Source organism: Mastigoproctus giganteus, chromosome 2 (assembly GCF_048544385.1).
Source record: "Mastigoproctus giganteus isolate SK-2022 chromosome 2, ASM4854438v1, whole genome shotgun sequence".
In the NCBI taxonomy this organism is placed as follows: Eukaryota; Metazoa; Arthropoda; class Arachnida; order Uropygi; family Thelyphonidae; genus Mastigoproctus; species Mastigoproctus giganteus.
Window position 1 is genome coordinate 110,132,231 of NC_143576.1, and position 72,089 is coordinate 110,204,319.

Consider the following 72,089-nt stretch of genomic DNA (forward strand, 5'->3'; position numbering starts at 1 on the left):
AGCCACTAAGCGATACATCCAGATAATATATCCAGAGAATGCCAGTAGTGGCTGTTGCAGCTGTTTATTATTAAAATGCACAGATATTAAAGCTGGAAATAGGAACTGGCAGAAACGTTCGATCTGGTTTATATCAGATGTGAATATAATTAACTGTATAATTAATCTGCCATGAAATTCCTTGACGAGAGAACTCAGTCTAGTCTATTTCTCTTGTTAATCCTTCATTCATAAGTTGTAATTCCGTGAAAGCGATGTACCTACGTAATATAACCTGTACTTTATACAACTGTTTGTGTGTAGAGGTGGAAATAAAATGTGTACATCATGTATAACGCAAAGGTATGGAAATTTTTGGTTATCCTATTTGTTATGCACTGTTCACATTCTCTTCTTCGGGGCAGCGGAACGTATACTGTTCCAATATCAATTAAAGAGGAATTTAGCTTTCTCATTACGAGTAGTGCTTCAAATGTGTTTTGGGTCTAACGGCACTAGGGGTTTCCCCCATATCCGTATAGTATACATTGCCGTGTGATACAGAACACTGTAAAGCCCAGAGATTTAAAGGTGCATGGATATTGTAGAGCGTAGTGTTGTGTACCGTTGTTCATCTGACCTTTTAGCCGTTGGGTCTCTGGTGGGGTCCACCGTTTTCCGCACTATGCCCCGGGGAGGCAGGTCAGGTGCCCAGCATTTTTTATAGTACTCTGGCAGGTCCTGCCACCTAGTTTCCTGAGATTTTAGAGGCTAGGCCTAAAAAAAAAAAAAAAAAAGGAAACAATAGGAGTTTTGGTTTGCCCGAAAGGAATATAAATACGTAAGTTATGGGATTTAAGATTAAAATTTGGGGGTGTTGGGCTGGGTAAATTTTGACATTGGTTGGACGCTAGTTGTGAAGATAGAGAGGGAGGGGAGACTGAAGGCTGGGGGGAAAGACAGAAGTATGGGACCAATAGAGAAGACAACCCCAAGAGTCAATGGGGCATGCCCATGCCCCACCAGAGGGAAAAGAAGGGGCGACGGGGAGGAGACAGGGAACTGTCTCCCTCCCCATAGGGATAGGGAGTTAAAGTGAATCGGGTAAGAGCACCCTATTCAGACGTATTATTGCGGTGGCGACGATTGAGACCGCCATGTCGCATTAGCAGCGGAGCTGAAGGTCATAGCTCTTGTCCTGAGATGTCACAAATCCCGAAACAGGTGCCATCGTGTGTTCGCATCTAACGGGGTTTCCCCCATCTCCGCGTAATATACGTTGTCATGTGAAACAGTATACTGTTGAGGGCAGAGATTTAAAAGTGGGTGGCTTTGGGAGGTGTAGTGTTGTGTGCCGTTGTTCATCTGGCCATTTAGCCGTTGGGCCCGAAACATAGGAGTCAATATCACTCCACCTCAAACTTGAGGAGGAGTGATATTGATCATGTCATGATGTAAGTGATGATTGATATTTGATCAATATCAGTGATCGCCATTGACGAAAAAACTAAATATCTCTCTAATTGATACTGAGCAGTACCAATTAGTGAGGAATTTGTTTTATCGTTACGAGTATAGCCTCAAAATTTTGTGATTTTCTCGGGCCAACTTGAGAGACAGTGCACAAATTCAACTGGTAATTCTTTTATGAAAACAGCCATTTCCTCGATGCAAAGAAAATCCTGTATACAGCGGCTACAGTACAGACGACAAACTTGTTCAAGTCCGGTTTAAGTCATGCTTCTATGATGCAAATCATGTCCCCCCAACTAGGATAAAAAAAAAATTTGCTTTAGCGTTTCCAACTTAATGCGTGCGCATTACTAATCTTTAGCATCGTATAACAGGAAAAGAATAACAATTTGTAATAGTTTAGTGAAGTGCGAGTGAAATATGGAATATTTTCCACATGACTTCGTACATTAAGTGCTAAATATTTGTGTAAAAATTTCAGCAAACAATTTTATTCCTAGTACCTTGTTTACTGAGCTTATCTATTTATTTTTCAGCTGCCATAAAATTTCAAGCAGGATTTCGTGGCTTCAAAGAAAGAAAGCGAATTAAGCAGATGAAATAAGACTCAACCATGTTTTTACTCTTATATTACAGCTGATGTTACAGCATATACAAAATACTTTTACAATTTCTTAAAGAAAAGTGAAACAACGTGCTTCTTTTTTTCCAAATTCACATAAGTAAATAATATAAAAATCGAGTTATATTATGTAAATAACTACTATAATAAGAAAAATAAAGATACTTTTTGCAAAACAAATATATAAGCACTTTATTTATTTAGTATTATATTTGTAATTTTCCTTGGCACATTCGAATTATCCCTCAAGGCATAAATTCACCTCTTGGCCAAGGTTCTTTCGCAGTTCAAAAAGCCTTCTTCAAAATATACAATAATACTTGAAATGATCGAATATCAGATATAAAATTCCAACAATGACGATATTTATTTAACTTATTTATGCAGTGCACTGTTTAGTCGTATTTTAAAATATAATAAAATATGAACTAATCAGACATGATTACATACACGAATTTTGCTATTATTAATACTTTACAGCTATTTTCATGTGCACCACAATATTATTTCCCAGCAGGAGTTAAACAGAAAATACATTTTACTCTTCTTTGGTTCCTAAGAAGTTTTCTAGGTTGGAGGAGTACAGGGTGGATAATTAAAATGGCTAAACAATAAAGAATCAGAAGATCGTGTTGAAGGAAAAACAGCTATTGGGTCCATTACTGGTATTGCATGATTGACAGAGAGAATGAGATTATGGGAATTGCCAGGAGAATTTTCCAGTCTTTTGTTTCTGTTCGGTTATCATTCGGAGTATTACACTATTTTGTTTTATTCTGTTCGTGTAACTGAACAAACTGATCCTTTACTTTTCTATTTTTTTCAGAAAAGTTCTTGCACTACGTGGAACTTGTACAGGAACCAGCGTAAAATTATTCGAAGCACTTTACGTACAGTAGACCAAGGAAGGTTCAAGTCTCTTGACACAGCTGTGGCACTACTGATTGGTAGAGTTTCGCATTCTGACCTGGAAGCCATTGCAACCGCCACTTCATCCACTACCTTCGTTCTGATACGTGGTCGTCCCTATAATTACACCCAACTCACCGGTCGCCCCACTCACGTCAAAGGTCCTTTACGCAAACCTTTAAGTTTCCGATATTCACGTAGTACTGCATTAGCGTTACTATTATTCTGGTTGAACAGTTTTACTAAAAAGAGCACGTTCCTTTTTTGTAAGAGCCATAATGGTTATTGACGGTGGCGTTGACCTTTCTGCTTTTATCTAACAGGATGTCATTTGTAAGCAGCGTGTCTTGAAGTAAATGACAACTTTCACATATGTGCAGCGCCGTTTTTCCCCTGGTGGCGGAAAGTTTAACTTTTTTGTTTTTTTTTCTACAACTCGCTTCCCCATACCCTAAATGACATAACCACTGATTTTTGCAGCGCTAACTCTAACCGTTTTGACACTAGGACCTCCTGAATAGGGAAACTTATGTTATAACCACCGGATATACAGGGTGTTTCAAAAGTGATGGTCAATAATTTAAAGGTGAACTGTACAGACTACAATATGAAAAAAAGCCCAGTAAACATGGGTGTAATACTCCCATGCCCAGTAAACATGGGTCCTTAAGTGAATCGTTTTCGAGATATTGCGCATTTCTAGTTAGGATCCACCACTGACACTGACAAGGTGAACTGTACAGAGTTAGGATCCACCACTGACTTGTTTGTTTAGGTTAGGTTATGTTATGTTATGCTCATTCTCTCCCTTTCCCCTCTCTCAATGCTCTGAGATGTAGCAGGCAGGCATATTAGTACTTGTCAAAGGATAGTCAACATGGAAAGAGGTTACATCAACGAAGAATATGCGGACATGTACTTCATGTATGGTAAAGCCACCAGCAGTGCACTCGAGGCTGCACGTTTGTATTAAGAAGCATTTCCCTGCCGAAGGCAGCCCAAAGGCGCACATTCATCAGGGTACATCAACGCCTTAGAGAACATGGGCGCTTCGCACATGGAGTACGAGCAGGTAGGCCCAGAAGCATAACACCTGATGTTGAGGACACCACAATATCCACACACTTTTAAACCTCTGGCCTCTACAGTGTTCTATATCACACCCAATGTATATTACGCGGAGATGGGGGAAACCCCTGGTGCCGTTAGACCCTAAACACACTATACACCTGATGTTGAGGAAAGGGTGTTAGAAAGAACAGAACAAAACCCAGGGATTTCGACAAGGAGGGTTGCTCTGCAAGAGAGTGTACAGAGTCATAGCAGTGTGTGGCGAATTTTACATAGCTAATTACTGTACCCCTACCATATCCAGCGTGTACAAGGTCTCAGAAATACAGACTACCTTCCCAGAATTCTCCCATAGTCAGTGGCGGATCTTAACAGAAAATGTGCATTACCTCAAAAACGATTCATTTGCGGCCCGATGTTCACTGGGACTTTTTTGCTTATTTTAGTTTGTACTTTTCACCTTTAAATTATTGACCATCATTTTTGAAACACCCTGTATATATATATATATATATATATATATATATATATATATATATATATATATATATATATATATATACAGGGTGATTCACTACCAGTGCGGCAAACTTGCAGGAGGTGAAGGGGGCACAAAGACGAATCGGAATCACATAGCATTGCAGGGTCCGAAATGCCTTCGTCATGCTGTAGAGGACGTTGAACGGGAGGTCGCGTGAACAGCGATCCCGCTGGACGTCAGCACTTGCGAACCGTTTCTGTTGAAGAAACCAAGTAGCAAAAGTCCTCCGGAGTGGATAATCCGCAGGCTCCAATGATTGGAAGCGTTGCAGATGGTATGAACTCATTTGGTTTGTTGACAGTATCCTCCATACAGTGGATTGGGAAATACACAATCGTTGGCCTATCGCTCGAGTACTCGTACTCGGATTGCCTTCTGCAAGACGTAGGACATTCTCCTCATTGTCTGGCGTCCTCGTCGTTCACTCTCGATTCATGGTACCTCTCGTGAAACAACCAGTCTCACATAACCTTCTGTGCACACGTGCGAAAATCGTATGATGAGGAGCACGCCTATGCGGGAAACGTTCCTGGTACAAGCGTAGAGCGGCGCGCCCGTTAGAGTCCGTTAGAGGCGTCATTCTGGTGTCGCTTCCATAACTAAATGATCTGAGTTGTAGAAATATTGAACATACTTTATCAAGTGTGGCACAGGATATAGTCACTCGCGTTCAGACTCAAGCAGAGGGGTCGATTCGAAAAGTCAGAGATAATCTCCAGCAGGCGACATTGGAGCAAGTGGCGCTCTCACCACGGCTACAATAACTAAAGGGCAAAACCATCCAGCCTCACCAACTGGGAGTGCTTCATGCACACTTGAGCAGGAAGCACTCAACATCAAGGAAGTAACTCTACATACCATATGCACAGCAATTTATCATGCCACTGCAGTAGCCACCAGAAAGAAAGGAAGAGAAACGAAAGATCAACTGAAGACAAATCGCGAAGACAAAGAACCACAGCCTGGAAAAGAAGGCTGTAGCAGAAGATAAAAGGAATAAGAGGCATGATAGGCCAACTGACCCAATATAAAGGAGGTAAGAAGCTAATACAAGATAAGAAGCTAATCAGAAAATTGAAGAAAACTCTAAAAAAAATACAACATCCATAGCAAAAATGAAGCAAATCAAAGTATAGAAAAATACGATACCTTGTCACCCTCCAGCAGCACCTCCTAGCACTCACCAAGTGACTTTACCGTTACAGGTAGAGTGCCCAGAGGAAAACAGACAACAGTATATTTCACGAAGAGATACTTCTACAGAGAGACTTCTACAAGAAAATTGGACAACAGCAGAAGGATGGCAACGGACTCCCTCACCAGAAGGCACTCAAGAAATAATTGAGCAACCAGTGGAGCAGCAAAGGTGGCCATACCGGCTGTGCTACCTAGATGGATCTAGAATGGAAGAAAACTAAGGACATACAACAAATGACAGAATGGGAGAACCAGCAGAAAATACAACAGACTATAAGGAAGTCCCACAATTGACAAACTTCCAGTGATAAATATCCATAATTACTGGTACAAGAAGTTCAGCTGCACATACACACATAGGCAAATACCAGAGCAGTTCGCCCAGATGATAAGCAATGATACAGTCCCAGTCTCTGACTCAACGAATCATTTATCTGAAGGATAGCAACAAAGACACCATAAACCCGGTGACATACAGACTTTTCTCCGGACAATATAGATCCTGATCAGCTGCATAACCAAAAATATAAGACCACTTGAAGAGCCATTACATCACAGTCGAGCAACAGAAGAGATGTAAGCAGATGAGCAAAGTTGGCAAGGAGAAATTGACCACTAACGCTGCAGTTATGGAGAAAACCTACAAGAAGCACAGTAACCTGTACACAGTACAGATTGATTACCTCAAGGCTGTCGACTCCTAGCTCCACAGCTGGCTGATAGAGACGGCGAAGGTCAAAAAATTTATCACGATCCCGACACGCGTCCTAGAAGTAACCGTGGCAAAACGAACGACCACCATCAATATGAAGAACATCATGAACAGCACAAAAGGCGCTCATGGGAAGCCCTGGTAAGCACTGAAGGGAATGCCGATCCCTGGGGGATTGTGTACAAAGTGACCACTAACAAGCTCCCCAGAGGCGAGGTCATATCAACCACAAAATTACCAAACGGACTCTACACCAGATCGTGGCAAGATACTATCAATAATATTCTAGACGCTACATTGCAGCAGCCTGCTGACTCACACACACCGGAACAGCTACAGCTCTGCATGGAAAATGAAACATATCACACAATTGCAATTGAAGAACCCTTCACCACAACCGAGCTCAACTTAGCTGCATCTAGAATCAGAAACAAGAAGGCTCCGGGCAGAGACATGCTCGATCCAGAAGTCGTCCAGAAGGCCATTGAACTTATTCCCACTACAATACTCAACCTGTTAAACCACTGTCTCCACCAAGAATTCTTCCCCACACAATGGAGGACTGCAATCCTTAGACTTATATTGAAGAATGCAACCAAACCACATGATCTGCCACAATCTTACCGGCCCATTGCACTGCTGCCAGTCTTCAGCAAACTTCTCGAACGGATGATCTCCCATAGAATAGAAGCCCACTACAATGACGCTGGTCTCTCCTCACCTAACCGTACTGCTTAGGTTACGCTGGTCTCTCCTCACCTAAGCAGTACGGTTTGAAGACTGGTCTGGAGACACTGCAGTGGGGAGCAGACACGACAACTCGCCGGTCCTGGAGATAGGTATTGATGCTTCTATATAAGTTTTCTGGGACATGCGCTCTTCGGAGCCTGCCCAGGACGCTGGGCCACCAGAGGGAATCGAAGGCACCAGCAAAGTCAAAGGAGATTAGTAGAAAGTATTTGGAGCTGCAGTTGGTAGCAGCTTCAATGATTGTTTCCAGTGCATCAATCGTGGAGCGTCCTTTCCGGAAACCGTACCTATCTCCAGGACCGGCGAGTTGTCGTGTCTGCTCCCCACTGCAGTGTCTCCAGACCAGTCTTCAGGGGATGTCCTCAGGGATCTGTCCTGGGGCCTCTCCTCAGGGATCTGTCCTGGGGCCTCTCCTCTGGAATCTGGTGCTGGATGATTTCCTGAACACCAAACTCAACAATGTACAAACCCAGGCCTATGCAGATGACCTGGTCATGCTCTTTTCTGCCAATAACAGAACCCAACTAGAAGCAACTGCCAACTAGGCCATCTCCACCCTTCAAACTTGGGCAGAGCAAAACAACTTGAAGATCTCCCCAGAGAAAACCAATTCGATCCTACTAAAAGGCACCCTTGATTTGAGAAGACCACCCCAAATCAAGGTCAATGGTGTTACAGTAAAACTAAAAACAGAGCTTAAATATCTAGGTTTGATCTTAGACAAAAACCTTTCCTTCACTCCTCATCTAGACCAACTCAGAATTAAGATCAGGAAGTATGCTGCCCAAGTCTCAAGAGTTGCCCGGAAGGACTGGGGCTTAAAGAAGAGAACGTTGTCACTCTTCTATAAGGCAGTTTTCATCCCGGTTATCACCTATGCTTCTGGAGTCTGGTACAAGAAGGCCAATACAGTAGTAAACAGATCGCGCCTAGGAACTATCCAGCGCTCTCTTCTCCTTCTGTCCTCGCGTGCCTGTCGCACTGTCAGCACACATGCGCTCCAGGTCCTCACTGGATCTCTTCCACTGGACCTGGAGATTATTCGTCATGGGTTGCTCTACCAAATAGCCAAAGGAAGAGCAGTTACTTGTGCAGGTTTCACCACTGACCCAGCAAATAATAGAAACGCTGAAAAGAAGAGACTTAATGAATATCTAACAGACACCTGGCAAGAAATATGGCAGTCATCAACTAAAGGCGTTGTCACCAAAAGATTCCTCCCTGATATCAGGGCCTCCTACCCCCTCACACCTGTCTGGTTTTCACGAGGACTCTATGCTACCTACCTCCTCACTGGACATAGCTCCTTCCAGAAAAAACTACATGACTTCAGAATTTCAGACTCACCCCGCTGCCACTGTGGAGAGGATCAGACGTGGGAGCACCTTGCCCACAGCTGTGAAATCTACGAGGACTTCAGGAGGATCCTAATAACGAAACTACGCTTCAACTACCAAAATCAAGAACACCTCACCCTACAGAATGAAGAAACTTACCGAGCTCTGACTCAATTTGCAATGGACCTATTTACCAGGCAGAAAGCGCTACCACCACCTTAGTATCCGAATCAATAGGTCATAACAACCATGACTGCCAATTGTTGCTACGCATCATTGAGCCATGGATGTTAACGCCTTGGACCAACTTGTACAAGACTTGACCAGCAGTGCAATCAAAGACAGGGTCTACACATACCTTGACAAATTCCTCATCATTGATTCCTGGACAAACTTCTCTCGACCAGACCTGACACATCTCATCAAGAAGAGGCCTAGCATCGATTCCTGGACTTGACCATCAATCTTGGACTCCCGGTTTTGACCACCCCCACTGTTCGTTATGATGGACTACTGGACCAGCCTTAAGTCTGGATGCGACACAGACACCAAATGGAGTCCCAATGACGACACCTGAACTAGACCTTACTGAACATGACCCATCCACCATATCAGCACTCACACTGCTGGATTTCCAGCAAGTTGTCGGCTCCAGCTGACTGGCCGTGCTAGCTATACCTACCCTGAACTTGCGGGGTATATCTCTCTCTCTCATTTTTTTTTTTTTTTTTTTTTTTCGGCTTCTTTCTTCTGTTTCCTGCCATCCGTTCTTTTACTCCCCCCCCCCATTTTTCTCTTACAGAATGATTTTTTTTGGGGGGGAGGTGGTTTTCGTCCACCCGCCACCCCACTCTTCTCTCTGGTGAGGCACTGGGCATGCCACACTGTCATCAGAGGCCATCTTCCCTATTGACCCCTTTCTTCTGTTTCCTACCCTCCAGTCTTCTGCCTTCCTCCCTTACTTTTCTCTTGCACAACGTTTTTGTTTGTTTTTTTTTATTTAGTTTATATATATATGTGTGTGCGTGCGTGTGTGTATATATATATATATATATATATATATATATATTTATATTTTTATATATTTATGCACACACGCACACACATACCCCCCAGGTCTAAATCTAAAAACATCAAAATTACTGCCCGACCTATTTGGCCCTAGAACAAGTTATCAGCGAACAACCCTACGTTCTGTTAAAATTACAACCGTTGCTCAAGAAACAGCGATCATCTCATTCTCAAATTTGGTCCTAGCCACTGAAATTCCAGGAAAGTAGGTGGCAGGACCCGCCAGAGTACTCTAGCTACAGTGGTACACCCGGTCAGCCTCCCCATGGCATGGTGTGGTAACGTCGGGTCCCACTATGGGCTCGGCGGCTAATAGACCGGAGAAACAAAGGGCACAACACAATATACAGCACATGACCCACACACACACTTCAAATCTCTGGCCCTGATACAATGTACACCCGCGGAGATGGCAGAAATCCCAGGGGCCGTTAGACACTAACATACCTTATACCTTATATATCATGACTATATTGATACATTCAGAAGAGAAATCTTCCAGAGAAATGCTGTGAGCTTACTATGGTTCTGCATAACGCTCAATCCGCTGTCCACCGTACTAAATAACAGCAAGTACGGATAAACCCTAAAAGAAGGGAGGAAGAACCTGTACACCCTCACTAACTTTATGTATAATGGCGACATCAACTAGGCGGAAACCAGGAAGAAACTCTAATAGTTATTATGGCTCAAGCACTGATGTCAGGTTGCAATTTGGCCTACACGAATGCAAGACCCATGAATTGCATCAGGAAAACCCAGTCAGCCGAAACTATCAGATGAAAACCAGTGAAAAGATTGAAGCCATGACAGATGGAAAGACTTGCAAATATATAGGGATGGTGCAGACCCACCAATTAGAACACAAAGAGAATAAAGCCCGCCTCGCTTAAAAATATAATCAGAGAATGAGAAGCCTGGAAAAAAACCTGAGGTAGTAGTAGAAGTAGAGCTTTTGGAGCATCAGTGATTAAGGTGTTATGGCCTCGTATACAATATCGCTGAACTGCGTGTTTTATGTGATCGACTTTATGTTTACTGGACGAAAAACCCGAGTTTCAGACAAAAAAAAAAAAAAAAAACTCTGGTTTTTCGTCCAGTAAACATAAAGTCGATCACAGAAAACATGCAGTTCAGCGATATTGTATACGAAGCCATAATACCTTAATCACTGATGCTCCAAAACTTTACTTCTACTACTACCTCAGGTTTGACTTTAGCAGGCTTCTCATTCTCTGATGATATTTTTCAGTGAGGCAGGCCTTAATCTCCTTGTGTTCTAATTGGTGAGTATGCATCATCCCTACATATTTCTTTTTCTACATTTCTTGGCTTATATCACCACTGTACACCAGAACTGAGGACAAAGCACAATCCTAACAGCGAATACCAACACAAAGGACTCTCCATATATGAGGACCCTAACATGGGACCCCTGATCCCATTAACGTCACATCGGAACAAACAAACATCTACTGGGGTCTGATGTCAAACATGCAGGGATTGGCTCCCTCTGGTCCCTCCCCCCAAGGACTAGAGAGTAAACCATTTTAAAAACCACAACATGAAACCAAAGATGGGACTTTACCGCAAAGGAAGGCACAGACAGGACGTCTCTGCTCCTAAAGGAACAAATGGCCCACTCCACTAACAAAACTCCAGCAATGGAGCCAAGTATAGAATCTTGTTTTTCCCACGGAATACTGAACTATCTCCGAACCTCACTACTATTGACTCTCGGAGGGACTCCCCAGTCCTCTCCCCCAATGGACAAGACCTGGACATGGATCACTATGGTGGCTCAAATATAGAGATGTCCTATTGGTGACTCTTAAATCCGTTCTCCCTTGAGCGGATATTTCTTTCCAATTCCCCCAGGCGAGAGAAGAGGGTACCCTCTTCTTGCCTCCCCAACTTTTCATTCTGGTGGGGCATGGGCTGCCCCACTGAAAAAAAAAAAAAAAAAAAAAACGGGAGTCACCTTCACTATCGACCTCCTCCTTCCTACTTTACCCCCAGTCTGCAGTCTCCCCTGCCAATACTTTCTCTTACACAGTGTTCGTCCCACACGTCCAAACTTAAATTACAACAAAAATTTGCCAGACCTTATAGGCTCCCAGAACTCGTCCTTTTAGCGTACAACTCCACGCAGCGCTCTTTCACGAAATCTTAGCTAAATCAACTGCGATGACTACAGTCTTTTTTTTTATGGGTCCCTGCCAGAGTATCACTTACAAGTCTGCGCGGTAGCACAGTAGTATCGTCACCGTCTTCCCCTCACCGGGTGGAAAAGGCCCGGGTTCGAATCCCGTCAATGATGTTAGGAACTTTAATTGGCTTTTTTCACTCCGTGGCTGAGTTAGTCGGTCTCAGGTATAGATAGCAAAGGTTTTTTTCCCCCATAAACTGGGGTTTTTCGCCCAGCAAACAGACAAATTGACCATAGAACACACGCAATTAACAGACATAAGACACGGCAGATGAATTTAATTATTATAAATTCATCTAATAATAGTATATAATAAAAATAATAGTAACACCTGGCTAGCCTCCACGTGGCGAGGTATGGGCAACGTCGGTTCCCAATAGGGGCCCGGCGCCGGCGGCCAAAAAGCCAGAAGAACAATGGGCACATCTTATCTTACACAACCCACGACCCACACACTTTTAAATCTTTGGCTTGACAGTGTTCTCTTTCCGATACAATGTGCATACGCGGAGATGTGAGAAACCCCAGGTGCCATTTAACCCGAATATATCTTATACCCTTGTCTGAGACCGACTAACACAATCATGTGGTGAAAAAGGCATATAAAATTCTTCAATCGATGGCATTTGATCTCAGGTCATTTTCATCCAGTATGAGAGAACGGTGATTCTATCAACTGTGCTACTCACGAGGGTAATCAAAGTGAACGGCGGGTCAGAGCCAAAAACACCGACATAACCGCAGTAATTTTGGGAATAGATGACGAATAGAAGAAAACTCTAACAGAATTCGAAGGAATAGGCCCCACAAAGACCACCTCAGTCTCAAAATAATACCGCATTACTTCAACAACAATGGTGCAACACTGGATACCATCCACACAATCATATACTGTGCTACCATAGCAGCCACTAGGATTAATGTAAAAGAAACGAGAGACCAGCAGCAGAAAAATTGAAAAAAAAAGGTTGTTGTTGTTGTATTAGGATTTTAGGAGCATAGGCAACTAAGACCATATTGCCCCACGTATATTGTCTGTAAATTGTGTGTTCTGAGGTCGATTTTCTGTTTGCTGGACGAAATATCCGAGTTTTCGGGAGAAAAACCATGTTACCCTCGCCTGAGACCGACTAACTTCCATACAAAAAAGGCTCACATTAATTCCTCCCTTCATCGACGAGACTCGAACGTAGATCTTTTTCACCCGATATCGTGAGGACAGCAATTCTACCAACTGTGCTATCCACGAAAATGGGGGTGCGAGAAAGAAGGAACCGCCAGCTTGGGTTAGAAGACTTCAGCAGAAGGTAGAAGAAAGGCCAATTGACCCTATACCAACCGGGTAGTCTGCGCGTGTAACAGAGTGGTATTGTCAACGTCCTCCTCACACCGAGTGGAAAAGGATTGGTTCGAATCCCATCGATGACGCGAGCAACTTTAATGGACTTTTTTGACTCCGTGGATGAGTTAGTCGCTCTCAGGCGTCTAATAAATCGACCAGAGAACACACACACACGCAATTTACAGACATAATATATAAACGAGTATATGTAAGCCATTACGGGTGGTCCTAATATAATAATTTGAATTTTTTTACATTGAATACCAACCGGTTAATAAGAATAATAAATTTATTGGAAAAGAGAAGAGAAGAGCATCCTCAAGAGAGACAGCATCCACAACAAACACGAGTCCAAACATCAGAGAATACTTAGACACTGAAGCAAAACCTCCTCGAACTCAATAAGAGACTACGCCGATACACAGTTCTCAGAGGAAAATAAACAACGGAAAAAAAAATTATGATATTAGGGTACCCTGTAAATGATTACATCTACCCATATTCATTTTGTCTGTAAACTGCGTGTGTTCTCTGGTCGATTTACCTGTTTGGTGGACGAAAAAACCACAGTTTCTGGGGAAAAAACCTTGCTATCTACGCCTGAGACCGACTAACTCAATAACGGAGTGAAAAAAGCCCAATAACGTTCTTCGCGTCATCGACGGGATTCGAACCAGGGCCTTTTCCGCTCAGTGTGGGGAGGACGATGACGATACCACGGTGCTACCTGCGCAGACAATAAACAACGGAAAGTCGATGAAAACCAAAGAGCCTTCTACAGCAGTCTCTGAAAAGACGGAAAAAACGGAATCGGGACATAGGAACAGAAGAAGATCACGGAGTTCTGCAGCAATGGAACAAAGGCATAACAACCGAGCACCCAGATAGAACTAGAACGTAAGAAAACAAGAACGTACAACAGATGAAAGAGTGGGGGTTTCGGGAAGACGAAGTACAGCAGTCGATCAGAAACTCTCACAACTCGCTAATCCTAGGAATAGATAACATCCATCACTACTGGTACAAGAAGCTCACTTGCACACACAAGCACCTAGCAGAGCTATTCATTCGAATGATAAGGCAATGTCTGGGCTTGTAGTACAGTGGTATCGTAGCCGTCCTCCCTACACCGGGTGGAAAAGGCTCGGGTTCGAATCCTGTCTATGAGGTGACGAAATTTAGTGGGATTTTTCACTGTGGCTGAGTTAGTCTGTCTGACGCGCTGATAGCAAAATTTTCTCCCCAGAAAGTGGGGGTTTTCCGTCCAGCAAAACAGATAAATCTACCAGAGAAAATACACAATTTAGAGACATAATACAACTGTGGGTATATGTAAGAAGTTACGGGAGGCCCTAATAAAATAAATTAAATTTTTTTAATGATAAGGCATGTACAGACAATTCCAGCGTTTCTCACTCAAGGAATCGCATATCTGAAGGCTCAAGACCAAGGTACAAGAACCTTGTGAAATACAGGACGATCACTTGTCTCTCAACAATGTATAAGATCCTCACTAGCTGCATAACCATAGTTACCTTAGTCACAGAGCTAGCTTACAAGAAACAACATAACCTCTATATATCAATTACCGCAAGGCTTCGTGTCTCAAAACTGGATAATAGAGACGCTGAAGATCTACAAAGCCAATCCAACAGTGATAAACTTCCTAGAAGCAACGATGGCAAAATAGAGTACGACCATTAAGATCGAGCACCAAAAAAAAAAAAAAATTATGATTGGTCGGTCATCCGTTAATGATTACATCTGTCCGATATATTTATTTTGTCTGTAAATTGCGTGTGTTCTCTGGTCTATTTGCCTGTTTTGCCAAACCCCAGTTTCTGGAGGGAAAAACTTTGCTATCTACGCTTGAGACTGACTATCTCAGCCCATAAAAGTTTCTCGCGTCATCGACGAGATTCGAACCCGTGCCTTTTCCACCCGGTATGGGGAGGACAGTGACGATACCACCGTGCTACACGCGCAGACTAAGATCGAGCACACCACAACCAGAACGATCCCCACTGGGAGAAGAATCTTTCTGCGAGATGCCCTGAGCCCACTCTGGTTCTGTCTAGCACTCAACCTGTGCTGTTCACCATGCTTAACAGCAGCAAGTATGCATATAATCTTAAAGGAACGAAAAACCTAAAAATACACCCTCTTCCACCCGAATTTCATGGATGACATCAAGTTGTATGCGACAACCGAGAAAGGATTCCAACAAGTACTCTGGATCACTGAAGAATTCAGCAATGATATCAGGATGGAAAATGCCTAGACCCACGGATTGCATCAGGAGAAATTAGTCAGTCGAAACCACCAGTTGCAGACTGGTAAAGAGATCGAAGCCATTACAGAGGGAGAGACCTACAAATAGCTGGGGATAGTGCAGGCTCAGCAGCGTGATGGAAATCACGGCTTGCTTGACCGAAAAATACCATCAGAGACTCAGAAATCTGGTGAAAGCAAAGCTGAATGGAGGGAACACAGTTAAAGCCATAATCACCTATGTAGTCCCAGTGCCAACACAGTCCTTCGGTATCATAGATTGGACTAACACCGAGCTGGAGGATATCAGGAGAAAGACAAGGACAATAATGACCAAGATCAGCCAACACCTCCCGAAGTCGTGGACACCTCAGTCGTGGAGAGATTGGCAATAGTTCCGAAAGAGGGAGGAAGGGCCTGATAGAGCTCGTCTAGCGACAGCTAACCTGAAGGATTACTTTCAGAAACCCCAGGGGCCCATACTCACCAGATGTGGTGAGTATGGGCTTGACACACCCAGGGTCCTGAGCTGGATATCATCATTCTTCTCTTTCTTGGTGATTCCCTTCTACTTTTGACACTTTCTCTCTCTATCTCTCAGGGGAGCTTTTTTTTTTTTTTGGCTGGTGCAGCAAAAGTCCCAGGCTTCATTGCACGATATAGCTAATATAATAATAATAATAATAATAATAATAACAGAAGCAACTCCAGCAACTACTCCGGATCACCGAAGAATTCAGCAAGGACATCAGGATGGAATTTGGTCTAGAAAAATGCAACACCCACACACTGCACCAGGGAAAATTTGTTGGCCGAAACTACCAGCTGCTGACTGGTAAAGAGATCGAAGCTATGACAGAAGGAGAGACCTACAAATATCTAGGGATGATGCAGGCTCAGTAGTTAGAGCACAAGGAAATCAAGATGTGCCTGACCGAGAAATATCATCAGAGACTCAGAGGCCTGCTGAAAGCAAAATTGAACGGAGGGAACACAGTTAAAGCCATAAACACCTATGCAGCTCCAGTACTAACATACACATTCGGGGTCATAGATTGGACTAATACCGAGCTAGAAGATATCATGCGAAAGACAAGGACAATAATGACCAAGAGTCGCCAACACCACCCGAAGTCAGCAGTGGAGAGAATAACAATACTTCGGAAAAAGGGAGGAAGGGGCCTGATAGAACAACAGAAAACAGCGATAGTTAACCTGAAGGATTACTTCGAGAACTACACAGCACCACTCCACCAGGCCATAAGGAAAATAGATAAGTGGTATACCCCACTCAACCTAAGCGAGGAAACCCTCCCACCCAGACAGTACAAGAAACGAAGTTAGAAAGATGGGCAAAGAAGACACTCCATGGCAGACACTACAATGACCTCCATCAAGATCACATCGACACCATTGCTTCCAATGCATGCCTCACAAGCGGGACGCTCTTCCCCGAGACTGAAGGATTCATGCTGGCCATCCAAGACCAGGTAATCAACACCAGAAACTATAGAAAATACATCGCAAAGAAGCCCGGAATGTCAGATGACACATGTCGACGATGCCACCTGGCGCCAGAAACGATCCAAAACATCACTGCGGGGTGCAAGGGGATTACCCAGACTGAGTACTCTCATAGACACGACCAGGTAGCCAGGATAATACATCAGAAGCTATCGAGGAAATACCAGTTGATCGAAGAAAGTGTATCATACTACAAGTACGAACCCCAGGCAGTACTAGAGACCCCAACCCACAAGCTGTACTGGGACCGCGCCATAGTAACGGATAGGACAATCCCGCACAACAGAGCGGACATAATCATTGTGGACAAGAAGGAAAAGGCTACCTGTGTGATTGACATAGCGGTGCCGAAGACTAGCAATGTCCAGAAAACCCATGAGGAAAAAATTAGGAAGTACACGAACCTGAGACATGAGATCAAAGAGATGTGGTATATGCAAGAAGTATCAACCATCCCAATCATCGTGTCAACAACCGGTATGGTACCAAAGACTCTACACAGCAGCCTAGCAGCAATAGGTTCCCCAGAGAACACCTACAAGGAACTTCAGAAAGTCGCAATCCTGAACACCTGTAGGATAGTCAGAGAATTTCTCGACCGAGATTTCCTGTCTGGTGTAACACCTGTGGTGTTACATCAGACAGGAAATGTGCGGGATTGTCCCACTCCGTCACGGGTACTTCTACCAAGTACACCCTGTGTACTTGGTAGAAATACCAAAGAAACCCCCCCCCCCAATCAGGGAGAAATAATATAACAGCAACAACAATAATAATAATAAAAAAACATAGCAGCATTCTATCAGGCCATAAGATAGACAAGCGACATACCCCACTCAACCTAAGTGAGGAGTCCCCGCCCGTCCGTCCAGACAGCACAAACGATGCTAAGAAGATGGGCAAAGAAGACACTCCATGGCAGGCAATACATGACTTTCATCAAGATCACATACATCAAATGGCTTCCAACGCACTAGCGGGATGCTCTACCCCGAGATTTAAGAATTCATGGTCGTCATCCAAAACCAGGTAATAAACACCAGCAACTATAAAAATTAAAAATTAAATCATATTAGGCCACCTGAATATACTGTATATATTTTTTGTTCATCTGCCATGCATTGTATATTATTCCGTAAATTGCGTATGTTCTATGGTCGATTTGCTTGTTTTGCTGGACGAAAAACTCTAGTTGCTGGGAATAAAAACTTGCTATGTATGCTTGAGACCGACTAACTGAGCGACGGAGTGAATAAAGCCCTTAAAGGTTCCTAGTGCCAGTGACAGGATTCGAGCCTGGGCCTTTTCCACCCGGTGTGGGGAAGACGGTGACGCTGCCACTGTGCTACTTGCACAGACTACCGGAACCTATAGAAAATACTTGGCCAAGGAGCTCAGAGTGTCAGATGGCACAAGTCGACGATACCACCTGGCCTCAGAAACGATCCAGCACATCACCGCGGAATGCAAGGTGTTCACCGGGACTGAGTACAACAATAGGCACGACCAGAAAGCCAGGATAATACATCAGAATACCCTCAGATTATTCTGAGCAACAGGGAGAATAGCATCAGCACTGAGCATGCTCAAACCATTCAAGGCTTTATACACCTCAATCAAATCATCTCGCAGGTGCCTAGTCTGTAGATACTGTAATCTGCAAAACTTAAACTTTCTTCGTAAGAGCAACACTTTCTTCCATTCACTAATTTTGTTACCCTGCTCTGTACTCGTTCCAACAGACCTACATCCATCTTCAAATCAGGGCTCAAGACCTGTATACAGTACTCAAGGTGTGGCCTGAACATTGCCTTACACAAGGGGATGATCACCTCCTTATGTCTGCTGGAAAAATTCCTGTATATCATTGACAAGACACCATTAGCTACTCTTGCAGATCATCTGCACTGCTCAATTACCCCCAAGGACCTTTTCACTCTCCACCACTGTCAGTGTAGTACCACAGAATCGATACGTTACTCTGGGGTTACTGCTTCCCATATGCAGTACTTTACATTCGTCAATATTAAATTTCAGTTGTCACCTCTCAGCCTATATGCTCAACTTTTCAAGATCCTGTTCCAGCAGCGTACTGTCATTAGAGTCTTTAACGACACCCAACCTTTGTATTGTCTGCAAACTTGGACATTAAGCCTGATATACCATCATCAATATCATTTATAAATACAGAAAACAACAACAGACCCAACACTGAACCCTGAGGAACTCTACTAATAACATTAGTCCACGATAAGCAGTGTCCATTGATTACCACTCTCTGTCTTTTCCCCTTCAACTGTCCCTTTATCCATAACAGCAATTTGCCTCCAATGCCACACTGCTCCAATTTGTGCAGCAGCCTTCCATGTGCAACAGTATCAAAAGAATTTCTAAGGTCCAAATATATAATATCAAAGTTATTCCTTGCATCCATTTCTTTTGTGACTGCATCATGGTATCCAATCAAATTGGCCAGGCAAGACTTTCCCTTAACAAAACCATGCTGTGTTCCAGCTATAACTGAAGTCTTGTCTAGATGATCCTGCAGTACTTCTTTAATCAGTGCCTCCATTAATTTCCCTGGAACAGAAGTTAAACTAACAGGTCTGTAATTACCTGTCTCCCTTTGATCCTCATTTGTGGATTGGGGTCACATTTGTACATCTCCAGTCCACGAGTACCTCCCCTGAGTCCAAGGGAGCTCTCATAATTATGGCAAGGGTTGGTTTACTTCCTTTGCTGCCTCTTTTAATATAACTGGATAGATTCCATTCACCCCAGGTGCCTTTCTTATGTTAATCTTCAACAATTTCTCCTCAGCTTTACTCTCAGTTATTAGAAGATTATCCAGCTTACTGCCAGAGTTTAATACACCTCTGGCATTCCCCTCACTGAATAACTCCTCATGTGTGAATGTAAATGCAAAATCAAAATATTCATTTAGTTTGTTGGCTACCTGAGCAAGATCATCAACAATTGAACCATCGATATCAAGTGCACCAATGTGATTCATCCCCTTCCTTCTAGATTTTACATAAATAAAGAACTCTTTGTTGTTTTTCTTTGACAAAGATTTCTTGATCTGTTGACAAAGATTTCTCGTAATCTACCTTTGCCTCTCTAACCTCCTTTGTGATTTGGTTACAGACCAGTTTATCATAGTCTTCTGTGTCACCTGTTAATTTATATGTATCCCATGCATTTATATTCTCTGCCACATGTCTAATTAGTTCATCTGACATCCATTTAGGCCTAAATCTTGATTAATATTTCTTAGTCGGTATGAAAAGTCTAGTAGCTTCCAAGATTAATTCGTTGAATGCTTCCCATTTTGCATTTGCTGTTGGTAACATCATCAGTTGGTCTCACCGTATAGAATTTAAATACTGTCTCAGACCACCACAGTCACCTTTATGAAAGCATGATGGTAGTTATCTCTTTGATCACTGCCACCTAGCGGTTCATTTACCTGCAGATTCTTAATGCATGACGAATCACTACTGATAATCAGATCAAGAGTATTATTCCCTCTAGTTGCCTCCCGAATATTCTGCTGTAGAAAAGAATCATCCAATAAATCCACAAAAGCCTTGATAGCGTGTGAGTGACCAACCCACAAATTGCAGTCAATCTCTGGGAAATTAAAATCCCCCATTATAAGATACTCTGATTTACTGGCCCACTCTATTTCTCTGAAAAACTGCTCATTATACTCATCAGATCATTATGTCTATAACACATACCTTTTCTCATTTTTCCTTTCTCAGTGCTTATGTCACACCAAACAGACTCAACATTGAATTGTCCACCAACATCAATTGGATGCACTTCCTTAGATTTTATATGTTTCTAACTAAAACAGCATAAACCCTCTTCCCTTCCTGTCCTGTCTATCCTTTCTGTCACATTGTACTCTCCAAAAAAATTCAATTTTGCACTGCTTATGTCTGTGTGACACCACGTCTCTGATGTCCCAACAATATCTTCCTTTGATGTCTTGACTAGCACTTCAAGCTCATCAAATTTATTAACTATACTCCTCCTAACAACAAGGTGTTAATGCAAATATACATACTAATACTATTATTAGCCACATGGTGCAAAGAAGCCTGAGGCTTATGCTGCACCAGCCAAAAAAAAAATTTCCGAGTTAACCTGAGAGAGAGAGAGAGAGAGAGAGAGAGAGAGAGAGAGAGAGAGAGAGAGAGAGAGAGAGAGAGAGAGAGAGAGAGAGAGAAGAATGATGATATCCAGCAGCTCAGGACCCTAGGTGTGCCAAGCTCATACTCACCAGATTTGAGCCCCTGGGGTTAATGCATCTGTTTTCACTCTTAGTTACCCTAACACAGCCCATGTATTTTCTTGTTCTACTATGACTCTCAGCAGTCCTGGTAATCCCCATTTCCTTGCTTTCCAGGCTGCTGCTCAATTGGATTTCAATAGAAGCAGTGCAAGAATCACTTTCCCCTCTGCCAGCGGCTACTGTTAATCTATTATTCCGTGTATCCCTCCAAGCTAGCAGTTTTCTGACCCACCTAATTGTCTCGATAGCATCAGCAAATATTCTTGCATTAGATAAACATAGCGCGTGGCCACGCTTAAACAGAAGTTTGTTTTACCACAGTAAAACAAGCTTATGTTACGTATTTTTGTATTTATTACGTGTACTACGTAAACCGCATCTGTCTTCTCCCATTGGCTAAATAAATATCATTAGGAGGAAAATTATTTCAATGTATAGAAAGAAACTTTCTGAAAGATTATTATTATTGCTCGTATATTATTCCTCCCTGATTTGGGGTTGCACCTCGTGTCGGGTATTGCTACCAAGTACACAGAGTGGTTGTTCTTATGTCTAGTGTTACTGTTGGTGTTAGTTTATCATTATTGAGCATCATAAAATTTTTCTATTTTGATCTCTGTCCCACAAAATATTATTTCATTATCAGCTTGTCAAATGCCGTATTCTAAATACTGTACATATTTTTTAGTCATTTTATTGTTTTTTTAAATACAATACATTAACGCTACCCACCTAATTCGCATGATCCACAAACTGGCTCTATCCTATCCGAAAGAGGGCAGCCCAAGCTATACAGAATGAACATGGAGGATACCGAAAGTACTACGACTTCTGTTGATGATAAAACTGATGATTTTGGTGAGTGTCCAACAAGAGATGCACTGGCGGAAGGTTTAAGCGGTTTGCTTAGACCTGCCGTAGAACAACTAGATGAAAGAGTAAAGTCAACAAGGTAATTAGTAAACTTACCAAATTCATAATGAGCTGTTAAATGAGCGTAAATTTAGGCTTTAACAGATCAGGGCTTCTTTTGTATGGAGTGTGCTGTAATGTTTCACCGCCAATTGTTTTCCTTTTAAACTTTTCTCCGAATTACGAGTAATCCTTTGGTCGTATTGTCTTGTGTATAATCTGACAAGTACAATAAAAATTGTTCGTGGCGCGATTAATATTCAGTATTATATTTTTAATAATTACAATTCCATTAAAATAACCGATTCCACCGTTTGGATGTAATCATAGTAAACTCTTATCAAAATGACTTTTTTTTTTTTTTTTTGAAATTGCTCGACTTCTTTTAGGCAAAAGGCTTCTAAATCTTACAATGTCGTGGAGCCCAGCTAATCTAAACTCGCCACTGATTTTTTTTTTTTTTTTTTGCTATTATTTATTAAGGGGACGTCTTGCCTGACCAATTTGATTGGATACTATGATGCAGTCACAAAAGAACTGGATGCAGGGAATAGCTTTGATATTATATACTTGGATCTTAGAAAGGTTTTGATACTGTTGCACATGGAAGACTACTACACAAATTGGAGCAGTGTGACATTGGAAACATATTGCTGCTATGGATAAAGGGGTGGTTGAGGGGGAGAAGACAGAGAGTGGTAATCAATGGGCACTGCTCATCGTGGACTAATGTTATTAGTGGAGTCCCTCAGGGCTCAGTGTTGGGTCCATTATTGTTTTCTGTATTTATAAATGATATTGATGATGGTATATCAAGCTTAATGTCCAAGTTTGCAGATGATACAAAGGTTGGCAGGGTTGTCAAGGACACTACTGACACTATGCTGCTGCAACAGGATCTGGAAAGGTTGAGCAGATGGGCTGAGAGGTGGCAAATGAAGTTTAACATTGACAAATTTAAAGTATTACACATGGGAAACAGCAACCCCAGAGCAACGTATCAACTCTGTGGTACTACACTGACAGTGGTAGAGAATGAAAGGGACTTGGGGGTGGTTGTGCAGGCAGATATGAAGTTCCCTGAGCAGTGCAGATGAGCTGCAAGAGTAGCTCATGGAGTATTGTCAGTGATATACAGGAATGTTTCTAGCAGGGATAAGGAGGTGATTATTCCCTTGTATAAGGCAATGGTCAGGCCACACCTAGAGTACTGTATACAGGTCTGGAGGCCACATTTCAAGAAGGATGTAGAGCTGCTGGAACAAGTACAGAGAAGGGCAACAAGATTAGTGAATGGAACAAAGGGGTGCTCTTAAGAAGAAAGGCTTAAGTTTTGCAAATTACAGTGTCTGGAGACCAGCGAGGTGATCTGATAGAGGTGTACAAAGCCTTGAATGGTTTGAGCATGCTCAATGCTGATGGGATTCTTCCTCTATCTCAGAATAATCACCTGAGAGGGCATAAATTCAAATTGAGGAAAGACAGATGTAGGATAGACGTGCGGAAATTTGCCTTTAGCCAGCGGGTGGTTGGTTGGTGGAACAGGCTTCCATCCCTTGTAGTGGAGGTTGATAGCCTAAATAAGTTTAAGGCTCAGCTGGACAGGTATTTTGAACGAACAGAGGGGTGAAGTGGAAGTGGGTTTTTTTTGTTTTTTTTTTGGCTGATGCTGCATAAGCTTGCTTTCTTGCATCAAATGCTTCTACTAATGCTAATGCTATTATTTATTTATTATTATTATTTTTTTTTTTTTGTGTATACAGTGAAGTACTAAATTTACCGTAAATTGTAATTTATTGTAAATTTTCTGATCAGGCTCTCATCCAGTTTAGTTATTTCTAAAAATAGATGTAGATTATCAAAGAATTATTTTGCCATATTTTTATCATTTTTTGCCTGCTCTGTAACATAAAACATTAAATCATTTTTATTTTACTGAATTCTGTTTGAATTTTCCTTCCTCTCTTTTTATATTTATTATCGGTTCTTGCTGCCTACTTCTTAAATGGCATATTACAAGATATTTGAAGCAAACATTCAACTGGACAGAAGACAGCTCCACATTTGAATGTTTAGCATAGAATAAATTCTTCGTCCATTTCCTTGCTATATATTACATTTAAATTATACAGTATTAAATATATATTGTATATGTAATAAAATATTAGAAATTTTTCCATCAATCACTGTTATTACCATAACAAGGTTTACTAATGTATTTTTAGTATATATTATTATTATGATTTTCTTATTGACATCTTCCAGTTCTCTCAAGCCCTGCTGTTTTTCCCTGTGTGCAGTCACTTTGTTATGTCAAGCTGATAATTTCAGACAATTTTGTGCCATGGCATGCTGATTTATGCAGCATAAAAATAAAAGTTGGACTATTATGAATGATATACTTGTAGCTTAAAAATCCTACTACAATACCTTGTTATCAGATCCTCAACACCTTTTGACACTTGCCTTTTTTGTTTTTTATTTTCTCTACTAATAATGCAATTTCACAACCCTTTTTTAAAGGAGGTATATTTCCTTTAAAAATAGTAAAAATTGTTTGCTTTACAAGTGTGACTTTTGAGCAAGACTTTTGTGGATTTATTGTTTTCTACAGCAACATGTTTGAGGGGCAACCAGAGGGGGCAATATTCTTGATCTGATTACACTAGTTTACAAATTTAAGTTTGTTCACTGGGGTTTGAATTTCAATAGGTCCTACTGCCGAAATATGTTGCTGTGATTTTTCAAATATAACTTAGATTTGTTTCTATCACATCCAGAAACATCACAATTTAAGAAATAAAAAAGTATTGTTTTTTACGAAAGTGTATAACTTTATTGTCTTTAGTAATGACAAATTGATTAATCAAAATTCTGAAACTTTCATTAATCAGACCTTCATCTCTTTGTTTTAAAAGAACGTTTAATCGTTTTTCTTTTATGTACAGCGCCAGGTTTCTCTCTTTTTAAACACCAGCAGTAGTCGGCCATTATGCTTGTATTCCACCTTCCCTGGTACCTCCGCTCCATTTCCTTTATGTCCTGATGGAATCTCTCCCCTTGTTCTTTGCTCATCTGTGCAACATTTTCGGGGAAAATATCAAGATGGGCATGGAAAAGCGAATTTTGATGCTCATATTGCAACCTAAATTATGAAACTTTGAGCATATTTTGAACAATTTTCTCATAATCCTGTGATTTATGATTTCCTAGAAAGTTTTCCATTACACTTTTAAAAGCAATCCAGGCTTCCCTTTCAAAGTCAGTCATAGTAGTTTCAAACTGACCGTCTAAAACCAATTTTCTAATTTGGGGACCAATGAAGATACGCTCCTTAAGTTTTGCATCAGATAAACAGGGAAATTTACTGCAGAGGTACTTAAAGCAGTTGCCATCCTTATTCAGTGCTTTAACAAATTGCTTCATTATGTCTAACTTGATATGCAGTGGAGGTAAAAGTATTTTATCTGGCTTCACCAAACTTTCGTGCACAATACTTTTTGACCCCCGGTGTAAGATTGTGCCTCCGAGGCCATTGCTTCTTTGTCCAATGCAGTGCTTTAGCTCTGTTTTCCCATTCACAAATGAAGCATGGCATTTTAGTGTACCCACCCTGTTGCCCCAACAACATACATAACACTTTCAAGTCTCCACATAGTCGCCATTCCTGATCTTGATATTTAATATTCTCCAGAAGCAACTGTAGATTGTCATAAGTTTTTTTTAAGTAGACTAATAAGCAACTGGCACAGATGTGTACTTATCTCCTTTATACAAGAGAACACCTTTTAAACTAGTCTTAGAAGAGTCTATAAATAGTCTCCATTCACTAGGAACATATGATGGAGCTCCTAAGCACTTATTAAACCAGCTTATGATATCACTGCAATATACGAGAGGACCTTCTTGTGAAAAATACTGTATAAACTCCCTTTCATGATTTCTGTACCAGGAAAATGATGTACCTGGAGCAAGTAAGTTCTTTGCTTGAAGTCTGGATGCCAGAATTTGAGCAGCATACTTTGGAAGACCTAAGTCCCTTACTAAATCATTCAGTTCGACTTGTGTGAATTGCTGTGGCATTAAAATATTTTCTGGTTGATAACATTTCTCTTCACTAATCTCTTTAACTTCTGCTTCGGTGGAAGAAGATGTGGACTTCCAAAGTTTCTGGTGGAGGTTTTACAGGCAGATCAGGTCCATGTGGAACTGGTCTTATGGCTGACAATAGATCTGGATATTTTATGTCCTTTTTATTTTTTGAATTGTAACCTTTAACGTCACATACACAAAAGTAACATTTGGCATGGCTTACTGGCTTGCGCCACACCATAGGAATAGCAAATGTCAAGCACACCTTTTTTCCTTGACTCCATTTTCTAAGATGCTCGACACATGTATGACATACTTTATGCAGTGCCCACGATTTATCCTGATCACCTAGTTATATGTCGAAGTATGCATAATACGATTTTTTCACAAAATCGGTAAAATTTTGCCTCTGCTTTACAGGAACAAAACAACCACATATGTAATAAAATATGTCTGGACTGTTTATACACTTTCTATTGCCATACTAAAAGAAAACTAACACACGATGAGAGCTCACGATGGATTTTACAGGAGTGCTGTGACCGCATAAGGGATGTGCCACTTATATAGGCTCTGTGGTTGAGTGGACTGTACAAACAAGTGAGTGCATGCTCAGACAAGTTTAACCCATAACTACACACAGGACTCTCCCAGACTCCACTCGGAAAATAAAATTCTGGGAATCACAGATGGGCCGGAAGAGCAGGCTGGGGTGCCGTCTAACTTCCTGGGTCAAGATCAGCTACCTTGCAGTGTGTGTAGTTATGGGTTAAATATGCACAATCTGTTGTATTTGAGTGAGGCAAATATTTGATACTGATTATGAATATAGGGGTATAAAACATGTAAGCCATTGCAGAAACTATAGTTATGTACACATTTGCATATAATACCTAGGTAATATTTTGTTAGTGAATCTTTAAAATCTTTACGTGATAGAAAGAAACGGACTTCGGTTTAGTAATCGGTAAACTTGCATAAATAACTCCCACATACTTTTACCGAAACCCCAGATACACTGTAAACCAGTGTTATCAGCAGCGATGACTGGTGCATTAGGAATTTGCAGATAAAGGAACCACTAGGTGACAGTCTACTGATGGGGATTTACTTAAAGATGTAACTACTATCAAGGGTAAAGGGAAGGGTTTTTGTTTTTGTAAAGGTGATTACATTGGTCTCGGGCAGTTTTTGAATTCTATACAGTGGGATCAACTGATGTTAAAAACAGTGAATTCTAAATAAGCGGCCTTCAGAGAATTAATTTTGGAAGCTACTAGGCTTTTCATACCAACTAAGAAATACTGTTCAAGATTTAGGCCTAAATGGACGTCAGATGACCTAATGAGGCTCATGGCAGAGAAGAAAAATGTGTGGAATGCATATAAATTAGCAGGTGACACAGAAGCCTATGGCAGATGTAAGCTAGTCTGTAATCAAATCATAAAGGAGGTTAGGCAAGCGAAGGCTAATTACTAGAAATCCCTAGCAAAGGATGCAAAGAAAAACAACAAAGACTTCTTTACTTATATAAACTCTAGAAGGAAGGGGATGAATCAGATTCGTCTACTTGATTTTGGTGGTTCCAGTGGATATTGATGGTTCAACTGTTGATGATCCTGCTCAGGTGGCTAACAAACTAAACAAGTATTTTGCATCTGCATTTCATGATATTACAACAGATGTTCGAAGGTTCCACCATGAGACTGACTGTTGATGATCCTGCTCAGATAGCTGGTAAACTGAATGAGTATTTTGCATCTACATTCACACATAAGGAATTTTTAAGGAAGGGGAGGGCAGACGTTTACACTACACTCTAACAGGGAGCTAAATTATTTTGTAATAACAGAGAGCAAAGCGAAGGAGAAATTGTTGAAGTTAAACATAAAAAAAGGCTCATGGGGCAGATGGAATCTATCCAGTTATATTGAAGGAGGCAGCGAGGGAAGTAAGCAAACACTTAGCCATAATTATGAGAGCATCCTTAGATTCAGGGGAAGTCTCCAATTCACAAAGGGGATTCAAAGGGTGATGCAAATAATTATAGACCTGTTAGTTTAACCTCTGTTCCAGGGAAAGTAATAGTCACCGGTTAAAGAAGTGATGCAGGATCATCTAGACAAGACTACAGTAATAGTTCAGACACAGCATGGGTTTGTTAAGGGGAAGTCTTGTCTGACCAATTTGATTGGATACTACAATGTGGTCACAAAGGAACTGGATGCAAAAAATAATTTTGATATCATATACTTGGATTTCAGGAAAGCTTTTGATACTGTTGCACATGGATGACTGCTGTGCAAATTGGAGCAGTATGGCATTAAGGGCAAGTAGCTGCAATGGATAAAGGATGGTTAAGTGGAAGACGGCAGAGAGTAGTAATAAATGGACACTGCTCTATGTGGACTAATGTTATTAGTGAAGACCGCTAGGTTTCGGTCCTAGGCCCATTGTTGTTTTATGTATTTATTAATGATATCGACGAAGGTATATCACGCTTAATGTCCAAGTTTGCAGAGCATACAAAGGTTGGCAGTCTACTGATGGCAGCCTCCACACCCAAATACAGGGTTGTTAATGAAGTAAGGACAGTATGCTACTGCAACAGGATCTAGAAAAGTTAAGTAGATGGGCTGAGAAGTGGCAAATGAAGTTTAATATTGACAAATGTAAAGTACTGCATGCGGGTAGCAGTAACCTAACAGAAACATACCAACTGTGTGGTACTACACTCAGGGAGGTGGAGAATGAAAAAGACATGGGGGTAATTGTGCAGTTGGATATGAAGTTCTCTGAGCAGTGCAGACGGGCTGCCAGAGAAGGTCATGGAGTTTTGTCAATGATATATAGGAATTTTGCTAGCAGAGACAAGGAGGTGATTATACCTTTGCATAAGGCAATGTTCAGGCCATACCTTGAGACTGCGTATGGGTCTGGAGGCTTTATTTTAGGAAGGTTGTAGAGTTGCTAAAACAAGTACAGAGAGGGGCATCAAGATTGGTGAGAGGAACAAAGGTGTTCTCTTACCAGGAGAGGCTTAAATTCTGTAAGTTGCAGCATCTGGAGACCAAGCACCTGTGAGGTGATCTGATTGCAGTGTATAAGGCCTTGAATGGTTTGAGCAGGCTCAATGCTGATGGGATACTTCCTCTTGCTGAGATTAAGAACCTGAGGGGACATAAATTCAATTTGAGGGATGACAGTTGTAGAATAGATGTGCAGAAGTTTGTCCTTGGCCAGTGGGTAGTTGATTGCTGGAACAGATTTCCATCTGTTGTTGTGGAAGTTGATAGCTTAAATAAATTAAGGCTAAACTAGACAAACATTTGGAGTGACAGGATGGATGAAATGGGAAGGATTTTTTTTTTTTCTTTTTTCTTTGGCTGATGCTTTATAAGCTTGCTTTCTTGCATCATATGCCTCAACTAATGCTAAGTGTATGCAGAATATTTATTGGAATAAATATTCTGCATACATGTATTGGAATAGTATGCAGATTATTATATCATATAACATTCCGAAGATAGTGTTTGTTGCAGCGTTTATCTTGAACAAAATACTTCAAATGAAAATACTTCACCTATGTAAAGTTTAGAATCCCTTTATTACTAATAGTTTTTAAAAATTCTTTGTTTTTCAGATATCCACTTCTTACAAGTTTTTTCTCATTGCAAAATTAAAAATAAAATGGTATACCTATTAAATTAACTTTATTGTATTTGTACATTGGATGAGACTTATTTCACAGAAATGCAGGTTGTTCCATATATCTTGTTATTCCTCACAAAATGAAATGCAAATAATGCACAGTACAATAACACTTATTTTATATAATGTTGAATAAAAATACTGAAATGGTGTCTATAAATAAAGGTGATCTGTAGGACACCTTGTGCTCTTTAAGCAATCTTGTTCCATTTTTGTTCTTATTTCTAAAAGCACTTTTAACTGCATCAATAGCAATCCTAATACTTACAAGTCCTGAGAAATTTTAAAGAACAAGACTTGGAGGTCCAGCTGAAATTGAGAGGCCTTTTCACTTATGAACTGTAACATTTCTTGGGCCTCGTCAGGCTTATAAAAGCTTCAAGTCCTGGATAAATGCCCAGGTCATCCATGCCTAAAATAGCTAGTCTGGACTACTAGCATCAATGATTCATTTTTGTTTATAGCTTGGTACATGTTTTTTTTTTTTTTTTTTTTTTTAATTTTCAGTAAAACTGAGTTTTGTTCTAATTTACAGCACTCAGCCCAAAAGCAAGTGTTCACTTTTAGCCTTTCAGTACTTTTCAACCATTATTTACTTTTCTGAATGTTATTTCTCAACATTTCAAAAATTATGGCACATTGAATGGGCTCTCTCAATTATAGATAACAGAAAATATGTTAAGGGCCTTAACCACCTCTTTTAAGTTGTCCCTGAGGTATCTAGTCTCCAGGATCTGCAGTCCACAACCTCCACAACCTCTGATGTTCCTTATAAGAAAAACCATTAGCAATCCAAATCAATCTAGTTGCCCTTCTTTGGACTCTCTTGAGAAGTTCTATGTCCATTTTTTAGGTGAGGCCTCCACACCCAAATACAGTATTCCAAATGAGGTATCATCATTATTTTATAAAGAGGAATAATAATATCCATGCTGGCAAGAATCCTAGTGATCACTGAAAACACCCTAAGACTTTCTGGCTGCCAGTTTACACGGCATAACCCCTAAATCATCATATCTCCTAATATCATAACCCCTAAATCTTTCTCATTTTGAATCACCTTTAATTCAGTGTCGTACAGTCAGTGTCACCCTTGAATTTCTTTTTGCCAAATGCAAAACCTTACATTTAGCAGGATTAAACTTCAGTTGTCATTTTTCAGCCATACATATAACTGATTTAAGTGATTCTGAAGCAGCATAGCCTGATCCTGATTGTTAACCATGCTACTTACCTGCCTTAAAAACATCAGAAAACTTTGGCATCTTTCTCTGTATATTCTCATCAGTATTATTGAGGAAAATCAGAAACAAGAAGCCTTGACATTGAACAACCCTGAGGGATTCCCCTCACTATAATAGTCCACCCTGAAGAATGTCCATTAATTACCATCCTCTGTCTCCTTTCACTTAGCCATTCTCTGATTCACTTGAGGATCTTTCTAGTAATTTTAGCGCACTCCAGGCCGACCGGGCTAGCCAGGTGGGTAAAGTGCCTGCCTGGTAACCCGAAGGTCGCGGGTTCAAATCCTGCCTCCGGCTTGGATCAGAGTAGAAAATGCAAAAACCTTGGGAGGTGCAATATGACCACAGAAGTTGATGCGCCAACAACTAACAAAAAAAAAAAAGCACACTCCAGTTTTTATAGCCTTTCATGGGGAACTGAGTGAAAATTTTTACTAAACTCTAGAAAAATATTGAAATTGTTTCCAGCATCTAACCTGGTGCATCAGCAAGATGTTTCCTTCACAGTCATGCTATATAATGCCTTTAGGAATTCATTCATAAAAAATTTTTCATTGTTGCCCAATACAGAAGTCACACGAGTTAAAAGTTCTTTGTTTCCAGCTTAGCCCTTTCCTTAAGAATAAGTGCAACATTTGCACTTCTCCAGTCCAAAGGAACCATCCCCAAAGCTAGTGATATTTAATTTACCTAATAATATCTTTGTTTTACTACCTTTTTTTGCATTATTATATGAGAAACTCCTTATCTTAATTCTTATCTCATTTTGCCAGTGGCTTCTCATACTCAGAATTTGGTTTCTTATTTGATCAAATAAGAAACCAAATTGTTACATATCTGCTGATGGTTCTCATACATGACAGTGTCATGCGGTAATCTGTGACTGTCTCGTGCTTCCTCCTTTTGTGATGCTTTACTACTCAAACAAATGCATTTGTAGCTTTCCCACAGAGCATTCATATCCTAAGTGACTTAAAATTACGTGGCGCATGATTAAAATCAAGTTGCTAATGCGCCAATAAAATCTAAACCAACCAACTAACTTAAAATTACCACTTCGGTTGATAGATCCTTAACCCATTGTAGGCATCCTTAAATTTGAAGCCAGCTCCTTTGCCTTTGACCACTGAAATTTCCTTATGTTGTTTTCACTGTGCTAGTTGTTCCTGCACTGTCATATAACTTGTCAAATTGTTTTCTGGTGAGGCTGGCTTCACAAGGAATGGTGTGATCAATTTTCACACAACACATGATGGGGGTAGAAGAGAATCTGCATTGATCATCCAGTGAAGGTACCAGAAACAATTTAGTACTAATGCATAGGCAGTAATTATTGCTAAACTGCCTAATCAGTTCCTATATTTTGCCTGTAAAATTGCCATTTAGAATTTTTAAGGAATGGTTTACTCACTTTACTAGAATGAAGTTCTCTGTGCTGTCTGTTCTTAGGTAAGTCAGCCAAAGACTATTTAGTTGAGTATTTTCCTGATAAATGGATGGACTGTGGAGGCTTGTTGTATGTGCTAATTGCTCCTCCCCGACCTCAATCGACTGAATTTTTTCTTGTGGGTCATCTGAAATCCAGGCGCCTCCGTAGCCAGGTGGGCAGGAGCAGCAGCAGCAGTGCATAGCACGCTTCTTGATTAGACCGGGGTTCGAGCCCGTGGCCACCAAATACGGAGGATGCGGAAAGATCAGAGAATGACCATCGCATATCCCTGGAGCAATATGGCCTTAGTTGCTAATGCTCCTAAAAACCAAAATAACAACATCTGAAATCCATCATTTATGTGACACCCATTCACAATATCAAAATGCTTTACCAACATGTAGAACAAGGAAACCAGCAAAATCGGAACAATAATTGGAACATTTGATCACATCAGACAATTCACAACGAGTTTTGTTCAGGCATACACTCAAGCATAAGGCAGTTATTTTAAGCACCACCTTGAAAGGAAAAATGGATAATTGTTGGAAAACAAAACAGGCTGCAACTCAGAAAAAAGGCAATTTCAGGCATATGTTTATATAAAATTTTTTTTTCATTGTTTTTCAGGTCCTGAGTCAAAGTAGAGCCTGCATGTTACAAAACACCGTACATACACAGATATATACAACATACATATATGGTGTTCCAATTAAAAGGCACTAGGGTCTACTCACTTATTTTTTGGTTTAGGCCATGAACTCTGCCCTATTTGGCTGAAATTTTTTAATTGCAGTATTTGTTAAATATTGCTATTAAAAAATTTAAAATACTTAGTTGAATTTATGAAATTTAAAATACTTAGTTGAATTTATGAAATTTAAAATACTTAGTTGAATTAAATATCAACTAATTACAGTTGTGCCCCCGTATCTGCTGAATCAGTTATCTGCAGTTAACCACAGAAAAAAAGATGAAAAAATTTGGAAAATTCCAGAAAATAAAAAAATAAACAGTTCATAAGTTTCGAACCACCCGCCAAGCAAGTCTGCTAGCCCAGTACATGATTCATCTCCCTTTATCCCCTTACCCATGTGAAACTTTCCCCCAGTCTGCCTCTAGTGTTCTTACTGATTGCATTCATTGTAGCGTTATTGCAGTGCCTTTGTTTAAGAAAGCCCTTATTTACTGTAATAATGGCCCCAAAGCGCAAGAGTGGTAGTGCTTCTAAGCCTAAGAGAAGCCGTGAAGTGCTTCCCATTAGTGAAAAAGAAAAATTCTCAATATGATTGAAAAAGAAAGAAAATCGTATGCAGTGATTGCCATGTTGTATGGTAAGAATGAATCTTCAATTCATGAAGTGATGAAGCATAAAGACAAAATTCATGTGTTTTTCTGTTGCACCTCAAACTGCAAAAGTAACTGCTACAATGCGTGATAGGGTGTTAGTAAAGGTGGAAAAAGCTTTAAATTTTTGGGTGGAAGATAATGAACAGAAAAAGGATGCCCATTGATGGCAATGTGTTATGGCAAAAGGCCTTAAGCCTATACGAGGACTTTCGGAAAAAGATGAGATGGAAAAGGAAATCGAGCCATTTACAGGAAGCAGGGGATGGTTACATAGATTCAGAAACAAGTTTAATCTGAAAAATATAAAACTTACCGGAGAAGCTGCATCTGCCGGTGAGGAAGCTGCTGCCATGTCTCCGGCAGAGTTAAAGAAAATTATAGGGGAGGGAGGCTACCATCCTAAGAAAGTTTTTAATTGTGATGAAACAGGACTGTTTTGGAAAAGGATGCCCAACAGAACCTATCTCTGCAAAACAGGTACCAGGCTTTAAAGCACGGAAGGACCGATTGACGTTGGTACTATGTGGCAACATGGCCTGGCATATGATAAAGTCTGCCATTGTTTACCACGCGAAGAATCCTTGTGCTCTCAAACTCAGAAACAAAAATTATTTACCCGTTTTCTGGCAACACAACCTCAAGGCATGGGTCATGACAGTGTTATTCACTGAATAGTTCCATGAATGCTTCATCCCCAAAGTAAGGAAATATTTGGAGAAGGAAAGGTTGCCTTTCAAGGTTTTATTGATAATAGCAATGCACCTGGCCATCCTGAGTCGATCACCATTGAAGATCCTAATGTCTAGGTTGTATTTTTGCCACCCAAGACGACCCCACTGCTTCAGCCACTCGACCAGGGTATCATTAGGTGTGTCAAGGCGGCATACACTTGGCAAGTGTTCAAGATGATTCGAGCAGCGATTGATGCCAACCCTGACATTGAAATCATGGACTGCTGGAAATGATTCACCATTGCTGATGCAATAACATTCATCAAAGGTGCAATGGAGGAGCCAGAAATCGTGAATGCATGCTGGAATAATTTGTGGAATGAAGTTGTTCATGATTTCAAAGGCTTCCCACGAATCAATGGAGAGGACAAAGTCATCCGAAGAGCAAGAGAAGTTGGATTGGTGGATTGGTCGATATGATAGCTGAAGAAATGGTAGACCATATCGAAGAACATTGTGAGGTTTTGACGAACAAGGATTTGGAAGACCTTGTTAGGTTGTCTACAGAGGAAGTACATGAGGAAGAAGAAACTGAAGCTGAACCAGCAAAGTGAAAAATTTGAAGTGTTTTGGATGATACAGAACTTAAAGGAGAAGATAATGGATTATGATCCTATGATGGAACGCAGCATTAAAGTTACCCATTTGATAACGGAAGCAATGGAACTTCTTCAGCATATGCATTAAAAAGGCAAAAGAAACAACTCCCTATCATGTTCTTCAAAAAGGTCGGAAAAAAAAGTGTCCGCTATCGACGATCCACAGCTGTCAACATTATCTACCCCTGATGTCATCCAACGACTGTCATCTTCGTCACCTACAGCTTCGGAAGATGATCCTTCTGGCATCTCGTCAGAAGGTCATTAACCTAGAAGAACATCACAATGCCTACACCATCACTCCACTTCATCTCATCATTGTAGGCATTGTACAGTATCATTGTATCATCATCATGGATCATCGCAGCAGCAACAACGAAGAACGGAGAAGCCGGTGAGTACTCACAATAGGCTAAGATATTTTCTAATAAATAAAACTCTTTTCATTACATGATATATACAGGTACAGAACATGATACAATAGTACTGTACAGGTATTATTCATTGTAAAATGTGTAACAGTACAGGTATGTTTTTCTATTGTGCCTTTGTCCTTTGAGGTGTATAGAAAGTATAATTTTCATTGCTCCATCATCCTTTGATACATGATATTTTTTCATTGCTCTATCGTCTGTTGAGGATTATGCTAAAACGTCAGAATCCCTTTCATTCAAGAGAGAGAGAGTACAGTACTGTATAATAATGTACAATGTACTTTATTATTACCGTATTTAATGTTGGCAATGTCTTACTGTGTGTTTAATTTATCAATTAAACTTTATTTTACATATGTACAAGAAAATTACATTATATATGGGGTCAGCAGGTGTTTTTGGGGTTTACATTAATTAAAAAAAAAAAAAAATTATTTTTGATGAACGGGTGCAGTAAAATTTTTTATGGCTTTACTTTTCCAGTTAAAATTGGAGGAATACTAAAATTCACACTGATAAAATACTAATAGATATTTAATTTTTTTTTGTTTTTGATGTAAAGAATACATCAAAGTGCCAAGTAATGGATTAATAACTAGAAATCTTTAATTTGCCAGCTGTCATGTTATCTAAGTATCTAAGTGACTTATTCTCAAAATGATGTGAAGACGTGTATAATTATCTTTAAAATGTACAGTATATGGTAATATGAAAATTTTATGTGCTGTTATATTATGGAATGTAAACTGCCTCCTTACCCCTTAGCTGAATAGCAATAAAGGGGTATTTCTTTGGAAATAAAAACTGATATTAATAATATTTTCCTTCTGCAGAATAACTCAACTGGAATTAAGACAGCAGATAGATAGTCTAGCCGAAGGTAAGCATTAATGATACTCGAGATCTTGTTATTATGTAATATGCAGTGAAAGTCCATTATTATGAGTAGAGTTTGTAATAAAAAAAAGTCTGCTATAATGGACATCATTGATGTACTATCAGCATAGCTGCAAACTCTCTGGACTGAGGATACAGAATCCAAATTTTTTTTAATTTGATTTGAACTCTTCTCTGTCTCCGCATTGTGATACAGTTGGTTACAAAAAGTTTCTGTCTTTTGCAAAAATGTAGCTTCTCACTTCAAGAAGGGAATGAGAAAATATAAAAATGGCATAAGGTTAACTTTCTCCCAAGTAAGCAGTATCTGAAATATGACCATTTGAGATCTCTAGTAGCTAATGCTGCCACAAAGAGGTTACTGTGTTTTCACAAATCTTTCTTTATGACCTCCTTTATATTTACTCATTCTGTTCTTGAAGTGAAAGGCAACATTTTCTTTTAGATTTACACGACTTTGGAGTGCTTGTCTTATTCTAGCTGCAGTTGCACCACCCGTAACAGAGAAGAAAAATGCATGGGATGCATATAAGTTATCAAGCAACTCAGAAGCCTATGGCAGATATAAGTTAATCTGTAATCAGGTCACAAAGGAGGTTCGGCAGGCGAAGGCAGATTACGAGAAATCCTTGGCAAAAGATGATAAGAAAAACAGCAAGGATTTCTTTACTTATATAAACTCTAAAAGGAAGGGGATGAATCTGATGTCCACTGACATCGATGGTTCGACTGTTGATGATCCTGCTCAGATAGCAAACAAACTGAATGAGTATTTTGCATCTACATTCACATATGAGGAATTATTAAGGTTTGAAAATGGCAGAAGGTTATCAAATTGTAGCAGGATACTTAATGATTTTGTAATAACTGAGAGCAAAGTGGAAGAGAAACTGTTGAAGTTAAACGTAAGAAAAGCACCTGGGGTGGATGGGATCTATCCAGTTATATTAAAGGAGGCGGCAAAGCAACTAAGCAAACCCTTAGCCATAATTATGAGAGCATCCTTGGACTCAGGGGAGGTTACCACGGACTGGAAATTTGCAAATGTATCCCCAATTCACAAAGGGGAATCGAAGGGTGACACGAGTAATTACAGACCAGTTAGTTTAACTTCTGTTCCGGGTAAAATAATGGTCGCTGGTTAAAGATGCATTGCAGGATCATCTAGACAAGACTGCAGCAATAATTCAGACACAGCATGGGTTTGTTAAGGGAAAGTCTTGTCTGACAAATTCGATAGGATATTATGATGTGGTTACAAAGGAACTGGATGCAAAAAATAATTTTGATATCATATATTTGGATTTCAGGAAAGCTTTTGACACTGTTGCGCATGGAAGACTATTGTACAAATTGGAGCAGAATGGTATTAAGGGTAAGTTGCTACAATGGATAAAAGGATGGTTAAGTGGGAGAAGACAGAGGGTGGTAATCAATGGGTGCTGCTCTTCTTGGACTAATGTTATTAGTGGAGTCCCACAGGGTTCGGTGTTGGGTCCACTGTTTTGTATATTTATCAATGATATTGATGAGGGTATATCAGGCTTAGTGTCGAAGTTTGCAGATGATACAAAGGTTGGCAGGGTTGTTAATGACAGTAATGGCAGTGTGCTACTGCAACAGGATCTAGATAATTTGGGCAGATGGGCTAAGAAGTGGCAACTGAAGTTTAACCTTGACAAATGCAAAGTACTGCATATGGGTAGAAGTAACCCCAGAGAAACGTACCAACTGTGTGGTACTACACTTAAGGTTGTAGAAAATGAAAAAGACCTGGGAGTAATTGTGCAGTCAGATATGAAGTTTTCTGAGCAATGCAGACAGGCTGCCAGGGCAGGTCATGGGGTTTTGTCAATGATATATAGGAATTTTGCTAGCAGGGAAAAGGAGGTGATTATCCCTCTGTATAAGGCAATGGTCAGGCCATGCCTTGAATACTGCGAACAGGTCTGGAGGCCTCATTTTAGGAAGGATGTAGATTTACTTGAGCGTGTACAGAGAAAGGCAACAAGATTGGTGAGGGGAATGAAGGGATCCTCTTATCAAGAGAGGCTTAAGTTCTGCAAATTGCAGTGGCTGGAGACTAGGCACCTGCACGGTGATCTGATTGAGGTGTATAAGGCCTTGAATGGGTTCAGCATGCTGAATTCTGATGGGATCCTTCCACGTTCAGATTACGAACCTAAGGGGGCATAAATTCAAATTAAGAAAGGACAGATGTAGAATAGATGTGCGGAAATTTGCCTTTAGCCAGCGGGTGGTTAATTGCTGGAACAAACTTCCATCCGTCGTTGTGGAAGTTGATAGGTTGAATAAATTGAAGGAGGAACTGGACAGGCATTTGGAGGGAATGGTGTGATTTTTTTTTGGCTGATGCTGCATAAGCTCATACATTTGCTTTCTTGCATCACATGCCACTACTACTACGCCATTGAGCTTCACAGAATTAGCACTCGTCTTCATTTTCAAACTTTTCATTTCTCTCTTTATCATTTTCCTTTTTTTGTTCAGACTATTTAATTCATCATGATTGCAGGTAACATTTAACCTTACAAGTATAACTTGTCGCAGTTTGAAATAAAATTCCATATTGTCTAAAGTGTTTGTTGTAATTGTTAATCTTCAGTTGATTACACCATATATGTTTTATATATTACACCACATGTTTTATGTATATTTTATAAATATTTATAATTTGTTACAAATAGGACAGCACGCAGTCCTGCCAGTTCCTTCAGTCCCACCATCTTATGTTCTCTGATATGGCGGCCCTTGTCTTTGGTAACTTAGTCATTCCAGTTTCACCTGCCTTTTATTCCAAATTTTAGTTAAATTTTAATTTTTATACCTTTAACCACATTTTGCTTATTTATGTGATTCTGATTTAAAAAATCTTTTTTGTTTTTCTCTTTTTCTCTGAATTGTTTCAGGTTTTACAAGGTATATCCCACCATCAGCAAATCCAATGGCAATAGCTTCTTCAATCACAGAGAGCGTGATCACTTGTACAACTTACTTGCAGATTTTTTTGGTTAAACCTTAACCCTTCAAAATCTGAAATAATGATTTATTCACTTAAACAGCAAGCAATAGTAATTCAACCATCTCCCATCCCAGCGGTTACCAGCCAAAGGACCTGTGTCTATTTTGATCCTAAGCTGAGATTTGATACTCACACCAAATACTTCCAGAAGCAATTTATCACCTCATGCTGGAGAGAAAAACAATGACCCCGTTCCAATGATGTCATTACCAGATACCTACAAACCACAGTATATCTGGTTATTTTGTATGCTGCTAAAATTTGGGCATCTGCTTTGCCCTCACTTCAAAAACTGGAATTCACTTGTCAATACCGGACCTTGAAATGGGCCCACAAACAAGCATTGCCGACGCCCTCAACTGAGAAACACTGACATAGCTGAACAGCTATATGTACCTAAGCTCCCAAAGTTAATTGGCATCAAACATATGACTATGGTGAAAATGTTCACAGGAGTGATAAATGCCCCAAACATCTGGGATTTCTGTGAGTGGCACTCCACCATCCTTAAGGTCTAACCCAACACTAATCCTCAAATACAATCGTCTGAAACTTTGTGATTGTTTCCTACCTGCCCAGGCACTCCCACATCTCGGAATTAACCTGCAGAAAATGTCTACCGATTAAAAATACTGCCACATTCTCCTAGAGTGAATCTCTTCTGTTCAGCTGGAATAACTCCTTTCTAATCTTGTGGCTTAAGCTGTGCCAGTTTACTAAACACTGACATCAACCATCCATCTAACCAGATCGTGCTACACTGTTTTTGAACTGCAGCAACAATTGTTTCTCATCTGTTATTTGTTTGATCAAAATCCATGGTTTAATTTTGATTCACCTTCCCTGCCATTGTTCTTCAGTTGTTATGTACTATAATGTCCTTATTTTTTTCTTTGTATTTTCTTATATGCTTTTTCATTTTTGTGTAACTAGTAATTTCTTATAATCACTTTTCCTTTTTCCCAATTTTTTTATTCACATTTATCATTTTCTTCTACCCTAATATAAAACTCCTGACCCCGTCACTGAATTATTGTTCCTAATACTTGTGCTGTACTTGGCAGCAGCAGCAATGAAGATTATTTATTTACGTATAAGTATAAAAATGGCATAATGTTCAGCTACATCTGAAATATGACCACTGGGGATCTGCCAACAAAGAGATTACCATGTTTCCTCAAACCTTTCCTTATTAGCATTAGTAGAGGCATGTAATGCAAGAAAGCAAGCAAGCTTATACAGCCAAAAAAAAAAAAAAGAAAACTTCCAATTTTACCCATGCATTCACTCCAAAAGTTTGTCCAGTTCTTCCCTGAATTTATTTAAGGTATCAACTTCCCCAATGGCAGATGGAAATTTTTCCCAGCAATCAACCACCCATTGGCTAAAGGCAAATTTCCACACATTTATTCAGCAAATCTTTCCTCAATTTGAATTTATGCCCCTTCAAGAAGTGCATAATCTGAGAAAGAGGAAGAATCCCATCCTATCAGCATTGGGCTTGCACAAACCATTCAAGACCTTATACACCTCAATCAGATCACCTCACAGGTGCCTAGTCTTCAGATGCTGCAATTTACAGAAATGAAGCCTTTCTTGGTAAGAGCATCCCTTTGTTCCGCTCGTCAATCTTGTTGCCCTTCTCTATACTCATTACAGTAGCTCCACATCCTTCCTAAAATGAGTTCTCCAGACCTGTATGAAGTACTCAAAGGAGGGTCTGACCTTTCCCTTATACAAAGAGATAATCACCTCCTAGCAGAATTCCTGTATATCATTGACAAGACTCCATGAGATGCTCTGGAAGCCTGTCTGCACTGCTCAAAAACAAAAAACTTCATATCTGACTGCACATTTACCTCCAGGTCTTTTTCATTCTCCACTACCATGGATGTAGTAATGCACAGTTGGTACATTACTCTGCAATTAGTGCAAAGTACTGCATGTGCAGTACTTTGCATTTGTCAATGTTAAACTTCAGTTGCAACCTCTCAGCCCATCTGCTCAACTTTTATGGATCCTATTGCAGTAGCATACTGTCATTTACAACCCTGCCAACCTTCATATCGTCTGCAAACATGGACATTCAGCCTGATATACCTTCATCAATATCATTGATAAATATAGAAAATAACAATGGACCCAAACCCTGGGGGACTCCACTAACATTAGTCCACGAAGAGGAGCATCCATTGATTATCACTCTCTGTCTTCTCCCACTCAACCATCCCTTTATCCATAGCAGCAACTTGCCCTCAATGCCATGCTGCTCCACTTTGTATAGCAGTCTTCCATGTGCAACAGTATCAAAAACTTTCCTGACATTGAAGTATATGATATCAAAATTATATTTTTGCATCCACATGGTAATATCCAATTAAATTGGTTAGACAAGACTTCCTCTTAATAAACCCATGCTGTGTCTCAAATATAGCTGCAGTCTTATCTAGATGATCCTGCAATGCTTTTTTAACCAGTGACTACATTATTTTCCATGGAGCAGAAGTTAAACTAACAGGTCTGTAATTACTCATGTCACCCTCTGTTCCCCCCTTTTTGAATTGGGGATTAGGCTCCATTGTTTAACCCCAATTGCATCAAATCTTCTCCTCCAACAAACCATTCCTATTTACTAGCAAGCTACATATAATTTATATTACAAATTTTTCTACTAGTATTCCATATTTCTTTCTGTTTTCATTTGCAACATTGCTTGGAATGTAAACCCCCCACCCTCACTTCCATACTTAAGTATTTGCGAATCTCTCAAAAACATTTCTTGAACCCCTTTATAATAGCTACCCATTATGTTATACTACAACTTGTTTTCCAGTTTCTGTTTCCATGAACCAAAAAATCAGATATGCACTATCAGTCTTTAAAATTCTAATCTTAATAGTTTAAAGAATTTGTTTCCTACAAAAAAAAAAAAAAAAACCAAGAAAAAACACACATTTGCTGTTCATTTTTAAAAACACCCAGATTTCTAAAGAAGACCACATTTCTTGAATTAACTTTACTTTGGCATAAGCCTATCAGAAAAATCATTTTCAGCACTATTCTGATAATAATTGTGCAAATTATTTGCTCAATTTAATTTTGACATGCCCATTAAAACCTCCTTTGAAACTTGCATATTTATTCAGAAGAGCTGCCAGATTAGTCAAGTGATTCTGTTCATACTAAACTCATTCCACTACATCCTCCATAACAGTTTAGTGGTTTGCTACTTTTACCTATTTTGTAGAATTTTGGGTTTGAATCCATTAAAGACTAGAGAAATTCTTAACCCTTCAGTTATCGTTTTAGTTAGCCAGTTTCAACTGAAATAGGGTCTCTCCCCCACCACAACAATGTGAAACTGCAGTTTCACTTCTTTAAATGCTAATTTAAAGACAGGACGCAAACACAACACTCTGCTGGCTTTCAGAATCTAGGAATTTGTAGTATCCTTTTGCTCATTTATTCTAATAAACATTTTAGTATTATTTGAATAGCTAATTTAAGCATGGATTTTGGCTTTTGAAAAGTTAAGTGATGGTATAAAAAGAGTGAAGCTTATTTGGGAAATACCATAATTAACAGTAAATGATTGCTACTGTGAAATTTTAATGGATACATGTATTTGTCCATTTATTTGTAATAAATTTTAGAGTTTTTTTTGTGTATGTAGAAGTATATTTACTGTGAGTTTTTATGATTTCGTATACAACTGATATAATTTTCATTTGCATTTACACATACACATTTATAGCTTTTGTTTTTAATGCTTTGAAATGTTTTAATCATCTTTTCTTGCTCAGACTTGCGGAGGATATCAGAAAATCAACAGATGCCATTTGACCTTGATGCGTATGTAAAAAAACTGATGAATGCAAAGAGACGGGTAATGTTGGTGAATAATATTCTTCAAAATGCTCAGGTAATAAATATAGGCTTTCTTTTTTTTTTACCTTTTTCCATATAGCTTTTAGCTAGGTCTGCCACTACAATTAGAGGGAGGGAGAGTTGGCTTCTCCTTAATCAAAGTTTTTAAAAAGGCTGAAAACAAATTTTTTAATGGTTATGACTCTAATGCATTAGGGCTTAAAGCCTCAAGCTGCGAAAGAGATTAGACTATGTGTATTTTAGTGCAATTGCATCATTTATACACAGCTAAATATTTGCTAATATATTTAGCTGTGTATAAATAATGCAATTGCACTAAAATACACAGTCTAATCTCTTTCGCAGCTTGAGGCTTTAAGCCCTAATGCATTAGTCTTAACTTATATCATACACCATCCGGCATCTCTCATATTGTGAAGATATACTTCACAACTGTTTTGCCATCATTACATCACTTGGGGGGCCAATAGCCCTGAAATGGTGCCATCTGGGTGGTGGTATCCACTGAGAATAAATGACAACAGTCTTCTCCTTCGGGTTGTCAGTGGGGGAAAAAAAAAAAAAGTCTTAGAATTAGTAATCTACAATTTAACTTAGTGCAACCTGAATCCACACATTTTTGATTGCAGTAAAGTTGAATTTTCTTATTAATGCAAAAAAAATAAAATAAACCCTTAAACATTGACATATTAATACATGCAAAGCAATGGTAAGTTATGCATAAGAATTCTGAAATTATAATAATTCATACTTTCAGATATATGACACATAAATACAGGGTATTCACGTGAAACCTTTTACAGCTTAGAATCACCATGAAAAGGGAATGAGAATATATATTTTAAACCAAAAGGAATCTATTGTAATAAACTTTCACAGTTGCTTTACAATGTGCAAAAAGCTGCATTAAATTATATATCCTTATTCGAAAGTTGTAAAGGTTTCAGGTGGACAGTAAATGGTACTGTATTTAATGTACCCTATTTCTGAAAGTGTGGGTTACTAAAATTTTTATATGAGAGTATTTCCTATAAATACAATATACCAGGTGGTTATAAAATAAGTTTCCCTATTCAGAGGAGACCCTAGTGTCAAAACGGTTAGAGATAGCAATGTGAAAATCGGTGGGTATGTCATTTAGGGTATGGGGAAGCGATTTGTAGAAGAAAAAAAAAATTGTTCAAATTTCAGTCTGCCAGGGGAGAAATTGGCACTGTAAACTTGATATGGAATACTTAACTTAGGATGAGATTTTAATATCAGAACTTAGAACTCTACAGATATTGTTCTATGTTCTTTCCTTGACTTGAGATGACATTCTGAAAACGGAGGACAGCATGCGAAAACGGAGGACAGTTTCACGTAGCATCTCATTGGGGATGTTGGCTACATGCTATTTAATGCTTGTTTTCAAATTGAAAAGCATCTGTATGCCACCATGGTAAACTCTTTCAGGTATCCCCATAGCCAGAAATCATAGGGATTGAGATCTGGTGATTGGGCTGGCCAGAACTGTGGGAAGTCTCTAGAAATGATGCAATCATTTCTGAATGTTGAACAGAGCAGTTTCTTCACTTGTCGATCAACGTGGGGAGGGGCACCATCTTGCACGAACACTAGTCTCCAAGCATCGTCTTTCTTGCAAGCGCAGTATCATGCACTAGTTACCGTACACCTTATGGGGGGCCATGAGATGTACACTCTTCAAAGATAAATTGTCCAATTATAAACTCTGCTGTGATTCCACACCATACTGTAACATGTGGACTTTGTAATAGTCTTTCAAGCACAGCAAATGGATGAGAAGTTCCCATATTTGGCAGTTTTGTGCATTTACAGCCCCATGAAGAGTGAAATGTGCCTCATCAGATTACAAGATCATTTGAGACCATGTATCATCAAGTTCCATACGAGCCAGCAATCGTAGAGCAAAGTCTATTCGTTGTTGCCGATCACAACACTAGTTCTTGCACTATGTGAAACTTGTATGGGAACCAGCATAAAATTATTTAAAGCACTTTAAGTTCAGTAGACCAAGGAAGGTTAAAGTCTATTGACACACTTCTGGCACTACTGACTGGTAGTGTTTCGCATTCTTACCTGGAAGCTATTGCAACTGCCACTTCATCCACTACCTCCGTTCCATATGTGGTCATCCCCTGCCTGGAATTACACCTAACTCACTGGTCACTTCAAATTTCTTTATTATTTTATGAGAGTAATGACGACTCACTGATGTCAAAGGCCCTTTATGCAAACCTTAAGTTTCCGATATTCACGTAGTGCTGCATTAGCATTACTATTATTCTGGTAGAACAGTTTTACTAAAAGAGCATGTTATTGACGGTGGCCTTTCTGCTTTTATCTAACAGGATGTCATTTGTGTAAGCAGTGTCTTGAAGTAAATGACAACTTTTACATGTGCAGCGCCATTTTTTTCCTAGTGGCAAAATTTTGAACTAATTTTTTTTCTTCTACAAATCGCTTTCCCATACCCTAAATGACATACCCGCTGATTTTCACAGTGCTAACTCTGTTTTCACACTAGGGTCTGCCGAATAGGGAAACTTATTTTATAACCACCCAGTACTTTAAAAATTATCTGTCAACAAATATTTTTACTTTTTTTGTAGATATCAATTTTTACTGAATAAAATTACATATTTGTGAATTTATTCACTTAAAATCAATTTAAGTTAAGTAAAATAAAGTTGATATTTATACAGGGTGTCTCAAAAATACACAGCATAACTTCAGAAATGAGTTCCTCGTATGTAGACGATAAAAATATTTTATATCAACGTAGTTTCGGAAATGCTTGGTTTCCGAGTTTTGAAGGTCTGTCTATGACGCTTAACTGTTCACATCACCTTATAGTAATTGTTCAAAATGTCCACCTTCTGCCTGAATACAGGCCTCACATCAATGTCTCACGGACTCATGAAGATGCCAAATTCCTGGCATGTTTCGTATTGTTTCACAACCTACCACAATTCGATTGCAGAGAATTTCCACATCAGCTACCGGAGTCGAATACACCAATGTCTTTAAATGGCTCCACAAGAAAAAATCTAGTGGGTTTAAATCAGTGAGCGTGGAGACCAGGCAGTTGGTCCACTTCTACCTATCCACCGACCAGGAAACTTTCGATTCGGGTAATTGTGGGCTAAGTGGAATGTGCGAGAGCGGCATCAGGCATGTTGTTTTCCATAAAGTTTCTGTACACATGCCCTGTGAGTTTGTTTGGAAGTACATGGGGCCCAAATAACTTATCACCAAAAGCACCCACCCAGATGTTGAGGCTGAACCGCTGTTGGTGATGTGATGGAAGAATTGCATGTGGGTTTTTCTCAGCCCATACATGCTGATTGGGAAAGTTTTGGATTTCGTCTTGTGTGAACTGTGCTTCATCTGTGAATATCACTAAGGCAGGAAAGTGAGAAGTTTGTACCACACTGCTGCAAAAACCACTGGCAGAACATTACTCGTGCAGGGTAATCTGCTGGTCACGAGGCCTGTACCCATTGCAGATGGTAAAGATACAGTTGGTGTTCTTGCAACACTCTCCAAATGGGTGAATGTTGAACAGCCAGTTGCATTGCTATTCTGCATGTGCTGATTCCAGGAGTGGCATGCACAACATCCAAAATCCCCTCCTCTACTTCAGGAGTCGTAGATCTTGGTCGTTCTCTGTCGGCAGCACGAGGTGTAAAGGTCCCATGTTTACAAAGCCGGTGATGAATACCTTTAAATGTTTTCCTGTCTGGACATCGTCGTTCTGGGAACCTTTTGTGGTACAAACGACGAGCCTCCAGAGCATTGTCGTCTGCCAAACCGTACATAAAGTGCAAATCCGCTTGCTCTTGATTTGAGTACATGGTCGGAATGGAAAACTACCAGATTCTGTCAGTACCTTGTGATGAAGGAAATCACCTGTGGGAGATAAGACATCCCAGTTAACTCGGGAACCAAGCATTTCCGGAACTATGTTGATATAAAATATTTTTATTGTCTACATATGAGGAACTCATTCCTGAAGTTATGTCGTGAATTTTTGAGACGCCCTGTATATATATCATGTGCCACTCACTACTGTGAGTATATACAAAGGGTACTAGGAAAGTTTTGCAATACAGCTTTGTTTATTTAATTTTTTCAAAGTAATTTCCTCTACATTCAATACACCTCTCCATCCTCCGAAACCAATCTTTAAACCAGTTCTGCCAAGTTTCACTAGGGAGTAAAGCACACTCGTTGTCCCAAGCCCGTAGAAGGTCCTCATCACTGGAAAACCGCCTCCCTTTTAGCTTCATTTTCACATGCGGGAACAGTGCAAAGTCGCAGGGAGCAAGGTCTGGACTGTAGGGAGGGTGCTCGAGAAGTTTCAGTTCTGTCGTGGTCAAATATTCGGTGCAGGCTTTGGCGCGGTGAGCTGGAGCATTTTCGTGATGGAGGTACCAGGTGTCCATTCTTGACTTTGGCTGCAGGTTCTCCATAGATCCAATGACTTTAGGCAGGCATTGTTCAGTATACCACTTAGCTGTGACTGTCTTCTGCGTGTCCAAAACGACACGTTCCACAATTCCACTCGATTTGAAAAATACAGCTATCATTTTCTTCTTTACAGATTGGGATTTTCTGACAATTACGGGTCTGACAATTACGGGTTTGATGATGACGACACCGTCATCATCAAAGACCCAAACTTTGTTTTGAGCCTTGGTCGGCAGATCGTAATAGTACAGCCAAGTCTCGTCACTTGTCACGATGTTGTTCACATACCGAGATGTCCCTTATCAAACTTTTTTAACATCTCCCGGCACCAAGTCACACATCGTGTCATCTGCTCTTCAGTCAGTTGATGCGGCACCCAGAGAGAACAAAGTTTCTTCACGTGTAAATGATCTTGCAGAATCGAATGAATTGCTGGTGCATTTAGGCCCAAAGTATCCTCTATCTGTTGGTAGGTCACTCGCCTGTTTTCGTCAAGCATTTTCCTCACAGCAGTAACGTTTTCCTCCGTAACTGACGTTCGTGGCCTTCCCGGCCTCTCAGAATCCTCCAGAGTGAAATTTCCCCTTTGGAATTCTCTATACCACCTGAATATCGTTGTACGATGTGGACAATCATCCATCTAGTGCAAGAGTCATTTCTTCTAAGCACTGGTCTATGGTTAAACCACGCACGAAATTATACCGCAAAACTGTCCTTATCTCATTTCGTGACCACAATGCCATCGCAAGCACTTTACACTCTCACTACTAATGAATAACCGAGCCCATCGACTTGGTGCGGCAGCTACTATGCACGTATGAACATGTCTCAACATGCAGCAACAAGCAGCTTCTTGTGATTCATTGTTGTGTCATATTGCAAAACTTTCCTAGTACCCTTTTGTATTACATAATGCAGTTGCTGTTTAAAGATAATAGGTTACACAAAATCTCTGTAGCAAAGATGAATTTTTTTTAAGAAAATCTATTATAAGTTAAATAGGTAAAAGATAATATATAAGAAACTTTATTTATTTTTAATTTTTGTTTACTTCAGGAACGTCTGAATAGAATTCATCAAAATGTATCACGAGAAACTGCACGAAGAAAAGCATTGTTGGAACCAGGATCAGTTACAACCTCCAGTAATACAACCAGTGCACTTATTGCTCCTTAGAAGTTTCTTCCATGTCTGGTTGATGGATGTAATTATAATGATAAGCATAGACAAGTAATCTGATACCAAATCATAAAAAAAACTTATAAGAGTGAATGGGCCTGTTGTACTGAAATCCATAGAGATACAAATAATAATGCATATATCCAGTGAAATATTTTAATTGACTTTGGAGCTTTCGAGGCTGAATGCACCTCTTTATCAACAAATGGAAACTTTACGGATAAAATTATTTAACGTACACAGAGTTGTGCATGTAGTGAGCCCTTGCACGGCTCATTGCACACACAACTCTGTGGCCATTAAATAATTTTATCTGTAAAGTTTCCATTTGTGTTGATAAAGAGGCACATTCAGCCTCGAAAGTTCCAAAGTCAATTAAAATATATCACTGAATATATGCATTATTATTTGTATAAAAAAACTTAATTTTAGAATAAAAAATTGGTAACTATAGCATTCTCTTATTTTCACTAAGAAAAGAATGCCATCAGGAAATACTGAGGACACAGGATTTTACTTTCTTTTTTGTAACTTACCATCTTTAGCATTTCTGTGTTTGGTTGAGCCATATTATTCTATTTTCCAATGATAATATTTGATTATTGCACAATTAAAATCCAGAATCCTTGAACATTATCCCAGACATAATTAAAGTAAACCAGTTTTGGAGACTAATTAATTCAGTATGTAACCTACTTCAGCATTTACATTGCTTACCCTTAAAATGTCATGTGTTGAGTTTGCTACAGAAATACTTTTACACACTTTGTTTCTACTGTGTAAAATTGTTGAATACCTTTGTAAGGTGGTTCAAGACAAGGGAGATATTTTGAAATTTGGATACAGATCACATTTAATATCTTTTTATACTTTTTCACTAACAGTTGGAATATAATTAAAAACAAGTACATAATATATAATATAATGATCTGGAAAATTATATTTATAGTTCCTAAGGGAAATACAAATCTAGGAATTTTAAGTTAATGCTACTGATATAGGAAGTAATTTTGCTTTAAAAATTTTAATCTTTTTTCAGTTGGAAACTTTAAATTACATCAGACCATTTAAACAGTAAATTTAAAAATTGATCACTATCTATGCACAGAAACAAAATTCTGTAAAGGTTTCCTTTTCATATATTTAATAACTTTCTTAGCCTTATTATAGTGTGTCTAGCATAATGTGAAGAACTTATTTTCCTGCAAAAATACTGCTAGCTTAACATCCAGATTTCAAAATGTTTCTTTACTTGGATTAACTTTATTTTGGCATAAACTTATCAGAAAAACTGTTTCCAGCTCTTTTTATTCTGAATAGCTGATAACTGTAGAAATTTTAAATCTTCTCTATTTAATTTTGTTCCCACATCTTGGGTGACATACCATGCACACCAAAATCATTTCATTAAGTCAAACTTCTGTGAAGGTAGCAGTTGTTCAATTCACTGAGTTTATTAAAAAAAAAAAAACAGAAAAATTCTACTCAATTATGACTGAATTTCCAAGGCACAATTCATTCTCAAGAAATTTAAATATCAATCCTTTTGAAACAAACAGAAAAGAACTTCAAATTAATACATTTTAACATACCGAGATCCGGATAAGGAAAAAATGAATTTTATTAAATTAGAATCGTCAGAAATGTTTTAAGAAAAATCAATTGAACTAATAAATGACAGCGGCAAGACTATATTAAAAATGGCAAAATATGAAAAAATACTGGGGTTAGAAATATTCAATCAAAGCTAAGTGAAGAAAACATAAGGTGGTGTGGGCATGTTTGAAAGGGATAAGAGAAGGGAGGTTGGTTAAACAGGTATTTGAAACAAAAATGAGTGGTAATAGGCCCCAAGGCAGATATCAAGGTAGTATTAGTAATGGCCACATGGTGCAAGAAAGCCTATGGCTTATGCTGCACCAGCCCAAAAAAAAAAAAAAAAAAAAAAAACGAATAAAACAAATAAATAAATAATAATCAAAGAAAAAGGAAATTAAACCTATCATCCTATGCGCTTCCCTGACCCGAAGGTACTATCCAGATGACCTTTGAATTTCCCCAAACTGTCAGCCTCTACCACCCATGTAGGCAACTTATTCCAGTAATTTATAATTCACTGGCTAAAATAAAACTTCCTGCAGTCCAATCTAAACATTTCCCCCCCGTAACTTGAATTTATGTCCCCTAGTTCTAGCATCATTTATAATCTTAAAAATTTCGCCCTCATTCATTTTACTGATGCCTCACAGAGCCTTACCTCAATCAAATCTCCTCTAAGGTGTCTAGTTTCCAAACTCTGCAACCCACATATTCGAAGTCTTTCTTCATAAGGACGCCCTTTTGCCGATCTCACCAGGCGAGTTACTCGTCTTTGCACTCTTTCAAGAAGCTCGATGTCTTTCTTTAGGTGCGGTCTTCATGCTTGATCACAGTATTTCAAGTGTGGTCTAACAAAAGCCTTATATAATGGGATTATCACGTCCCTATCTCTACTTGCAAAAGTTTGATAGATCATCGATAGGACACCATGGGCCTTCCTTACAACCTGTTTACAATGCTCAGAGAATTTCGTGTGTGACCGTATTGTATAACACCCAAGTCCCTCTCCTCCAGTACTGGGTTTAGTTGAACTCCACCAAGTGAATAAGTTATTTTGGGATTACTGTTTCCCAGGTGTAATACCTTACACTTTGTTGGATTAAAGCATAGCTGCCATTTTCCTGACCATTCCTGAAGTCTATCTAGGTCTCTCTGAAGAAGCTCAGCTTTGACAGTGATCATTAACTACTCTACCAATTTTAACATCTTCTGCAAATTTAGACATCACGCCCTCTATCCCTTCATCGATGTCGTTTATGAAAATTAAAAACAACAGTGGTCCTAATACTGATCCTTGGTAAATCCCACTTCTTACATCAACCCAATCTGAGGAATAGCCATTTATCACAACCCTCTGCCTCCTGCCCTAAAGCCATCCTGCTATCTATCTAAGGATTTTCCCAGTGATTCCAACCTGTTCCAGCTTATAAAAGCAACCGCTCATGTGGGACTGAGTCAAAAGCTTTGCTTAAATCTAAATAAACAATGTCAAAATTATTCCCTAAATCCAGCTCGTGAGTGACCCTTTCATAATAGTAAACCAGATTTGTTAAACATGATTTTCCCTTTACAGAACCATGCTGACTATCCTTGAGAATTTCAATTTGATCCAAATGAACCTGAATTCCACCCTTGATCATTGCCTCCATGATTTTCCCTACCACTGAAGTCAGACTGACAGGTCGATAATTTCCCACTTCACTCTTAGAGCCACCCTTATGTATGGGAGATACATTGGCACTCTTCCAATCCAAGGGAATCTCCCCAGAGTCTAGTGATGCTCGCATAATTAGCCTCAATGGTTCAATGCACTCACTTGCCGCCTCCCTATAATCTTAACATCAACTCCAGGACCCTTACTGGCCTGTAGGCTCGAAAGTTTTTTAATTAAATAATCTTGCAAAATTGCAATATCATTAATTACATATTTTTCAACTTCACTCCCACAATTTCCCATTGCCACAAAAGGTTTTTCATTTGTAAATATCGATGCAAAATAACTGTTGAGTTCATCTGCAACGGCAGCTGGTGTATTTGAAAGTGAATAGTTGGTGTAAAGGAAGCATTAGAAGAAAGAGAGCTTACACTGGCTAGAGCCAAAGGAATGTTTACAAGCCAGAAGAACTAGTTCATACCATCACAATGACCTGTACACCCACAGGTGTAGATAATAATTGCAGATTAGAATGGAGGGGAATGTGACTAAATTAGAGAATAGACATTTTTAAATTATAATAAGCAATTAGAATGATTCCAGGATATGTTAATTTCCAAATATCATATTTTTCAATAAGAGTAATGTAAAATTCATAAAAACTTCAGTAAACATATGTTAAAAAAAAACACAAATTTAATTATGACTTGGTATTTATTAACAAAATAACAATGTAAAAACAAGTACAGCAAGATATCCAAAAGGTTGACACTCAATATGAAACATGCTGTTGGTAGGCAGCATGACAGGAGGGTATATAAATTGAACATACATCATTATACAAACAAAAAACACATCTAAGGGCTGCCACAACTATTTATTGGAAGTTTATGCTGATGTCTTGATGATATAATCAGAGCTGTCCTTGCTAAAAGTAGGGCATTCGTATCAAAAAGAAAGTTAAAACTAAGGCAGATGCAGTTGTTGAAGGTGCTCTGAACACAAAAGAATATAGTGTCATTTGCTTCCTGGCTCCCATAAATATAATGAATTTTGATGACAGTGGGCTATATGGACTCAATTTATTTATGGAATTTAAGTTTTTTTAATCTATTAATACATAGCTTATTAAATATTAATGTATTCATACTTAGACTTGATTGTCTGAACATCAGAGTGGAATTGTCAAAAATCAAATGATTTTGGAAAAGAAATCATGAAAATACACAGTGGCAGACAAAAAAAAAAAAAAACTGCATCACCTTAAAAAAAAAAGTAACATCTGTAGTGAAACGTATAAGATATTGTTTGTCGCAAAGCAAAGGTATTACATCAGATAATGCTTCTATTGCATCAGGCAGTAATTGCAAGGTATTGCATCAGCTGTTTATATAAAGATGGCATTGAAAGGGTATACACGCTCATTAGTATCCTGCTTTGTGGAGGTGTAAGCATGGCTCCATTTGTTCAGCTGACATCAAGAAAAAAAAGTGTAGCTGTTACTGTCCCAGGAAGGGCTTTGTGTGCATGATATCACTGATAAAATAGGCTGCCACCAGTCAACAGTATCCCAGGTGCTGAAATTAAAGCATGAAACCGGTGATGTGAAGAGAAGACATGGATAAGGCCATAAGAGAGTGATTACGCCTTCCCAAAATCGATATTTGAAATAGATATAAGGAGCACGCAAGGCAATTATGAAGATCTAAAACTAGACTTTGAGATGGCCTCTGGTGTTGAAACAAGTGCAGTAACTATCCAAAGATGGCTTTCTGAATGTGGTCTGCATGCCCATCAGCCCAAGAAGACTTTGTTGACCCAACAAATGAGGAAGAAGTGACTTGCTTGGGTTAAAACGCATGTTTCATGGACAAAAGAGCATTGGGATGCTGTCATCTTCTCTGATGAATCGAAATTCAACCTGCACCTGCATGGCTCAGATGGGAAGCGATATCTCAGAAGACAAAAATCAGAGGCTTACTATCCTGACTGCATAACACCGACTGTAAAGTTCCCCACCGGTCAGATTGTCTGGGATGCATAAGCGAAGGGGTGGGGCAAATTAAGTTTATTAACGGAATGGTGAAATTGGTATACAGCAAAATTGGTAAGTTTTAGATTTAATGATGAGTTTGTCTTCTTGTCTCACAAGGCTTAAACCATACACCAATGTTTTCCCTCGTTTTTCTCCCTTAAGGTGCAGTCATACCTCAGAAATGCTGGCATTACAGTGTTGGACTGGCCCAGCAACAATGCAGATTTGAACCCTATTCAAAATTGCTGGTACATAATGTCGTCTAAAATTCCTCAGAAGTCAACAACATTCAGCTGCAGGAGAGCATTGTAAGGGTGTGGTACCGTGAAATTGGGCAACCATATATCCAGAAGTTGATTAACTCTATGCCAGATCGCTGCAAAGCTGTAAATACAGCTCAAGGAGGAACAACAAAATATCAAGGGCGTATTTTGCTGATTAACTTGTCATTTCAGTTGGTATACATAATGCAATAAAATGTGTTTGGTTTCATGATTTCTCATATTTCCATTAATTATGCATATTTTACCCTTTGGGAAGATATGACAATTAGGTATGTCAGGTGGAAGCACCTCCGTAGCGGGAGCAGTAATGCGTAGCACACGCTTCTTGATTAGAGCCCGTGACCATCAAATACAGAGGATGCAGAAGGTCAGGGAATGACTACTGCATATCCCCAGCCCAGATAAAGGGTGAGGGTTGGCGTCAGGAAGGGCATCCAGCCGTAAAAATTGCATGCCAAAACAATAAAAAAAATGCTGACCCCATATATATATATAAAAAAAAAAAGAAAAGTATATCACGTGGAGTCTTTTTATTGGATTTCATTCACAGAGATATATCCCATCTAACAAATGCATTTTGAACATTTCTGCAACCCACAATGCATAACAAAAATGCATTATTTTGCAAAATTCACAAGTGATGCACTTTGTTTTGTCTGCCACTGTATATGTGCCCATATAAGCCAAATCAAAAGTACATGTACCACTCAAAGCATACCATCTTTACCAGACTATAAGACACTTTTTTTTTCCCTGTAAGAGGTTGCCTGATATTCCCTATATCTTATCGTCTGACGGCATACCAGTTGCACCTCACTGATGATGTCTTTATCTTCTGTGTCTAGAGAGAGTATGGTCAAAATGTCCAGGTGGGTTTTGAAAAAAAAAAAAAGCTAACTCTTTTCCTGTGACCGTTTCAGATCATATCTACTGGAGGCAACAAAAAGGATGGTTGCTAATTAAACAGAAAGTTAGCTGTAATTCCAGGAGAGGAGGACTTGGCAACTGCAGTCATTGGGTTTCTATCTATGGGAAAATGAAATAATATTGTCCTCTGTACTTTTGCCCAGCAATATTCTGTAACCTGTTTTTTCAATATTTTCTGTTTTCATTTAATTAAACTATGAATTACAAGACAATTTTTTATGTGGGCAAAACATTATGCTCTCCTGGCACCTAACAGATGCCAGGTGAGCAAAAGCATCCATCTTTCTTCTAAGCAATTCCCATTTCCACATGGCATCTGTGAGATGCCAGCAGCAAGTATTTAACCTTGCTGCAGAGCTTTGCTTTTTGCCAGCTAAACATGAGCAGCCACAAAAATACAGAAAATTCACATTGTCCACCAGATACCACACAAGCATCTGGGTTTTAATCCAGAGGATTGGTGACCTTAAATTCTAAACAAGATAAAAACTTTTTTATCTTTGATTTCTCTTGTTTATTTTCATTCAATATTTTTAAATTGAGTTTAGAATATTATAATTAATATATCGCTGTTTTCAATTCAATAAAAAAGAAGCTAAAAATTAATTGTTTATAATTAAAACAAAAAATCAAAACACAGATGTCATGCACATGTCTTTTTGCAATTATACCATTTGGTTTAATGTCTTATTGGCTTTGATAAATTAAATGTGTGAGTAATTGACAGTTACTACATTTAAAACATGCACTTGTGACGAGTGAACAAATGGATATAGGCACCAAATCTCCATTTGACACCAGCAGAATGAATGAAACACAATACAGTTGCCATGACTTTCAAGAAATGTAAAATAAACAATGTCCTTGATAGCCCTGAAGATTATTATTATTATTAGCCATATGGTGCAAGAAAGCCCGAGGCTTAAAAATTCTGAATTACCCTGAGAGAGAGAGAGAGAAAAAACAAGAGTCAGAAGTAGAAGGGAATCACCAAGAAAGAGAAGAATGATGATATCCAGCTCAAGACCCCAGGTGTGCCAAGCTCATACTCACCAGATGTGAGCCCATGATGCACACTTTCAAGAAGGTAAAAACTCAGACCATAACATCAGTAATGATAAGTGTGGCAGTAGGAAATATGCATGATTGGCATTATATGATTATTAAAAATGCCTCATTTTAGACTGACATTTTATTCTGTAAGCACTTGTGAAAATGTATTTCAAATATAAGCAATAAAATATATATTTTTTTCCAAAATATGTCTTCTAAAATGGTGGTACATCTCATCATCCAGAAAATACAATATATGCTCTGAAACCAGTATTCTAGATGTCAGTACAGGGCATTATAGCAAAATATGCAAGCATTATAAGCATATAAATCCTTTGGGAGCATTATAACAAAAGAGTTTTAAGTGGTGTGGGGTAGAAACAAAGAAAAAATGATAGTGGAGAATGTGCTGCACACCAGAAAGTTGTGAACAGTAATGACAAGAGCCTCTGCATGCAGATGGAATGCCACCAAGTGCTCAATTTGCCCCTTACTCACTGGAGCAAGAGGAACAATTTAAAATTAATTAGATAATTGTTATTTATAATCAGCATTTTAGGCAAATTGGTATGGACAAGAATGATCACTCATGAACCTGATAATACTATAGGTAGGGTGACCAGATTTTCAGGGATTAAAACTAAGACAAAATTCCAAATGTGAAAGAAATTGGGACATGTCTGGGACCAAGTCATAAGAAATCAACTGATGTAATTTTTATCATCCTGGCATGTTAATTCAGCACCACTATTATTTCATAAAAGAGGGCACGAAAACATGTAATTTTATTTTTGCTTCAAGTACAGTTTTCTTTGTGTCCTCTCTGATATTCCTTGTTATAAACTTACTAATTTTGATTCTCCTCTGGCTAAAAATGAAGAGCTGGTCAAGACATCAAATGCAAACACTGTTGGGATTTCAGAGACATGGTGTCACTCTGATATAAGGGATACAGAATTTGAACATGGCAAATAGAATATATACACAAAGGACTAGGAGGAGGGTTCATGCTCTTAGTTAAAAAGTACATAAAATATAAGGCAGTGCATCCAATTGACATGGGTGGCCAATGCAACATTGAGTCAGTTTGGTGTGACATAAGCACTGAGAAATGAGAATAGGAGAGTGTTATTGGCCTAATAACTGATAAATACAGCGAACAGCTGCACAGAGAAATAGAGTTGGTCAGTAAATCATAATGTCCTATAATGGAGGATATAATCCCATTAACTAACCAGATATTGACTGGAACCTGTGGGTTAGTCACCCTAACACATTAGGCAACAAGAGAAAGTAATACTCTTTATCTGATTATCAGTAGTGATTATTCATGCATTAAAAATCTGCAGGTGAAAGAACCACTAGGTGGCAGTGACCACAGTATATTTATTTGGGATTTACTTATAACTACCATCAAGTGTAAAGGAAGGAGTTTTTGCTTTCATAAAGGTGACTACAGTGGTCTCAGACAGTTTTTAAATTCTATACAGTGGGCAACTGATGTTACCATCAGCAAATTCTATATGGGTAGAGTTCAAGGAATTAATCATAGAAGCTATTAGGCTTTTCATACCAACTAAGAAATACTCTTCAAAGTATAGGCCTAAATGGATGTCAGATGAAACTCATGGCAGAGAAGAAAAGTACATGGGATGCATATCTGGCTACAGAAGTCTATGGCAGATATAAGCTAGTCTGTAATCAAGTCACAAAGCAAAGGCAGATTATGAGAAATGTTTGGAAAAGGTCACAAAGAAAAAACAGCAAAGACTTCTTTAGTTATGTAAACACTAGAAGGAAGGGGAAGAATCAGATTGGTCCAGTCAATATCGATGGTTTGACTGCTGATGATCCTGCTCACTTTTCTGATAAACTGAATGAGCATTTTGCATCTACATTCCCACATGAGGAATTCTTTTGGGAAGGGGGATACCAGAAGTTCATCAAACTCTAACTGGGAGCTAAATAATTTTGCAATAACAGAAGAAAATGAAGAATTGTTGAAGTTAAACATAAAAAAATAGAGCCCATCCACCTGGGGTGGATAGGATCTATCAAATTATATTAAGGGAGGAAGCAAATGAAAGCAAGCAAACCCTTAGCCATAATGATGAGAGCATCCGTGGATTCAGGGACGGTCCCTGCAGGCTGGAGATATGCAAATGTATCACTAATTTACAAAAAGAGGGTTAAAAGGTGACACAAATAATTAATCTGTTAGTTTAACATCTCTTCCAGAGAAAATAATGGAGTCACTGGTAAAAGAAGTAATGCAGGATCATCTAAACAAGGCACAATTATACTTTAGACACAGCATGGGTTTGTTAATGGAAAATCTTGTTTTACCAATGACTTGCCACTATGGTGTGGTTACAAAGGAACTGGATGCAAAAAATAATTTTGATATCATACTTGGATTTCAGGAAAGCTTTTGATACTGTTGCACATAAAAGACTGCTGTATAAATTAGAGCAGTGTGGCATTAAGGGCAAGCTATGCATAAATAAATAAAGGGATGGTTCATTGAAACAGAGTGGTAATCAATAGACATTGCCCTTTGTGGACTAATGTTATTAGTGCAGTCTCCCAGAGTTCAGTGTTGGGCCCATTGTTGTTTTCTACATTTATCAATGATACACTGATGAAGGCATATCAGGATTAATGTCTAAGTCTGCAGATGATACAAAGGTAGGCAGGGTGGTTAATGACAGTAATTGCAGTATGCTACTGCAACAGGATCTAGAAAAGTTAGATGAGCTAAGAAATGGCAATTGAAGTTAAACATTGATAAATGCAAAGTATATGGGTAGCAGTAACCCCAGAATAACATACCAACTATGTGTTACTACACTCAGGTAGTGGAAAATGAAAAAGACGGATAATTGTGCAGTCAGATATGAAGTTCTCTGGGCAATGCAGACAGGCTGCCAGGACAAGATCATGGAATTTTGTCAATGATATACAGGAATTTTGCTAGCAGAGATAAGGAGGTGACTGAGGTCTCCATACAGGTCTGGAGACCTCATTTTAGGAAGGATATGGAGTTACCCAAAAAAGTATAGAGATTGGTGAGCAGAACAAAAGGATGCTCTTACCAAGAAAGGCTTCAATTCTGCAAATTGCAGTGTCTGGAGACAACATCTGCAGGGTGATCTGATTGACATGTTTAAGGCTTTGAATGGATTGGGCAAGCTCAATGTTAATGGGATTCTTCCTCTTGCTCAAACCACACACGAGGGGGCACAAATTAAAATTGAGGAAGGGCAGTTGTAAAATAGATGTGTGGAAGTTTGCCTTCAGCCAGCAGATGGTTGATTGCTGGAACAAACTTCCATCTGTTGTTGAAGTCGAAACCTTAAAATTGAGAACTAGAGAAACTACTAGAGGGAATGAATAAATGAAATGGGGGAGGTTTTTTTTTGCTGATGCTGTATAAACTTACTTTGTTGCAACATATGCTAATATCTGCCTTCCCCATTCTGCCAAATTCATCTGTTGCCTCAAGTCATTTTCGGCTTTCACAGATCTACCTTTTCTAAGAGTGAAATAATTTTATTTGGTGATTATAATATGCACAATTCCAGTTGGCTTTAGTTTTCTACTGCACAAACCCACTTGTATGAGATGCTAAGGCTTTTGCAATTACTGATGTCCTCACTCAGCTTGTTCATTTACCTACCAGACAATCCTAACTACATACCCACTACTCTTGATCTTTTTCTCAAGAACAGCCTTTCAAAGTACTTAGTCAAAGTGAGTGATCATCTAATCACCTCAAATTATCATTTTTTAACTGTCTCTTCTCCAACTGAGCCTCTCTCCCATGGATATTCTCAGTCCCATGTGTTGGCATTACAAGAATGTGAAACGGGATAATACGCGAGATTTCTGTTCTTTTCCTTTGTTCGATTACTGTTTTAAATCTTCTAATCCCAATGTTTGCTCAGGTTTTGTCAGCAATATTAATATTATTCCTGTATGAAATCCTTTATTCCAAATTGAACCTTAAAACCTAGTCCTTTATATAAACCTTAGTTTTCCAATAAATGTCTTAAAGCCGTTCAAGATATTACTGTTGAATATCACAACTAAATTTCATCCAAATCCCCAGCTTCATTTTCTGTCTGCACTAAATCTTGTAACTGTAAAACAATTATTAATCAATCCAAATTTGATTTTGAACATGCTAAGATTTAAAAACTTGCTTCTTTCCAGATGGTAGTTGAGCATTATGGTTTCTTGCCAAAAGCTACTGGCCATAACTTCTGTCAATCTGTACTCCCACCTCTATTAAAACCTGATGGTTCTATTGCATCCTCAGCTAAAAATGAATTACTAGCATCCTACTTTTCTTCCAACTTGCAATGATGATCTTGATAACTTCCTTCTACCATACCGAGTACACTCCACTCAGTGCCTCCCATGGTCTTCTGAAGGATGTTAGAATTCTGAACAATCTTGATGCCAAGGAGAGTCCTAGGTACTGATGGCATTTCTCCACTTTTTCTCGAAACCTGTGCTCCTATTCTGAGTCACCCTTTTACACTTTCTTATTCCACTGGTGTTTTTCCTACTTCTTGGAAGTTTGCTCATGTCCAGCCAGTCCTTGAAAAGGGTGACAAATCTCTCCCATGCAATTATCACCTTATTGTACTTACTTCTACTCTTTACAAAGTAATGAAGAAATCAGTCAACCACCACTATTAAAAACTTCCATCTGATCAATGATTGTCAAGATGGATTCTATCAGTGTTAATCTGCTGGTAATATATTTGATTGTGTTTGGCATGACGGTCTTCTAAAGAAGGTCCAATCTTATGGATTGACAACTTTTTTTTTTTTTTTGAACTGGGTATCCAGCTTTCTCTTTGATTGCCCTCTGTGAGTGATGGTAGATGACTCTCTGTCTTCTAACTTCTGTACTAATGCTGGTGTTTCCCAAGGTTCAGTTCTTTCTCCCATTGTTTTCCTCATATATATTAAAGACCTTCATCCACTGACTGGAAGAAGGTCACTATACTATCCATAGATCTGCTGATGACAGCACACTAAATTCCACATTCCAATTTGAAAACCTTATCCTGCACAGCTTCATGAGTATCCTCCACCAAGTCCTTAACTGCTAATCTGCAGATATTCCTTCAGTAGGGAAAAGAAAAAACTTAGTTAACTTTAATCCCTCTAAAACTCAGTCTTACGTCTCACAAAAAAGAGCCGACTACTCCTTTGCTCTTCTTCAACAATACTCAGATTTCTACACAAGATCACATATATCTGCTTGTAATTAGTCTAATTCTGTTTTCTAGAAAACCTTCCTTCACATGTGTTTCCTGAAAATTACAATCTACAGAAATTCAAGTCTAATGTCAACAAGTAGCTCCTGTTATCTTTGCAACCTACAACCCATAAACAGTACTAAGTGTCATAATCATAATACCTTTTGTGTTGGGGGTTTTCATAGAGAAAGAGAAAGTAAAATTATCAATCAGTTAGCTGTAGGAACACAAAAATTCCAACATTCATTTTATACAAGAAAACATTAACTACAATTAATTTATAGTTAATATGCTAACTATAAATTAACTATTATATAGTTGAATTTATAAAATTAATTAATTATCACTATATTTATAATTAGTATAACTATAGAAGGTATAGTTAGTTTTTCTAAAAATAAAGATACATTTGAGAGAGAGAGAGAGTGAATAAGCAGGTAAAAGTCACAAAGTGGAGAGAAAAAAAAGAGCAAGAAACCTACCTGAACAGAGTATTTATTTTTCAATGTAACAGTAGTTTCTGTCACAATTAGTAACATACATCATTTTAAACCTCCACATTGTCAGAAAATCTTTTTCTACTAAATAAATAGAAATCTCTAGGATTGAAGTCAAGACTGTAGGCAGGATGACCAAGAAGTAACCACCTCAAATAAATAACAGTATCTTGAGTCACACTCATTATACATAGCCTTACACTGTCATGCAATAGCAGTACTCCATGTTTCAATAGCCTAGCCTGTTTCTGCAAAAATAAATCCCCACTTCTTTCAAAAGTGTAAAATACAAAACAATCCATCATTAACATTATCTTCAGGCTTTTGAAAATGCAGAAGAAAAAAGAACGCCACCAAGAAAAGAATCACAACCTACTGATATCACAACTTTCAACTTCGTTTAACAACGAAGTTGAAGACTGATTTATTGAAGATGACAGATACCACAGGACAAATTCAAAATGTTCATGACAAAAATAACAATCATTAAAATTTATCTTTTTTTTTTACTATTAGATTATGAAATCAGCTAGTTATAATAAGGTATTGGTGAATTGGGTTTTTTTTCTTTTTTTTTCAAAATTCAGCTTTGAGGTTCACATATGATTTTGAACAAAAGTATTGTCTGACTATAAAGATACATCCAGGCAAGGAATATGTAATGACATATATTAGTAAATTGATAAGAGGAGTTTACCTCAATATAGTACGTGGAACACTTCCGTATGATACCCTCCAGAAATTAAAACGAAAAAATCGATATTCGGATAAACAAAAATACCTTTCCCAGGTTAGGAAGCTTCGCGATAAATTAAAAAATTATCTACATCCGAACGATTGGTCTGTATTGAAGACCTCCATAGATTTGCGACGGGAAGCACAAGCCTCAGAAATAAAAAACAGACACGTTAATAAGTTGCAAACATTATCGAATAGTTCAAGACACGTTCATACGAATTCTAACACATTGTCGCGAGCTTGCGACCAAGTTCACACGAGTTGGGTGACATCCCCCCCACAGACACATAACGCACTACCACAGAATATGTCGGCTAGTTCACGAACACCCCCTCACCCAGTATCCAACGAACCGACATATCAACAGGTTACAAATCTTTCCTCGTGTACACTATCGCAGGACCAGATTTCACTTTTATCCAAAGGATTAAATTATAATTTACCACCTCGAAAGCTGCCAAAAAAACAATGCGTAATTGATTTTGAATTTGGACTTCGTAGTGTTCCACAAAAAGATGTATTTATTCAACAAGTTAACCAAGTAGTGAATAACATAAAAGAAACACGACTTCCTAAATTGAATACACATGACAGTTCAGCTTTACGAGAACTTCGAGAAAATAAGGACATTATTATACAGAGGGCAGATAAAGGAGATACTGTGGTAATACTAGATAAACATGATTATATTAATAAGTTAGATTCAGTTGTATCTGATAGCTCCACTTATTGTGAAGTGGACCCGACACTGTTTACCAATTTGGTAAATCAATACAATAAAACGTTAACCACATATCGTAAAAACGACTACATTACTATGGTTCAGTTGAAGGAATTGAAGTCCAGAACATACAATATTCCTGCACTTTTTGGTCAGGTAAAATTACACAAGCCTGGATTTCCGATTCGACCTATTGTTTCCTACAGGAACTCGGCATTTTCAGCCTTAGCCACACATGTATATAACATTATAAAACCTTTTAGACAGGTTATACAATTTGGGATTAAGAATTACGATACATTATTTAATAATCTTAAGGACTGTAAACTCGGCGACAATGACAATTTATTCTCATTAGATGTTACATCATTATATACGAATGTAAACGTTGAATACACATTAGATATTATTTGGGATATGTTAAATAAAAACTCGACACCGATTAATTATACGAAGCTGCCTATAAAGGAGATTTTTCACTTAATTAAACTATTAGTTGAGGCTAACTACATCACCTTTCGAGACAAGGTGTACAAACAAATTTTTGGATTACCAATGGGTTTGAGCCTGAGTGGCTTAATGGCAGAGATCTATCTCTCAACGATTGAGCAGATACATTTGACACCTTTTCGTCCCCGTATCACATACTATGGGAGGTATTTAGACGATGTTCTAGTTATTACCGATAGTAGTACTATCCAAGATATTTTACATTCGTTTAACAATATTCATTCTAGACTCAAATTTACATTGGAAAGGGAAGATACGGATACTAAGTCATTAAACTTTCTAAATTTCACGCTTACCCGGGACTCGAACAAAATACAATTTAGCATCTATCGAAAACCCACAAACACCGGTATGCTTCTACATTATAATAGCTACCACCCGTTCACCTACAAAAGATCGATTATCTTTAATCAATTTCTAAATGCCTATAAATATTCAACGACGGATTCTGCTTTAGACTCAGAAATACAAATATTAACTAGCAGATTCTTGAACAGGGGTTATCCCATTAACACAATAAATCGAATTAGGGTACAAGCTAAGGATAGGATACAAAATACTGCACCAATCAACAATAGTAATATCAAAAAATACTTTATTTCTGTCCCATATGTTGAACAGTGGCACAAACAGCTTAACAGATTCTTTAAAGATACCGAATTTAAAATTATAGCTAGGCCTATACGGAAGTTACACACGATACTGAACAATCGCTCGGTTCTTTCGGCGTTCGCAACACAAATTAATGATCTAGTATACAACATTTCTTGCGGTGATTGCGACTCGTCTTATCAGGGTTCCACGCGGTTTTCTCTTAATATCCGTGTAAATCAACACGAAGCCTCTGTTCGTGCTTCTCGTTCAGCAGCGTCAGAATTAGCCTTTCATGCCATTAACGAAAAACATACTTTTTTATTTAACGAGGCCAAAATACTTAACGTTCAACGTAATTATACGCGACTATTAATTGCAGAAACCGTTGAAATTAAATTACACGAGAATTCTGTTAATGTTCGGCGGCCATATTTGATCTCCGATGCGTGGACCTTTACGCGCATGCGCGAAGACACATAATCACTATTTAAGTTGCAGGTTTAGCCTGATTCGATAATTTTCATTCCTGTGAACACGACAGTCGGTCGAAAAGCATTGTCAGCTTCAGGAAGGAAAATCGTTTTGAATATTTTCGTTAGATTCTTTTAATTGCGTTAATTTGAATTTTAATTGTTTTGAATTGATTTTGAATTGTGTTAAATTGATTATTTAATTATTTATATTTCACTTTAATTATTTATATTTTACTTTAATGTACTGGTAAGTTGTCGATTTTTTCGTTTTAATTTCTGGAGGGTATCATACGGAAGTGTTCCACGTACTATATTGAGGTAAACTCCTCATCAATTTACTAATATTATTACCAACGTAGAACATATTGAGTAATACAGCTCTGATTCATACTATGTAATGACACATAATAAATCAAAATACGCAACACACGTTCATGGACAAACCAGTATGGATGAGTTTGTGTAAATGTACCTTTACCACTATTCTTTTTGTTTGTTTGTTTTAGAGTTTTATGGTGCATTACCACTATTCTGTAAGCAGAGCTATGTGGTTTTGTAAGTATTGCATATAAAGGAGAAAAATTAGCTCTTTCATTTTGGGTTGCATAAATTTTTAATCGCCCCGTCTTATATAAACGATAAACTATAAGTAATATCCATTTTCAAGTTTATAAAGCCATTTTAGTGCATGAAAATGTAAAATTACGCATGCACATGTTTTGTCAAGTAAATACGACAAAAAATTACGCATGCACAAGTATTAATGTTTTTGTCAAGTAAATAAATAAGACAAAAAATTAAACATAAAATAAAGATTACTTAATTTTTCTATCAGCAGCTACAACAACCACAGAGGAATTTTCAAAACTCCCCTGTTGAGGAGTTTTGATAACTTTTAAACCTTGCTTTGTTCTCTGCTTTAACATTGGCTGTCAAATTGCTCACCTTATATAATAAATCAGATTTCTCTCTCACCTTATATAAGAAATCACTCTTCCTTTTTAATGAAACATGTTTGCATTTATAAGTGTTATGAATGCATTTCTGGCTGTTTCATAAGTTTCTAAATGTTCCACTGTAAAAATTGCCCACCACAATATTACAGTTAATATGCTAACAATTTTTTTTTTTTAAATAGCTACAGTAAACCCTTGATTTTATGAACTTCAGATTTAATGGGTGAAAATAGTTGACTGGGAACTCTTGGGTTACAGCAGTCACCAGTAAGTGACTCAAACTGTTTATGAATACACTTACTATTATATCATTGTGTAGATGTGTGTGCTCTGTTTCTTTATTATTTCCTCAGTTAATGGCCCCTAAAGATGAGTTTCTTAGGGGCCATTAAGGGGCTGGTGAAAAGAAAACACATGTGCATCTGTGCAGAAAAACCTGCTAGAGTCTAGCATGTCCGCTTCCCATGTCTTTGAGGAATACTGTATGAAAAAGAAAAAACACATGTCAGATATTGTAAAAAGCTTAAGGAGTTTTTAAAGAACCTGACTCTAAAGTTTCACCATTTTAAAATCAGCTTCTTAGCTCTGATTCTGAATAAAGTTTTACTACACAATACATATATGGTCATAGAATTATCCAATAAAGTAAAGGCAATTAAAAGTTTTTTTTTTAACTGGATTTCAGTGTTTCTGCTGTACATATACAGAATGACCATGTTAAATTTTATATTATATGGAGTACAAATAGTCTCAAAAAATAAATAAAATAAAATAATAAACTTTTGATTTAATGGACATTCTGCTATAACCAATAACCTTAACCCCTCCCCATCAGTCCATAACGTCAAGGAGTTTACTGTACTATAAATTTTTCAAAGTTCATGTAATATTGCTGATCAAGAAAAACATAATGAGAAATATTCACAAATGGCTACATTATAACATTACAAAAAAACGGCTTCTATCAGAGCCCTATGCAAAGACTTGCATACCATTTTTTAGTAATGTGCTTTCTTAGGGATTAGTCAATCATGGGTATTGAACATAAATTTAACTAGCTCCCAAGCTTTGTAAATTATCTTTTACTTCTAAATTTATCTACCATACACTTGGGATGCACAAACAATTTTAATAATTTTTAATCTCAATGCCAGACAAAATATTTAACAAATGTTTCCATTACTTATGAGATTACTTAAAAGCTTAAAATGAATACTGAAATAAAATAAGGTAAAAGAACAACAAAATAACAGCTTTGCATTGCAAATGCTCTATTTTCAAATCCTATCAGATATCCACTTTTCTGTAAATACACCATAAAACAATGAAATTTAACCCCATACAATAAAATTCAGTTATCTAGTTTAATAACAGCGGATTTTTTTTTTTTTTTTTTTTTTGCAGCTTCTAATTTGTTTCAGATACCTTTTTTCTTTTTTATAACATTTAAAATTCACATCTTTATTAGAAGTTTATTTCTATACATTTTTCTAAAAAAAAAAAAAAAGACACTGATTTCACACTTTGCTGACAAATATAATAAAACCAGCTTTGCTTTTATTATAACAAGGGCATGAAATAACATCCATCAATACTATCATATAATCATTAATAAATATATCCGTACAATGTCATATCAATTTTACATATGTATATTAATATATATGTGTATACATACATTTTATCTGTGTAATATATATTTTTGTGGCTACAGGCTGAAATGTGCCTAATGTGAACATTAGCTGTAGTCAGCAGATAATGTCAGTCACACAATTTTTTAAAAAATGTGTTTATTCAGCTAATAACATCAGCCAGGTGCAACAGGCTAACATTTAGTTAAGCACAGTTTTCATCACTGCTTGCCTTAGACTAGAAAAAAGGTTTCTCCAAATCCAGCAGTATGTGAGAAAACACATTACATATAATAGTATTAAAATATTTAAGAAATTATTTTATGTGCAAAGTAATTTAAGTTAAAACCAATGTTTCAAGGCCACACCTTCTAAGCTGGGGTATCGGATTTTCTGAAATATATACCTTTCCTACATAAGATACAAAGCTAATATACTCCTTGGGTTTTATATCTCATTTAAGTCAGTTGGTCATGGATAGATGTTTTCAAATTACACCAACAAAATTACAAGTAGTTCTACAAACCAAAACACGAAATCTCATATAAACATGTCTGATGATTATGGAGCTATTGCTGTTTGAATTTTAAAAAATGATTATGGTTTTCTGAATGTCAAAAAAATGAAAATAACAAAATAAGAATACATAGACACAGTAAAATGTTATTCATACTATGCATATGTCTGCCTGTCCATTTTTTTAATTATTATTTTAATGTTTTTTACCATTTAAACCTCCACAGCCATATTTTAAAATTCAAAGAACCATAGTTTCAGGTTCACAGTCAGTTCACTATGTTTATATGAACTCTTTTACTTGTTTGGGTATGTAAAACTATCCATAAAATTTTTTTGTTGGTGTAATTTAGAAATGTCCTTTATATTTCTATAAACCTGTAATCAGTTATCCCACCTCAAAAGAAGGAATAACAGCTTCGAAAACATTAACTTCAACTTCATCTATATGAACTCTTTTACTTGTTTGGGTATGTAAAACTATCCATAAAATTTTTTTGTTGGTGTAATTTAGAAATGTCCTTTATATTTCTATAAACCTGTAAATCAGTTATCCCACCTCAAAAGAAGGAATAACAGCTTCGAAAACATTAACTTCAACTTCATCTTAGTTAAAATTAAGTGCTCATCAGCATTGTACCTCACATAAGTTGGCTACTGATACATATTTTGGTTAGCTTGTATTCAGCCAGGCAACCTTTGAAATGTCAGCTTTTTAACTTAATCTTAAGTTACTTTTTACATAAAAAAAATTTCCAAATATGGTTAGGAACATTTTAATGCGACTTATACAGTGATATTTTCTCACTTACTGTCTGATAACCCACATAACTCTAGTTATACCCTTGAACTAGATCCTTTGTTAGGTAATTACACCACTGTGTGCTTGTTGAACATTAACTTTTCCACCCTTACTCGTGTAAAGTATGATGCAAACCAACATTTTTTTTTTTTTTTTTTTTGGATTGCATTATTTGTATTCAAGTATGTATTTGTATTCATGCAGGAAAGCAATACACATCTATCCTGCAACCATCCTTCCTCAATTTAAATTTATGTTCCCTCACGTGAATTCTCTAAGCAAGCCTAAGGATGCCATCAGCATTTAGCATACATACTCAGTCCATTCAAAGCTTTGAACACCTCAATCAGATCTCTCTCTCTCTCTCTCTCTCTCTCTCTCTCTCAGGTGCTTAGATTCTGCAATTTGCAAAACTAAAGTCTTTCTTGGTAAGAGTACCCTTTCTGTTTCCCCCCACTAACCTGTAATTGGATTTCACTGCTCTTTCCTGCACCCATTCCAACAGATCCACATCCTTCATAAAGTTAGGCTTCTGGACATGTATGCAGTACCAAAGATGTGGTCTAATCAATGCCTCATTCAATGGGCTAATCACCTTATTTCTCTTGACAAAGTTCCTGCATATCATTAAAAGACCTCAGCCTATCTGTATTGCTCAGAGACTATCTCTAGCTGACTGCAAAATTACCCCTCAGGTTTTTTATTCTCTGCCACCTAGAGTGTGGTAACGTCTAATTCGTATGTTATTTTGATATTACTGCTGTATGCAGTATCTTACATTTACCACTTTCCACTTCTCAGCCTATCTACAAATTTTTCTGGGTCTTGCTACAGTATAGTATCCTGATTCCTATCATTAACCACCCTGCCAACCTTTGTATCATGTACAAACTTAGACAATAAGCTTGATATACCTTCATCAATACTCTTAATAAATATTGTAAACAGGAAGGTGCCCAGCAACTGAACATTGAGGAACTCCACTAATAACATTAGTCCAAGAAGAGCAGTGCCCATTGATAATCATTCTCTGCTCCCATTCAACTATCTCTTTATCCATAGCAGTAACTTGCCCCTAATGTCACACGATTCAAATACACAGTAGTCTCTCTTGTAGAACAGTATCAAAAGCTTTTCTGAAATCTAAGTATACAATGCCAAAATTATTTTTTGAAGCCTGTTCTTTTGTTACTGCATCACAGTATCCAATCAAATTGGTCACATAACATCATCCCTTAACATATCCATGGTGCCACTGCCATATAACTACTGCTTTCCTGTCTAGATGGTCCTGCATTACTTCTTTACCACTGACTCCATTATTTTCCCTGGAACAGAAGTCAAGCTAACAGGTCTGTATTTTCAAACAGGCCTATGGGGCTGGGAAATTCCATATTGCAATAATTAAAGACAAACACCAGCCAAGGAATAAAAAATGTTTACTATAAAAATAATAAATATAGTTAAAAATATACCGAAGCAATAAAATTATCTAAAATAAACTGGATTAAAAGCGATAAAACCTGAAGCTTTTGGAGACTCTTCAACTGTTAAAGAAGGAGACAGCAATCATCAAAAGCTTCAGGTTTTATCGCTTTTAATCCAGTTTATTTTAGATAATTTTATTGCTTCGGTATATTTTTAACATTTTATCGTAATATTTCCGATAGTGTATCACATTATTTTTATAGTAAAAATTTTTTATTCCTTGGCTGGTGTTTGTCTTTAATTATTGCAGTAGGTCTGTATTTACTTACACCTTGCCCTTTGATTCTTCCCTTTATGGGATACATTCACACATCTCCAGTCATTTGACCCTCCCATGTCAAATCCAAGAACACTCTCCTAATTATAAGCAAATGGTTTGCTTATCGCTTTTGCTGCCTCTCTTATTAATATAATTGAATAAATCCCATACACCCCAGGTACCTTATTTATATTTGGCTTCAACAATTTCTCTTTCACTTTCCTCAGTTAACACAAAATCATTTAGCTCCCTGTAATTTGATATACTTCTGGCATCCACATCCCTAAAAAATTCCTTTTGTGAATGTAGATGCAAAAATATCTATTCATTTTGCCAGCAACCAGAGCAGGATCACCAACAGTTATACCATTCACATTGAGTGGACCAACATGATTCATTTCTTTTCTTCTAGTGTTTACATAAGAGATAACTTATACCTAGCAAATACTTAAGCCTATTGTAGCTTTCTGTATCTTCTGATAATTTATAAGCATCCCAGCAGGGTTGGCTCAAGGGTATATAGCACCCCTAGGCCACACTGACTGTCACCCCCCCCTCTCAATGATGAAAAGATTTTCATTTTTTAGAATGATTAATTTTACCAATTTGTGCCAAGGTTTGGTGCCTGCTAAACCTTGGTGTCCCTAGGTCAGTAAAAATTCAGCCCTACCCTAAAGCCAGCCCTGCATTCCAAACATTCTTCTTCTCTGTCAAGTACTCTCATCAGTTTAACTGATGAGACTAGTGGCAGAGATACTATTT

General features: G+C 38.3%; 1 protein-coding gene and 1 long non-coding RNA gene across 2 annotated transcripts in view; both read left to right on the forward strand.

Annotated features, from left to right (window-relative positions):
* LOC150089493 (uncharacterized) overlaps nucleotides 1–2,088 on the forward strand; it is an 11,103-nt gene extending 9,015 nt beyond the window's left edge. The window contains exon 2 of the long non-coding RNA XR_016546669.1: nucleotides 1,989–2,088. This is a non-coding gene — a long non-coding RNA (uncharacterized LOC150089493). The remainder of the gene's footprint in view (nucleotides 1–1,988) is intronic.
* A 20,015-nt stretch (nucleotides 2,089–22,103) lies between these two features.
* On the forward strand, nucleotides 22,104–49,481 carry Snapin (SNAP associated protein). The gene is made up of 4 exons (XM_090368624.1): nucleotides 22,104–22,263; nucleotides 36,647–36,693; nucleotides 43,557–43,675; nucleotides 49,192–49,481. The coding sequence occupies exons 1-4, from the start codon at nucleotides 22,109–22,111 to the stop codon at nucleotides 49,309–49,311; spliced, it is 441 nt and encodes a 146-aa protein (XP_090224750.1). The 5' UTR covers nucleotides 22,104–22,108; the 3' UTR covers nucleotides 49,312–49,481.
* Nucleotides 49,482–72,089: the final 22,608 nt, after the last annotated feature.

Coding starts and splice junctions, on each gene's coding strand:
- Snapin (XM_090368624.1), top strand. CDS start 22,109: ATGAACATGGAGGATACCGAAAGTACTACGACTTCTGTTGATGATAAA. Junction 36,694..43,556: donor GATAGATAGTCTAGCCGAAG/GTAAGCATTAAT, acceptor TTTCTTGCTCAG/ACTTGCGGAGGATATCAGAA. Junction 43,676..49,191: donor ATATTCTTCAAAATGCTCAG/GTAATAAATATA, acceptor TGTTTACTTCAG/GAACGTCTGAATAGAATTCA.